This window comes from Mytilus trossulus, chromosome 2, assembly GCF_036588685.1.
Source record: "Mytilus trossulus isolate FHL-02 chromosome 2, PNRI_Mtr1.1.1.hap1, whole genome shotgun sequence".
Lineage (NCBI taxonomy): Eukaryota > Metazoa > Mollusca > Bivalvia > Mytilida > Mytilidae > Mytilus > Mytilus trossulus.
The window spans coordinates 58700477-58772565 of NC_086374.1; the positions used below are offsets into that span (position 1 = coordinate 58700477).

Here is a 72089-nt window from a genome sequence, read left to right on the forward strand (position 1 = left end):
AATGTCATGCCGTGTTCGAAGCACTTTTCTGGATTTACCTTCATCAGGAACGTCCACAGCCAAACATTTGAAATCCAAGGATGTATAAGTACCGAAACCCTTGAAGAGCTGCATGTCATGAATACGTAAAAATAAATAGCCAAATTCATCTAAAATCAACTTTGTCTGAGGTAGTTGAGACCTTAGTTACTTGATAATTTCAAAATCTATAAACGGACAATTTTAGGACGGTTTGTTAAATCATGTCGGTACCGAAATACTGACTACTGAACTGGTGATACCCTCTGGGACTGATAGTCCACCACCAGAGGTATCGACCCAGTTATGTGAAAAATTAAAAACAACACGTTTAACAATTTCATGCGTCCGAAGCGCTATTCTGGATTTACCTTCATCATCGGGAACGTTCAAAGCCAAACATTTGAAATCCGAGGATGTTTAAGTACTGAAACCGTTGAAGAGCTGCATACGTAAAATAAATTATAGCCAAATTCATCTAAAGTCAACTTTGCCTGAGGGAGTTGAAACCTTAGTTTCTTAATAATTCAAAAAATTCTGATTTGACGAGTTGCATTGTACATTACTGTAATTAGACAGATATGCTAAAAATATGATGCACTTTTTCTTTGTAGGTATATTATGTATATTATAATATTTATTAATGTATATATGTCACCATTAGTGGAGTTTCAAACTTTAAGTTAAATATATTCAGTGTTAGTTTTAATATTTTTGTAGCATTCACGACAACCTCTGATTCTCTTAACATAGTCGCCATTGTTTTGGGAGTTATCTTCGGACTGATATTTCTAATTTTGCTGGTTATTATAATATACAAACTATATTTCTACTGCAAAAAACAAAGGCAAAAGCAGAAACTCAAATCAACAATAAAGAATAATATCAGCGTGTTTAAAAAGAGAATGAAAGTGAAAGGTAATTCTGTTATTATATTAGTAAATAAGATATATTGAAATTTCAACACAAACTGACGTTTATAAACAAAACACTCCTAAAATATGGCACATTAATTGGAAAGTATGACAGGGTTTACATTGAGCAAATAGTTTTGAAAACATTTGTTAGGTCTATAAATCGGAATTTATTAAATAAAACGGCTGGCTATTCCATTACCCTTTACGTAAAAATGAAATAGCAACTCGGAAAAGTTTGTAATCAGCTTTTATATCTTCATAGAATTGACGTTATTCTAACGTCATGTACAAAAATAAGACAATATTTATAGCAGCTGGGTTGTTTTCTTACTACGTTACGTAATGTACACCACAAAGCGAACACACAGACCGAATTGGAGTGCGATACAAATACAACAAAAGCTTTATTACTTTGATATACATTTAAAGCAACAGTAATTTACCGATATTCAAATCTTATTAATAAATACAAATCAAGGTAAAATGAAAACCGAGTGAATGGCATTAACTGCAAAAAGAGAGATGTCTTGTGCGTCAGCACGACTTTACCTAAGTCCTGCGTTGAACAATTGATTACCGAGTGTATGCGCTTCGGTATGGAACTTGGCTATGTATGTATCAACCGAATTTCAACTCTGTCAAATGTAAGAAAATAGTCGGACAATGTTGGCATATATATTTTTGTCTCTATTGCTGAAAATGTCACTTTAACAATATTATCAATCAATAACATGCTAGTTGATAAAATATATTACATTGCTTTCAAATTGAAACGAGTTGAAAGAATTTGTCTTAATTCGTATGTCTTATCTATATTTTCTACACTTGAAAATGCCTGTACCAAATTAGGAATATGACAGTTCTTGTCCATTCGTTTTTGATGTGTTTTGTTATTTGATTTTGCCATGTGATTATGGGCTTTCCGAATTGGTTTTCCTCTAAGTTCAGTATTTTTGTGATTTTACTTTTTTCAAATGTGTCTCATGTATAAGGTAAATCGCTGCGGAAACAGATATTTTGATATGCATGTCATTTAAACAATACTATTTTACCAAATATGATATTCTAACTTTCCAGAGAATGATGAATATCCATTGCAAGAGATATCTCTTGGACCAGAATTGTTAAAACCAAGGAATCAGTTATACAGCAAAAAACGTTTAGTTCCTAAAGGTATAAATTTTACATGAATTATCATTTAAACAAATAAAACGAATGAAAGCATTTTATGAAATACAGCAAGAATTTACTTTTAATATGATACAAATAGATTTATAGATGATTTTTGTTTTAAAATGAACACCAGTAAACAAAAACTTGGTTTGTTCAAATATCATATATATATGCAAATAATTTACTTCTATTTCTACAATGACGTCAGTCATCTGATGATAGTGATCTGGACTTTTTAGTTTAGGTTCCTCTGATTCAAATATGTAAAATAACTGTCAAATGCTTAAATTTTGAATCTATGCAGAGCAAAAACAAATGGTGTTCAGCGGCAATAACAAAAACTTGCAACGTCTAATACATTGACTGAACAAAATCTACTAAAAATAGAACGACATATAAAATATGTTGATAAATAGAAAGAAAACCACGAGAAACCGTGCGTTTTAAGCTCCTGACTACAGACACATTAAATATTTGCTGGGGTTGAAATATTTGTCAGCGTTCACCCTTCCCTGAAACTATGACAGTGATGAAACTGCTCAGCGTAAAAACACACTTTTCAAATCAGGTCAGAGCGAAGCACAAATAAAAGACGAAATTATAATACAAAATACAAAGTGTCGATAGAAGTAACTGAAAGCTAGCTCAAATCCAATTTCAAATAACTTAAGAATTGAATATTTGTGTTTCTGTTCAACAATTCAAATGTTCTTTTCTCTATATCAATCATTTATCTACAAATTAAAAGTCTTGTCAACAAAATTTCATCACTCATTTGCTGCTAATAAAACATTTAGCAGAAAAACGGAAACAGGAAGATTGAGACAATTACATTGCATAAAATATTGTGTTTACCAAAAAAATATATGCATCACTGTTTCTATAGTATAATTGCTAAAAATTAAAGAAAGTTTATGATGGAAAAATAAAAGTCATAGTGCACAAAATATAAGGTTGTCATTTGTTGTTGTAAGTTTTATATCTTCATTATCAATGTACCTGTCTGAATTTATATTTTTGTATGGTCTTTGGATATCCACAGACAATACATAAAATAAGATTTTCAACATGAACGTGTAGTGTGGATGCTTGTGTTGCCATGTTAGTACATATAGAGGGAATACACATAATGAATACTATTTGTCTTTCAGATCAAGCTACACTAGAAAGAAGTAGTTCGGAAAATGTTATATCATTGAGCACATACAACCGACCATCGGAAAATAGACATAGTAATAAGGTTGCTCGAATATCATCTGCAAGATCGTACGATAAAGTGTATACCAAATCACGATCAAGAGAGAATAATGGCAATTTATTCAAATCTAAACCCAGGAAAAATCTGTCTCTTTCGTATAAATTAGCCGATATTGCTGACTTAAATGAGTTCAGTGAAGAAAATAATGAATCACCTGTAAATTATTCTCGCTCTTCATCTTTTCATCGTCTTTCAAGTTCGATGAATGATTTATCAAGACCTTCAACTCGAATGTTAAATATGAGAAAAAGTGTGTCACTTGAGCAAATGAATAAAACTAATAATTCAGTGAACAATTATTCTTATTACCCAAAAGTCAACAAATTTCAAGACAGTGAGGTATATAAAAATGACAATCGTCAATATAAACGGAAGAAAACAATCTCTAACAAGGAAAAAGCGCTTTTTGACTTTAGAAATTCTAAGCTTAAGGTTTCTGAATCCTCTAACCAGTCAATACGTCACAGAGGTAATGAACGTAAGATGAAGACAATAAGAGAATCGAACGAAAACATTCCACACACACATAGAACATCTAAACAAAAAGATCTGCAGATGCTTCAAAGGCCTGTATCAGTATCTTCGTATAATTCTCTTAGGAATATTGACAATTCATTTGAACCACGTCCAGCTAGTAGGAGCTCAGAAAACAGGTTTATGTTATTAAAAAAGCAAATGAAACACGGTATAGAGAGACCAGAAGAAAGAAAGAAGCCGATGAGTAAAAGGACAAATTGGAAATCACCTTATTTTCTTCATCCTGTTAAACCGGCTCGGTCATCTATAAAGACTTACAACAAATTAAAAAATCCAAAAATAGAACCTTTCAAATCTAAAACCTTTGTGACACCATCAAACAAAAAGTTCGCCTCAAGAGAATTTGCAACGACAGACTATGAAATGAAATCTGGTATGTATCTGGGTGAATTATTTATAGTAAGTAATAATTATAATTGATAGTTTTATAGATATAAAAAGGTGTTCATGTGGTATGAGTGTCAATGAGACAACTCTCCATCGAACAACAATTATAGGTCAAAGTACGCTCTTCAACACGGAGCCCAAACGAGAAACCCAACATCAATATAAAACCTAAAAACAAGAAACGAGAAACACTTAAGTATTTTTAAGGGTATACATATAAAAAAGAAGATGTGGTATGATTGCCAATGAGACAACTCCCCACAAGAGACCAAATGACACAAAGTCAATCACCATGCAACAATACGTAATTGCAAGCTATTTTGATTTTTATGATTTTTTATACATTGAGATGTACCGTGGGCCAGTCTCGATCCTTTCCGATCTCACGGATACCCTCACTAAAATTAATGTCTATTACTTTGATTTTGTATCTTCTTGGTCTTTATTAGAGTAGAACATCGGTAGACAAAAGGGCTTTTCTGTATTTAGCCAAGGATTGATATAAACGATACATTTGAATATCTTTATGACCAAAAGAACATCAAAATAATGGCAAATTTAATCAAAGGTCAAAATTTAAAGGAGTTAGTCGAAACCTTGGTTTCTTAATAATTCAAAAATTTATAGTTATCAATGGTACTAGGATTATTACGCCAGACGCGCGTTTCGTATACATAAGACTCATCAGATCAAAATAGTTATAAAGCTGAACAAGTTCAAAGTTGAAAAGCATTGAGGACCCAAAATTCCAAAAAGTTGTGCCATATACGGCTAAGGTAATCTATTCCTGGGGTAAGAAAATCCTCAGTTTTTCGAAAAATTCAGTTTTATAACAGAAAATTATAAAAATGACCATATAATTGATATTCATGTCAAAACCGAAGCGCTGACTAGTGGGTTGGTGATACCATCGGGGACGAAATAAACCAGGTCGGTACCAAAAAACTGACTATTGAGCTAAGCATTACCATCGAGGAATAATAGTCCGTTTTGCAACCAAAGTTTTCAAAATACAGGTACAATAAAGTACTTTATAAACTGTCACTCAAAATTGAAATGTATAATGTTGATGATAACAACTGCTCACCAATTCACTGTCTTACAACAGAAAACAACTGGAATTTACCATTAGAATGAAGGTTTAACAAAGCACCATCTTAATGACAAATATTCTACATTAGTCCTACGCGTGGTGTCTTTTCGGAGATAACGTCTAATCCAATCAGGACGTCCGAAACAAAGACTAATTGCAAACAAAATAGTACGAGTGAATTACTCTTAAGTCATAAACATTTCAGTATAACTAACGATCAGTTTTTTTATAAGATGTTTTGTAAAAAGAGCCCCAAAGATATAACTTTTTGAATCCAAAACTTGGATGGCAAATTTGATTTTATGTTAATTATATTTCAGATTCGGGTGTTTCAGCAGACGATTCAACTTCATCTTTATATGGAGAAGGATATCCACTGCCAGACACCATTCAAAATTTCAAGTCTAACGCCAGACGTCAAGTTTGGCATTAAACATCGTCTTACGATTTGTAGTGAATTTGTAACGGAACCACATGATGAAATGTATACAGTTTATCCTTTTTCATTGCTGTAATGTTAAGGACGTTAAAATAAATTACAACAGATATATTTCTATTATTTTCTCATTCGAGCCCTCGAACTCAAATGAAGTTAAAAAAAAAATAACTGTCACCATAACACTTTGCATGCACACTCTGAAGCCGTTGCAGCATTCTTGTCTTACAATATATACAAGAAGATGTGGCATTAGTCCCAATAAAACAACTTTCCGTCTAAGTCGAAAATAAACTGATACTACCATGACAAAAAAAGTAAAGACAAACGTAAAGACAAACAATAGTACGCTATGGGTAATATCGTCTTTCTCGCACGAAAAGTATATCACGTAACCGATGCTTAACATTAGTCACATGCAGTGTAAGAATCATGTTAGCTCCAACTCGGTCAAACACATTATCATGATGAAATTATATCCTTAAAGCTAGCTGTAACATAATACTGGCATTTCATTTGCGCCACAAATCACTTTTTGTGTGTGCCGAAATGTAACACTTCATTTGGGCCAATAATACACCTGTTCAGGGTAAATAGTATGAAAATAGTGTCATTCAAAAGGCACTTAAAATGATAACTTTAAAACACTATTTTGATTGCATAACTAACAAAAATGTGTCCTCAGTACACGAATGCCCCACTCGCACTTTCATTTTCTATGTTCAGGGGTAAAATCTCTAATTTGGCATAAAAATTAGAAAGATCATATCATAGGGAACATGTGTACCAAGTTTGAAGTCGATTGGACTTCAACTTCATCAAAAACTACCTTGACCAAAAACTTTAACCTGAAGCGGGACAGACGGACGAACGGACGGACAAACGGACGCACAGACCAGAAAACATAATGCCCCTCTACTATCGTAGGTGGGGCATAAAAATATTCCTCCAAAATCAATATAAGAAAACAGTTCTGTTATGAATCAACGAGATTTTAAATCACAAAATAATGCAATAAACACTAGAGTAAAACCAAAAGTTGGTGCTGACACAAGACTTTAAGCAACAACTCATATGTACTCCTGTACACAACCGATATGTGTCATCAGAAAATATTGATTTCTTCTTAATTAAGATAAGGAGATGTGGTTTGATGGCCAGTGAGACAACTATTGACGAAAGCAACTATTGGCAACCGTACGAACTTCACAAATGAAAAAAAATGGAACAATCCAAATGAGAAAAATAACGGCCTGCTTGTCTCAAAAGTGACCATGTCCATCTTTACATCTTCATCAAACATGTGGACACTACTAATATACATTTTTTAAGATGCTCTCAGTTTTGTATTAGAAATGAGTATGAACCTACTGAGTTATCCAGAGGGAATTCTTTAAAAAAAAATAACGATGCAGCAATGCATATTTATATATTTTCGTTAAATTTTCATGTAAAATGGCTCAAATGTAATTTGTAAAATTTTTGTCCCAAATGAAATATAACCTTATGGCGCAAATGAAATATTGTATTTTGTAAAAAAAAACATGGCGCTGACGCAAAATCATGCGTACACAAGCGAAAAAGGGGAGAAGGTTTTCTTTATACAACGACAAATCTAAAGTACAGAAATTTAAAATAAACATAAAATGACCAAAACTTAATTGCTCCAATGTAAATCTATATCCTAATTAATACAAGTATTAAAAGTCACGTTAAAATAACAGATTTATTGTCAAGATTGTGTACTCATTTGTGAAATATTTTAATTCAATATTTGAAACAGTAATTATATACTGCACAAAAGAAGGATTCAACCGAAAGCGAAAAGACAAAAGGAAATGATATATCACTTAATGAATAGGGTTTAAATCTTTTTTTGCTCTCTGTCATGATTTAAAACAAAAAGAAAATTGTAATTATATTAAAGAGACGTCACACTAATACGTGTGTAACTAGGTGAAAATAAACGCAAATTATGTATAAATATATATAAAATGGCGAAAATAATTTATAAGATACCATAAATGTGTTGTAAATATGCAATTGAGTGATGAATGTGGAATTTTACATATTAATATTCGGCTACTTATTCTCATACGGTAGGAATTTCAATTACTTTCTCCTTTATCCTTAGCAGAAACATATATATTGACTATTAGATATTCTGTTCCCATTTCTGTAAAGAGGTAGATTACGTTACATTTAAAAAAAAAAAGAGGCAGAAGAAATGGAGGAGACATTCGAAAGTCGAAAAGAAACTGACGGGTAAACAAACGAAAAACGACGCAAAAACAAACTAGTCCCCAAAAAACAGAGCATAGAAAAACTTAAACATGAGAAACATCATGAATCCCATCACAAAGGAGGTCTAAGATGCAAAAAGAATGGTTTAGAAGAGTTTCGTAGTTGTGTTTTGCATCAAATTCGTTGTATAATATCTTTTTACAGATACATTGTTCATATTCACCCTTGTTTTAATGTAATTAACTGATTTCTGACTTGAATGGTTTTACCAGAAGAGATTTGATTGTCCCAAAAAAGGCAAAAAAAAACATAATAAATGTGACGTTACCGATAACGTTTGATCGCTCTTTCTATGTACATAATTCGTTCGTGTACTATTACATCACGCAAAATTACCCTTATACACTTTATATCCCAATATGCTTACTTTAGCGCGATACAGTATAGCATTACCATTGATTTTCATGTATTCTTATTGGATGCTGTCAATGCAAATTTCGACAATTTAATGTCTTCACGGTTTGGAAGAGCATGATAATTATTGATTGCAAAGTTGAAATTACTAGTAATGCATCATAGAAGAAAATGGATAATACCGACTTCAATCAGACGTTAAACATAAATATATATATATATATATAAGATGTGGTATGAGTGCCAATGAGACAACCCTCCATCCAAGTTACAATTTCTAAAAGTAAACGATTATAGGTCAAAGTACGGTCTTAAACACGGAGCTCTGGCTACATCGAACAACAAGCTATATATGGCGTCAAAAATGACTAGTTTTACAACCATTTAAACAGACACACAAAGCGGTCTTATCTTTATAAAAACCGAGGAAAGAAAAACGCGCATGAACTACATAAATAGCCGACAAGCACTAAACATCAGGTTCCTGACTTAGGACAAATGCAAACAATCTATCTGTCTATTAAAAATCAGGAATCTCCCAAATGACAGTACTTTGTACTTAATTTGTAGCTTTATATTTTCCGTATTCAAACATGTGGGGGTAGATCTTTGATACGTGTAGTTATTTGTATTGAATAATTAAATTTTTTTTACAAACTTTTTAAATCTGGTCAATGTAGATCTTAGTATTTTGCATTGACACCCGTCGATTGCTACATGCTATTAGTATGTACATATAGTATGTCGACATTTGTCAATAGCTTCGAGTACTCTCAGGTCTGTACTTAGTGTCTTTTTGTTGTGGGGGATATACAAGTACCTTGCCACGTCCACGTCATCTGCAATATACCCCATCGAAATGATTACCTTTCCTCGAATAAAAATCAATAAATAAGACTACTAGTAATTAGCGACATTTCACTTGCCATGATTAGCTCGACAATTATCTTATTCATTTAATTTCTTCAAAACGAAAAGAGGATAAATTGAAATTTGATTTAATGTAAGCCATTACTATCACAGAGGTACAAAGCCTTGTAATACCATTGCACTTTTAGGTAATGCTGCATGTACATTCTCGTCTTCACTGGAAGGAACTTGGATGAGCAGTAACTATGGAAACATCATTATCAATTCAACTTTCTTGACATTAGACACACTGTCCGCTTCAGTGGGAGGCTCGACATCCAACGTTGCCTTCACTTGTGACAGAAACCCGTCAAGTTTGAAGTTTGTTGTCAAGTAAGTGCATTAATTGATTTTTTTGTTCAGGACACAGTTATATAAGTGTGTCTGTAACAGGTATTTTTTTGTATGAGCTAATTTAAATATAAGATAATATTTAGTGAAAACAACAGCAATAATTATGTTTGAAACAAACCTGGCATACATACATTTTTCAAGTATAGACAATTTTAAAATGAATTCAACATATTACTTTTGAAAAAGAAAAACCATTTAATATGTTTTTAAAATAAAAAAAAAAAATGTGTGTTTGTATAAGAGACAATCTTACGTCAGGCTCTTAATTAACGTATTCCGGCTTTAAGTCAGTTATAAGACAGTATCATGTTTTTGTAATGCATTTCAGCAGTGTAACATGTTTCACAATTGCATAATCTCCGTTCAACTGAAAGGTATTTACTCGTTGACATCCAATGGCAGATTCAAGGGAGTCGGTGTCTGGGTCCGCTTCTAGACATCGACAAATAGAAATACATTCGCATATATTTTATAAGCCCTGTGCTCAATTAATTAAAGTAAAGTTTTGTCACTTCTCCGGCCGCCTCGAGTTAACATTAAGGGAATAAGTTCGATTAGGCCCTAATACTGCCCTCATTTTTAGCAAAAATTATAAATGCAGAAATATTGACCAATATCTATGGCAAGCCGTTTTGCTATTTATTCTTACTTCATGATATCTCATAAACTTTATAAGATATCTTATATAGTTTATAAGATATCTTATAAAGTTTATAATATATCTAATATAGTTTATAAGATATCTTATATAGTTTATAAGATATCTCATATAGTTTATAAGATATCTCATATAGTTTATAAGATATCTCATTTAATTTATCAGATATCTTACATAATTGTCTTTTTAAGATATCTCATAAACTATATAAGATATCTTATAAACTATATGAGATATCTTATGAACAATATAAGATATCTTATATAAAATTGTTTATAAGATATCTCATATACTTTATAAGATATCTCATATACTTTATAAGATATTTTATAAACTTTAGAAGATATCGTATAAACTTTAGAAGATATCTTATAAAGTATATAAGATATCTTATATAATATATTATATATCTCATTAATGAAATTATATAAGATATCTTATTTAGTTTATAAGATATCTTATATAGTTTATAAGATATCTAATATAGTTTATTAGATATCTTATATAATTGTCTTTACAAGATATCTCATAAACTATATGAGATATCTTATAAATTATTTTAGATATCTTCTATAAAAGTTGTTTATAAGATATCTCATATACTTTATAAGATATCTTATAAACTTTAGGATATATCTTATAAACTTTAGGAGATATCTTATATAATATATGAGATATCTTATTAAAATGAAATTATATAAGATATCTTATATATGAAAGGAGATATCTTATATATTATATAAGATATCTTATATATTATATAAGATTATATAAGATATCTTATATATTATATAAGATTATATAAGATATCTTATATATTATATAAGATATCTGATATGTTATAGGCGATATCTTGAAATCGAATAAATAGTAAAATAGTAAAGATATCTTATATATGAAAGGAGATATCTTATATATTATATAAGATATCTTATATATTATATAAGATATCTTATATATTATATAAGATTATATAAGATATCTTATATAATAGATATCTTATATGTTATAGGAGATATCTTGAAATTCGAATAAATAGTAAAACGGCTTGCCATACATATCACTATAAATAAAGACTTATCTGGATAGAACATTGGTCTTTTTATTCTAACATGAACGTGTTAGCTTTCTTTTCATGCCATTGCAACAAACACATTTATTTCCATGAGAAATCAATAAAAACCGTCGAAATAACATTGATTTTAGGACCGAAATCACAGTGTGCATGCGCCAACAAACAGATTTAAACAATTATGTTTCTTAAATTTGTAAAAAAAAAAAAAAAATGCGTTATCTGACTTGAAATTTTTCTAAACTTGTACATTTTGTTTCCAATGTCTTTATTTGGTTAAAATGCAGACGTCACAATTTAGTCAAGTTTCACTAACATCTTAATGTGTGTCCTATATGGGATACAAATATCTATCTATTCCCCATTTCCATTCTAAATTTTATTTATGAGAAACAACTGTACACAAATAGTCATATGTCACTTTCTAGCGAGTGTTCATCAATTTCATACATGTTTGTATCTTGCAATAATTACACTTTGAATATTCGGTGCCAGACGTGGCCCCTTACGAACTTACTCCTGTCTGTGCTACTTTTTTTCCTCCCTTTTTTTCTACTAGTATTAATATCATCTCTACTTCACAGGTCAGTGAGCACTTTCACAGTCTTTGGTGGTAATCCAGGGAATGCCTACATTTGTTATCAGTTTACTTACGTGAATTCTAACAACTACTACTTCTATATGCAATCAGGTAAGTGTTGTACATAAATACATGTTGTATATGTAGACAACACGATATCATACACCGATGTGAGATCCAGAACGCCGGGGTTCACATATTACATGTAAATAAATATTGCGTTTAAGTTTACATTTGTTCTTATTTTTGCCTGACGAAAAAAATGGATTTTATTTATCCGAAATTCCTATCCTATTTCATAATACCAACAGTATGTTTACCGTAGGTACATGTAATAATACACATTATACGCATGCCTGTATTTTTTTGTACTTCAAATACTTTATTTTGTCATCAACAATGTTAGGAATAGACCTTTGCAATGGAGTAAAACATGATGATAATGCCCCCAAGAAGCAGAAGTATTCCTGTTATAAGTTTCGCGGATTTTTCATTTGTGTCATGTTACTCCAAAATACTTGTTAAATGTTTTGTTTTAATATGCTATATATATATATATATTAGAATGGAGATAACTGTATTGTGTTTAAAAAGTGGCCTTCGTAGGACGATATTAATGTCGCAAATATTCGTCGCTAGATAAACTCAGTATGCGACAGTAAAATCTACGTTAAATTTACGAAGGCAAAGCTTACAAAACAATACAGTTATCTCCCAATTTATAATTCTGAAGTTAACATTTCAAGATTCACAATCAAAAGCCGAGTTGTTACATTGCAACTTTGCAAAGCAGTATCTTGTTCTTATTTGAAATAAACTATGATCATTCGTTTTAGATGACAATCATGTTTTCGGAAATGAACGTATTAGTTTTTGGGAGACCACTTCATCTCCAACAGACAGTCAGTTATGCAGTGGGTCTTCACTTCCATCTTCAGCAGAATTTAACAGCATGGTTAAAAGTGGTATGTGTTATATTTGGATATTACACGGGTTGTAATAAAAAAAAATAGTTATATGTAGTGTTATCATAATTGTTGTCGTTAGTTGCAGTCTGTAATACTAGTATGTGTGTTTCAATTCGTGTTTAGAATCAGTAAGCTTTTCTATTTGAATTGTTTAACATTTAGTCATGACAGTGCCATACTTACTACATGGTACGTTTCTTAACAATACAATTTGTATATTATGAATAATAGAAATGTAGAAATACACATTATCAAAACACCGAAAATATTTTTGTTATTTCTTCTGAACCGTGAAGTCGTTATTAGGTATATCCTCCTTTAAGAGTAGACTAGTCCGACAGATAACAATCTATCTGTCTGTAGGACCAGACTTCTTCGAAAGGAGGGAAGTATACCTTATCTAATATCGACTTCTCGGTTCAACTAGCAAGCTAGCTAACCAAATATATATTACTTTTGCCTACACACTCAATGCAATCGACTGTAACTGATACTATTTTAGGGGAAGCATCCTCAGCAACGACAAACTGCATGACACATATACTGGGGGATTTCACATACTACTACGGGACATCAGGTAGTATGACAGACTGTCAGAATGATAATCTAACCGTATGTGGCGGTGATAATAGACAGTCTATTCAGTTCAACAAGGCGACATGTGCAGGTTCTGGAATGTACACCAGTAAGAACTTTATTGTTATGTTAGGGAACTTCAAGGGCCAAAAAAGGGGGGTATTGTTTTCTTTCTAAAAAAAATTTTGATCCCAATATTGATTAAAAAAAAAGTATTCTGTTCAAGCAAATGAAAATCAATAAAATTGAGAAAGGAAATGGTGAATGTGTCAAAGCGACAACCACCCGACCATAGAGCAGACAACATATTATGAAAGTATTCTGAAATCTGATTTTCCCCATACCTTAATGTGTTTAAAAACAATTGAGCATCTGATTCAGAAAAAAAAACCTCATAATTATGAACTATACTTTGAGTTAAAATTGTTACTTAACGATGTCCAAGATTTATCTTTATCCATAATAAGCAGAAATATCTTTAATTTTTATCATTTTGAATTTTTAGCATGCGTTTTTAACCTAACTTATCTCAGAATCAACCAAGATTATCAAACATGCAGAATCAATAGTAAAAGTAGCAGACCTGCCTAAACGAGTTTACTAAAAATCCGAATCTGTATTTCAATAATGGTTTGTTTTCTTACAGGCGATGGAAAGCTTGGATGTTTGTCTGTAATTTACGATTCAAGTACTGGAGGTGGGACATACTATTCAGGCCTATACAATATGGACAGTACAACACCAAATGATCTAACAACATTTCAGTTCCTTTGTATAGTAAGTTGAACCCCGTTTATGCGTCTGGCGTAGTTACAAAATTTTAATTATGACAGTTTTAATTGTACATATGCATGCAACTATACATATTGTATTGCAGTTAAATATAGAAGAGTGGAGGCATCAGATGACCTTGCAATGTCACTGGATCGAAAACATTGTATTCATTGTATTTTTATTTATAAAAGCAACATATCCGGGTACGGTGTTAAGCATTAAGTGCTTTTGTTTACTGTGGATTCATTATTATTCGTTGGACACCAATGTTCGTGGATTTCGTGGGTACAGTTAAACCACGAAATTAAATGTTCATCAAATGATTAATTTTCTATTTTTTTATTTGCAGATTTCAGCAAAACCACAAAATTAAGTATCAACGAATATACATTGTTTTCCATAATCCACGAAAATTGGTACTCACGAAAATAAATGAATCCACAGTATATGTAAATATAATTATGAAAAACGTTAATATATAGTTCTCGAAAATCACCCTTAGTTTCCTTTTGAAAAAGGGGCGCTAATTTTAATTCACCGTATTTGTACATTTTTTAACTCTGTTTTCTGTTACATGATAACATTTCCAGGTGTTTTGTGAGATTTTGACCTAATTTTGTTATAAAAAAAAAATGAAACTTTCACCACATAAATATGGGTATAAAGAAAGATTTATTATTTGCAGGCTGCGACTTCAAACGGAACTCATATTTTTGTAAGCACCAGTAAGAAGCGATGCACTGCAAATCAACTGTCAACAACTACTACTTCCGGACAACTTTATATTCTGAAAGCTAGTGGTAAATATGATTATTACGTATGAACTGCATTAAGCTGCGAAGAAAAGCAAACAACTCTTTTCCAGATTGTTTCTCATTTCAAATATATTTTCCAAATTTTTCCTCCTTGCGAATTTAAAATTCATGTTGAATCTGTGCATGCATTTGAATAAAAAAATTTAACTGCAAATGTTATTTTTTTTTAACTTAACTAATGATGAGATTTGAAACTGTATTTTCAGTTTTGTCAGTATAAAAAAAGAGTATTTGTATGATTGCCAAAGAAACAACTCGCCAACAGAGACCATACTAAATAACACATAACTTAACAACTGTAGGTCTAAGAAGTGCCTTCGACAACAATGAGTTAAACTACCGCATGGTCAGCTATAAAAGGCTTGGAAATATCAATTATATTCAATATCTCTTTAAGAAACACGAATATTCTGTTTGCAATCTGATCAAGTTTTAGACCCAAAGTTATTTTACTAGTACATGGAGTATACCACAAATTGGTTACTTTGTTTTATCCTATCCAATGAACACACAACAGATTGTATATCTTGTTTGATTACAGATTTTGTATATACCTTTTACAACTCGAATGATCATAATTTATAAATAAAAAAGAAAGGTCTCGAATAATGTGCAAATTTTTAAAACACTTAAACAGATTTAACGTCAAGGTTTCATCTATCCTCGTTTTACGTTTTATAAAATTAGCTGTTAATTTTTGCTTTCTGAATCAATTCAACAAAATAATGTTGTTTTATTTTCTTCTTTCTTTTAGTTACCTGTCGTAAGTATATACTTTTGTAGCCAGGGTTCTGTATACATACCAATTGCTGCTTCTAATTTGTTTTTCTTCTTGAATTTAACGAAGAGGGAGGGTGGGTACTGACTAATTCTTTTATTCTTTTAAAATACATTTTATGGTGTGAATAAAAGAGATATATATGTTATGAATTTCACGTGAAATTTACAACAACAAAAATTTGATACTTTTCATGATTTTATTTAAATTTGAAAATTTAGATGTTATTTGAAATACTCTATTTTAAAAATTCATGTGAATTTTACATGAAAATTTTTTACATGATTTTCATGTGAAATTTACATGAGTTTCACATGAGATTCACATGAAACACAAAAAAATGATTTCACGTGAGTTTCAAGTATAAGCTCGTTTGATGTGAATTTCACGTGAGATTCACATGAATTTCACGTGAGATTCACATGAATTTGAATTCACGTGAAATTGATGTGAGTGAAATTTGCCTGTGTATGCAGTGAACGGACATTTTTTCTACTAAATTGACTCTCAAAAGACTAAAGATATAAAAAGCCTAATACATAAGATATTTGAGAGCTTCTATGGGAATACGACAAAGGCAGTCAAATATTCATTCTTTTAATAATTTGTGTAACTCATCAGGTAAAATTATCATGTATAATGTTCAAAATGGACATATTTTGATAAATATGGAATTAAGAATCGTACATAAATCTTTACTTGTAGCATTTACGGAAGATTCCGTGAACGTTCTAGCCATTGTACTGGGAGTAATATTTGGATTGCTATTTCTTCTTCTTCTGGCGCTTCTAATATATTACTGCTGTAAAAAGAAGAAGAAACGAGACAAAATCAAAGCTCTAGAACAAAGAAATCTTAAAGTTTTTGAAAAGAAAATGGCCATGGAAGGTACATATTACATTTTAGGCACGATGTGTGTGGGAGGGTAACTATGTTTTTCCCCCCAGAGTTTATTTTTTTTACAACTTTAATGAAAAAAAAAATATTATAAAAAATTTTACTGAAACAGCTTTTTTAAATTAATGTTGTTTATATATAAACCACCTTAAACATGTTTTTAAAATGACTTGTTTAGTGAATTCTTTTAACTTTTTGATTTTAGAAATGTATGTATATAAGTGTCTCATAAGTCTACATAAGGCTGGATATTTGGTCATTTTATTTTGTGTTGTTTATGCAATTGTGTATATATATATGTCTGATCAAATATGTGACACTATAATAAAATAAATCATTATTCATCATTTTTAACGGCATAAATATAGCTACATCGAGTCGATTAATAGGTGGAATCCTTTTTGCTTATAGCATAATTATACCTTGGGAAACCAATAATAACAGTTTAACATTCAAAGGCAAATTCTAGCTAAAATATAATTATTCTAATTGCTGAGTGCAGAAAAAAGAATACATACTTTTTTTTAAATTCCAGTTTATAATTGATAAACAAGATTTAAATATCTAGTTAAAAAGGGGCGCATTTCATTTGCGCCAATTTTTTAAAAATCAAACCTTTCATTTGCGCCACAAGGTTATATATCATTTGCGCCAAAAAAAAAACCTTCATTTGTGCCATTTTACAGGTATGACAGGTAATATAACGGAAAAGTTAAATATTATATACGCTTTATTTTGTTTTTTTGTTTGTACATAACTCCCCCTGGATATATGTGTGAGTTCATACTCATTTCTAATACAAAACTGAGAGTCACTAAGGTTATAATTATATACATAGTGTCCACATGACCAGTCCAGTGTGAGGTGTTAAGATGGACATAGTCAATAATTCTGTGATATTTGATGACAACATATATAATAGGTTATCAAATGTTTTAAAAAATGGAGACAAATCCTTCAGGTGTACCAAAAAAACCTGTAAAGCCAGGATTACGACTGATGCGGACAGCAAAACAATTATAAAAACTTTAAACGAGCACAACCATGGAGTAAACCAGCAGAAAGTAGAATCTCAACAACTAAGAGTCAGAGTTCGGAAAGTAATAAATTGTATGGTTTTATCGAGGTTTTAGCATAACTTGTATGATTTTATGATAACTGATTTCTGAGGAATATGTTTAAAACTTTCTTTATTATTAAAAGACTTTTTGAAAACATTATGTTTTACTAGTATACTATTATTACCTGTATCTTCATGTATTTACCTGTATTTACCTGTACTTACCTGTAATATTGGCACAAAGGAAAGATTTAGTTTTTGGCGCAAATGAAATATTGTTTGTGGCGCAAATGAATGATTTTTTTGGCGCAAATGAAATGCCAATTGGCGCAAAAGCAAAGTCAATGATGAACATTTTTTAAATTTAAGCAGAGAACATTCAAAGAATATAATTGATTAAATATTAATTTTCTCCGATTATTGTTATTGAGATTAAATATGAAAAGAATAACATTTCTTTTTTCGAATTTATTTATTTATCTGTATTTCAGAATTTGATGATGAACACCCATTGAATGAAGCCTCACTTGTACCAGATTTCCCACAGAATGGATATCCAATGCCGTTAAAGTTAAAACTTACTCCAAAATCTAAACGATATAGTATGCCAACAGGTACCGTAACTTCAGAAATGTATGCGATTTTTCATAATTGCGACAATTGTGACTGTTGAGAATTCGCAAAAAAAAAAAATACATTTAAAAATTTACCTAGCTTTACTGATATGCAGCATTTACTGATATCACATTACTTAATCTAGCACTTGTGTCATGTTAACGCATTTTTAGTGAGTTTATAGTAAAAATATCATAATAAATACCTAATAGAGGTGTCCGGACAAGCGGCTATACCTGTAATACATACCTTGCATATATTCTATTGTTAAAAATGTCAAATGGATCAGACACATGTTTTTTTTACCTAGTAAGTAAATGTAGTAAAGAAATTGGAAAACCTCAACAACATACAACTCAAATATCCATCTTTATTAGAGAACATGTAAAAACGTTGTATCACACAACGATGCAATATATAAGGTATATTTGTTTTTATAAATTTACTAGTTTTTAACCATTAGCAACAAAACAATTTTCATTGCATTTCCAACATGGATTTTTTTTTTATTAAATATGACTCTCATACAAGTTTAGAATAGAAACTTTGTGTCATGTTTTATTCGAGTTACATGCCAGAACTGGGACAACAGTCAACATTTTCTAGAATGAAGGCAGTATTATATATGTATATCACACGGATAATTATTGTTTGAATGTTTAATGCGTTGTGTATTCTTTTCCTTATGGTATTTATATTTAAGTACCCGAATGCTATTTTGAACATACATTTTAGGAAAGACTTGTATGTGTGGTATTCTTTTATCTATATTGTTTACCACTCATATTTTTATACTGTAAAGATGCCATTGCACTTCAGACTTTTAAAATTATTTGATTATTTTGATTGTTGTGTTTTATTTTAAATTTAGTTGCAAACGTTGAAATCCAAACTGAGCGTTCTTACACATCACATGAACAAATGTCAGATATAAATCCTGGAAGCTTTGGTGGACCTCTGAAACAATTCCATGGTTCCAACAGAAGTTTAGCTACACAGAAAGGTTATTATAAAACACAATTATCGTTTTATATATGAAGACCAATAATATATAATTTAAAGAAAATCTTGCTTTTAAATTCCTTACTTATTTTTACCAAATTATTCGGTGGACAAATTTATATTCCTAGATACACGTGCCTGGGTATATTACATTTAATATGTGAAGTGTCCTGGAAATCTTATCTTAATTCGGTAAATATTTGGTTATGAAAAATTATCGTTTGGTTCGAAATATATCAATCACGGCAAGCCGTTTTTAAAATGGATAGTAAGAACAAATGTTAATAAACTCCCATTGTTTTAATATTGTCCTTATAGTTTCATGGATTCACGTTAAGTTGATTACATATAATTCTGAGTAAATATAATTATTTGAAAATCGCCTATAGTCGGGCTTATGTTGTGGCTTTTTGTTTTGCTTACAAAGTTTCCAACGCATTCAAAGCTCAAACTATTTTTTTGCGGTTAGATTTTCTTTCTAAGAAGTTATTGAAAATTTAAAACATCAGATCTGACTTATTTTCATTAACCATCTTAAAATTTTTCAATTTAGATTTTGAAAGTCCTGAATACAGCAGTGCAGACCACATATCATCAGTTACTACGAATAACAAGACTTTTCAACAAAGATTGTTAAACAACATGAATAACACTCCAACAAAAGAGTTTCCAACAGAACCTCAATATCTGCCGTGGCCATGGAGAACTGCTAACCGTGCAATGAGAAGTAAACCGGCTTCTGTGAAATCAGGTAGTACCAGTTTTAAATCTCGCAATGCAGAGTTACCAGACTTAGGAGAGTTCACTATTCATAATTACGGAATCAAGTATGATGATACCATGTCTACTGCGAATACACATCCTCCACCTCGTCGACCGTTGTCCAGAGCAAGTTCTGTATACAATTTGTCCAGACCACCGACAAGAATGCTTGAAATGAAGAAAAGTTACTCTCAGGAGCATCTGAATAGATCAAAAACCTCAATAGGACACTTTCAAAAACACCCAAGTAGTAAATCGCTATTTGATAGATCTGTGTCGCATAACGATGTCAGTAGATCAAAGCCTATCATAAAACCATTCCAAAAGAGCAAGTTTTTTGAAAAACCTCCCTCAAAGCCAAATAATCCTTCCCGACGGGCATCTGTTGCTACGATTAAATTAATGATGCAACGTAGCAATACACGGATGTTAAACACTATCAGCGAATCAAAGGAACGGATCCCATCGCCACTCAGATATAAACGAAAACCGCCATTACCGCCATATATGAGACCACTGACAAGATCTAAAACTTTACCAACTCCAAGTGCACTTAAAAAGGCGGCAAATGTGTATGGAACACGTCCTGCGACGGGGAAATTAAAAGAAAATGCAAGGTCAATGCTACAGACAAAATTAAGACATAAAAACATGGAACAACCTGTCAGGAGGAAAAAGAAGTATAGTAAGAAGAAATCATCTTGGAAATCTCCCTTTTCACTTCCATCATCTTTACAAACACGCACGCTTTCTTTGAAAACATTGAGTAAGATGAAACATTCGAAGGTTGAACCTGCAAAGTCATCCACTACAATTGGAAGATTTAATGATAGCTTTACTTCAAGAGATTTCGCCACTACAGATCATGACGTTACCTCAGGTTTGTTCCTTATAAGTAAAGGCTTGATATAATTCCTATAATGTCAAAAAGGTATAAGACAAATGTTAAAAATTTAGCAACATCAATAGGTCTACCTAAAAGAAAAAAAGAAACTCTTAAATTACAAAACAATAATAGTCTTTGTATATAAAAAAAAATGTCAAGTCAGATACCTTTATTTTCAAAAAATTTATTTTCCAAAATTCCCCAGCTCAAGCCAGCTTACAAAACATGAACAAACTTATAAGTTAGAGTTAAAGTGTGGAAACAAACAAAAAATGCAGTTTTTAAAGTTATATAGGGTTATAACTCTAGAACGGTAAGTGCCCAATTTCAAACTGTCTACGAGTTGTTGTTCTCAAAATTGTGTTAAGAGTTTATGAAAATTTGGACGAGGAAAACTTAAATTAGTGAGTAAACGAAAATGAGACGGACAGAAAGACGACAGCATATACTGCCAAGAGTAACACTTAATGTCCTCTTTGTCCAGCTTCAAAGTAATAAAAGCACAAACACTCCATATGTGTTGGTTTGGTTTTCTATTTAATCTCGGAAACTGAAAAGAAATCACAAGAAAATGGTAGATTTTGGCTTTTTTTCAGTCCATTCTCTGAAAATACATTGAAAAAAGTGTATGCTTGTCATTATTTTACACTTAATAATTGTGAAAGAAAAAAGTGTTTTGAAAATATGATTTGGATTATTATTTTCCTGATATCTGCTTGATGTAAATTGGCTTGTTGTTCTTTTCCCTAGTGATTGTGTGCTCCTTTTTAAATTCATACAGACTCCATAAAATATCGTCTGGGCTTATTCATCAAAATAATTTATTTAGTGTAATTTTACATAAGTTTTTAATTTTAATTTGTTATTTTTGTCGAAATATATATCGAGTCTTGTTTATTTTTATTCACTGGATTATCAATTATTTTAGATTCAAATGGTGAGAATTTTATGGATGCTGAAATATCACATTTACCAGCTATTGACCATAAGCCTAGACTTGTTTCAGCTGCACCAAGGCGTGAAAATACATATAGAATGGATAAAAAGGTGTCGGAAGGTAATGCAACAAGTATCTTCGTAGGGTTTCGAATAATTACAGGCTGTTGAATCAGTACATTTTATTTTTTACTTTTCGAAAAAGAATATCCTAGATATGATTTGACCATTTTTCTTTTATAGCCCACTCAACGGTATTGATTTTACTAAATATAAAAGTTTGTACGGCTGCATATAATTGCTTACATTCACTTTATTTGACCTATTGGTAATTATACAACATCGCATTATTTGTATATTGCCTCATTAGGTCGACTTAAAGCAAATATAAACTATAATGTAATTCGAGATGGGGTTATGATTTTTTCTGAGTCGGAACATTTTTCTCGCGATTTAAACAATGTAAGGTATAAGGAAAATGTGGATTCAGAATAATTTTTGTCATCTGCTTGAGCACAATATTTTTCTCAATAAATATAGGATTATCAGGAAAAAAGCTTCGCCCTCGTCTCAAAGTTAAAAAATGATAGACCCCTTAATGTTTCTTAACTTAATATATGAAGGATGATTGGAAAAATATCCTTACAGTTTAAACTTTGTATGAATAATATCTAATTTCACTATTAAATGTTACACTTTAACATCTGCGAATCGTGATATATTGCTTTATTCAATAAAGGAAATAATTATTTTTAGACCTATGATATTGATTTTTTGTTTTAAAGTAATACCCTTATACATTACATATGTATTTCATTAAAATCGGGTAATAAAACCTTGATAACCTTGCAATGAGTAGAGTATCCGTTTATTGTGTCAGTGTTAAATAAAGAAGCAGCAGGTTTGTTTTACCGATGTTTCAGGCTCATAAAACACTTGCTAAAATAGAAACCAAAGTAAACCACACATCCAACAACAAGGAATTGCATGAAAACCAAAAACAAACAAAAAGCGGGTTCGTCGAAAGGTTAACAGTCTCCTGCGTAAATTTTTGACATGACTTCCGAATCAACACTCAATTTTGAACCAATAGCAATCGAAAATTTTACAGACGCCGTCAGGAGTTCGTATACGTGATCAAATATCTGTTTCACAGATGACGACGATCACCTTAAAACCCATTTTAGTTTGAAACAGTCATTTTTATGTAAACCGCTCTCAAACGACATGACAATAGTATACTAAGTCATTTTCAGTTTATGATACAATTTTTCCATTTATCTACTGCGGAAAATTTAGTATATATCACTCAATTTGCTTGCAGTCAATTAAGATTTGTTCAGTTTATGTCCAGACTGATCAGTAGTTGCTACTACCTGTAGAGACCAACAACATATTTATTACCAATGTTTTTTTCCAACTGATCGGGCGGAGCTTACATTTCTATTTGCATAAAGACAATCTATTTCAAGATGTGCGTGATAAGGATGATTTTTGTTATAACCATTGCTGATTTCTAATCACCTATCAGTGTCATCAAAGGAATTTACAAAACAAATGACTGGACACTTCATTGATGAGTTTATTCTAAAACACCTATCAATAGATGGATTGGTTTATTATGAGCGAACCGGTTAAACTCAACCTTTAGCATATCAACACACGACACATACCACTACACCTGGACGACTGGAGACCAACTATCAGTTATTTAACATACTTAAAGGAAGAAAAATACTTTTATAAGTGGGGCGAGTTGGCCGACCTTTATTCAGTGGGGTTTTATCCCTTTTCGTAATTAAGTGAGTTGTCAGACTGATTATTCATTTCTATTTTACACTTTTTCAAAAGTGGGGCGAGTCGGTAAACAAGAGTGGGGCGATTTTTTATAAAGTGGCGATCTAGTCAGAGCCGATTTGCCAACAGGGCGAGTTGACATTATTTCATATTCAATCATCGTGTTCGGGGATCATTAAAGGTATACATTATATAGTAATATATGAAGTATATTATAATGGTTGTGTGGCGTTCTAAACTAAATTTTATCAATTGTAAATGGTTTTTCATCTAATCTAAAACAGCTGGGATGTAAAATAGTTATCCAATTCGGACTTGTTGTTTCAAGAGTTGGATCACCCTCTGGTCTCCGGCCATCGGGGTGATCTTACACTGACTCACCGCTTCCTTGTGGGATAACTATTACTGATAACCACAATTAAAAAATATGTTAATTGACCGAAGGAAGGACTGATAATGGCTTAATCATGTTAATGATTTATTGTTCAGACTTTTTATATGATGTTCAGATCTAAATAATCGTTTATTACTAAAACTCGTTTACTAGTGGTATGTTCCAATCTCCGAATGTCAACTGCCGAGTAAGATTTATCACCGGTTTATAAGTAACAAGACCAGTGTGACATGTGAAATTGGATCAACCTAATCGTCCTGATCACTAGAGCAAAATCCCAGTTCTGGTTTGGATTCATGTTGAATACTCTTTAAGTTTTCTATATTGTTTTTTTATACTGTTATTTTTTGTTTTGATCGTTTCCTTTTTTACCATGACGTTATTATTGTCAGTTTGTTTTTATTTTGGTATCTTTTGACGAGACTATTGTACAAAGTGAGAGGTTTAGAGCTATAAAACCAGGTTTTAATCCATAACTTTCTAAATTTGAAAATCCCTGTTCCAAGTCAGGAATCTGACAGGTCTTGTCCATTCGTTTTTTTATGTGTTTTGTCATTTGAAATTTTCGTGTGATAAGGGACTTTCCGATTTGATATTCCTCTGAATTTTTGTGATTTTACTTTTTGCCTCTCTTTTTGTAGCCAAAATCTTATTAAAGAAATACATGTCTTGTGTATTTAGTCATAATCTCGTGTTTTCTGTTACTTTTTTTTTTCACAAAAATCTATAACGGAAGTCGTCACCAGCTATTTTACAATATTTCAGATTCCGGAATATCTGCTGACGAATCTCCCACGGGAAAAGTAGCGGGAAACGATGACGCTATGATGTTTCGTGTACAGGAAGTCATAGACAAAGGCAAATTTAAAGTTGTCACGCCCAGAAGTTTTCCTGGTCCTAAGAAAAAAGAAATTCCATTCCACCTACCCGATTATTTAAAATGATTATCGTGAATGTATGTGTAAACGAGGATTTTCATGATATTTCAGATTCTGGAATATCGGCTGATGAATCGGCGTTGTCTAGCGATGATACGAGATATCCACTTCCGGATATAGTAGAAAACTCAGATCAGACTAAACCTGGACAGTTGAAGCCACCGCCCAGAAGAACACCATGGCACTAAAACTATCAAAATCATAACTGATGAGAAATGATGGATTTTTTGTGTCGATCGTTGTGGATTATAATGTGGTTTATTTTCAAATGTTTGTACTTGTTGAATTGTAAAATGTTATAATGAGGAAGAATCATATTATCCATCAAATGTGACACTAGCGTACCAATATTTACCTGATTGTTTTTCTACATGTATATTGATCGAAAAAGTTATTTTTTTAACATTGTTGTTTTCCCACTGTACAATGTTAACTGACTATATTTTCGGGAACAATTGGATTGTTTGGAATATCATTTTTATATTGTACTTATGTGAAAAGTTCAATACGTTATGAGATTTTATTATCTGGTATATCTAAAATTGACAGTTTAACACGATTCGTTTTTAACGATGCATTTGTTAATATATTGAATAACTCAATTTAAGCCCTTTTTCTTTATAATGAAATCGTTTCACCTACAAAAGACCTTTTTCAAAATTTGGTTGACTTTTGTACACTAACACGCAAAAACTTGGGGTTGTTTGATTTTAAGGTAGATGTTTTTCGAAAGCGTTAATTGCAAAATTGTAAGAAACAAACATAGGTAAATATTTTTGTGAAATATTTTAATTTTGAAACATGAATGCATCATTTAGATAAAGAATAGCATGTGATTATTTTTATTCTTTCGACTGGTTTTACTAATTAAGGTTCTTTTTATGTTTGATTGAAACTTTTGATTTATTTTTTCCATTTAAACTCAATCAATTCAGATAATGTATTTCATAATATAATGTTCCTGAAATTTACTTGATATTTCATTTTCAAGAATTATTCGAAAAACTTCATTTTTTTTTTATTAATTTCAGCGAAATGACATGGCATAAACAAACTCCCTTGGATGATTGTCCGATATTCCACCGTTTGAATTCAATTTTTTGATTTATTAAAAGTCGAAAATTTAGAATATGCTGAAATTGTCGCTTATGCAGAAACAATACTAGTTTGCCCTTTAGGTCATTTTTTTCGTAGTCATTTTAAATATACATGTTTAGGTTTTCTTATGTTTGTACAAAGTTATTGTTGTTAAGTACTGACTTTGCAAAGCTGTAAATTTACAGGCTGTTTGTCTGTATTAAACTAGAGTCAGAAATAAAATACAAACTATATTTTATTACAATTAAGTAATCATGTAAAATGTATAATTACTTTTTGAGATGTAGGGTATACGTCAGTGAAAAATAATCTAAACAAAGCAAAACAGCTATAGTGCACAGCAATTTTTTTCGACATATCAGTGACAATTGTCTATACATGTGTCAAGCTCTAAGTCGTATTGGTTCAAGAAAATAAATAAGAGACTATCAAATATCAACCATCAATACAAAACATTACAATAGGACTTATTAAAAGACACTCATTATTTAGGTATTGCAGTGACTGATCCAGAATTTTTGATAAGGGAGGCCCGCTCCAGTCATACTTCAGGGATTCCCAATATAATCAACCAAATTTTTCCCACAAAAGGGGGGATCCGCCCCCTGGATCTGCCTATGTATTGTGCATGTAACATGACATTAGAACGACATTTAACTACTGAATTGTGTAAGTGGATAATATAAAGCGAATTCTCTTTCAGTTTACGCTGAATGTAAGGTACATTGTAATTTTACTTTCCATTTCTAATAAAACATACAAAAGAGTAAGCATTTTGTTTGATATTGTATTCGTTGTCCGTGTGTATCACCCAATAGCAAGTATGGTGGTCAGAATCAAAATTGTTACATTTTAAAATGTGGAATCGATTTTACATTATCAAACGTTTTCAATCTTAACACACAAGGATCAGTGTTTGTGTATTTAGTTTTCAAAAGTTTCACAAGTTTTTCAAAAGGAGACATATTTTAATTAGTTAAGTTTGGTGTATACATTAAGGATTTCATACTTTGCGTTGCAGATTTCCAAATATGAATAATAACTTGAAAGCAAACCCGTAAAGTCTTTGCAAATAATTGGAGGACACTGGTTTATTTAGGTAATAAAGGTATTATTCTAAACCGTATCCAGCAATTCTATTCAAGTTGTCAAACCAAACAAGTTCCAAGGCTGCATATTGCTATTACTCAAATGTTTTTATTCTTCTTCAGTCAAATACCAAACACTGTGATAATCGATAATGAGAAAGTTTGAAATAATCATCCCATATGAAAGGACTTTTTTAAATTAAAAAACATGATTTAAATACTTAGTTTTTTATCCAAAAATAAATGTTCATTAACACCTTAGAGAATGTATTTCCTGATACATCATGTGCCCAAAAGACTTCAGTGACCTCCACATAATTTGTTTTCTTGGAGACTTGTCTTCCATTAACACCTTTGCAAAAGAGTGGAACTGTAAATGGTATCCATAGAAACAGTCCGAACGTATTTTGTTCATACGAAAGTCTTGACAGAGAAACAGCCATTAGGTAAATATTAATTTTTTGTAGATATTGATCGAATTTGTAAGTAAAATGGATTTTTTTTATATCATTACTACATGTTTTATTATATTTCAGTCATCAAAGAAGGATATATATTGAAACATGTATTTTAATTAAAATTTAACTATGGACTTATTCATAATTTGAACTGTATTATGCATATTTAAATGTCCGCTTTCATTGATAGGACGGTATTTTTTCTCATGTATTCCATATTTTGTGTTGTGGTCTAACCTTTTGTTTGTCTCTATGGTCAATCCCTGTCTCCACTCTGAATATAGTCAGCCTATTTTTTACATTTTTTCCCATTTGGTCTCTTTGATTTGTTCTCACAGCGGTGTCAATATAATGAAATTTTATGCGACTGTCATACATGTGAGATGCTTCGCTAGCTATAAGACTAGGTTTAATCCAATACATGTACCAAGTTAGAAATATGACAGATTGTTATTCATTCGTTTGACGTGTTTGCGCTATTGATTTTGTTATTTAATTACGGACTTTCCGTTTTGACTTTCCTCGGAGTTCGTTTTTTTCTTCTCTATAATGCCAAATTTGCAATCCATATATCTTTCAAGTAGATTTTGAGCTTCACTTTTCTTCTTCTTCCATATAAGAGTTTGGTTCCTTGAATGAAACGTTTAAACTCTATCTGCAGGACTACGTATGGTGACATTACATATCTAGTCCCTAAGGCTATATACAGTATTTACAATAAAATCAGGTTGTTACGGTTAAAATTATGTACAATCGTCCAGTCTTGAATTAATGTGTTGTCTGTAGCCCTGAGCGGAAATCTTCAACTGATCCCGCTTCAGCAACCTTGGCAGGTAATGTATTCCATTCCATGATTGTTCTTGGAAAGAATGAGTTCCTGTAGACATCACTGGTGACCCTCTGTTGGTAAAACTTGTGTCGTCCACGAGTTCTACTGTCGCCAACTTTGAGGTAAGTACTCTTGTGGATGTCTATCAGCTCATTCTGGATACGATAGAACATGCATAGCCTGTTGTCACGACGTCTTGTCTGTAATATGTCCCATTTAAGATCTTCTAACATTGTAGTGACGCACCCTGGTGTGCGTGATGTGTAGTCATTATATACAAATCTAGCAGCTCTCCTCTGTATGAGTTCTAGTCTGTTGATGCTTGCTTGCTTGGTTAGGTCCCATATAGTAGAAGCATACGCTATGACAGGTCGCACGAGTATTGTACAGCCAGCAGCCTTTACTTTCCTTTACATTCTTTTAGGTTTCGTTTGACAAGTGTTCGGTTACCCTTTGCTGTAACACTCTTGATATGTTTGTTCCATGAAAGATTGTTTGACATTAAACTCCCAAGTACTTGGCACTATCTACTGGTTCGAGTATGTGTCCATGTAGAGTGTATGGGTATTGTATAGGTTCTTTGTTCTTTGGTGGTATGCAGATAATATTGCATTTTGTTGGATTGAATCTCATCATCCATGTTTGTCCCAATTTTCTAATGCTACAAGGTCTTTCTGCAGTTGTTCTCTATCTTTGACGTTACTAAATTCTCTGTACAGTAGACTGTCATCAGCAAAGAGGCGGACATCTGATTGAGCATATCCGGGCATGTCATTGATTTATGTTAGGAACAATAAAGGACCTAGTACTGTGCCCTGTGGCACTCCTGACATTAAATCGTCTTGTTGAGATATAGCCCCTTCCAATACTACCTGATGTTTCCTATTTGATAGGAATGAACTGATCCAGGAGTTTTTCAAGCCCCTTACTAAATAAAATTGGAGTTTGTACAGCAGTCTTGAATGAGGAACCTTGTCAAATGCCTTTTTCAAAATCCAGGAGTATGATGTCAATCTGGGTTCCATTTGAAAGGTATTTGGCCATACACTCGATGGTGATGATAAGCTGACTTTCACATGATCTGCGTTTCCGGAAACCATGTCGGTTGTCACAGAGTATATTTTGTTGATCAAAATTTTTCATTATACTGCTGTGAACTATATGCTCTAACAACTTACAAGTGATGGAGGTAAGGGAGACTGGACGATAATTGGCCGCTAGGTGAGCATCCCCTTTCTTGTATAGTGGCATTTTGTTGGCATCTCTCCAATCTTGTGGAACTTCTCCTGTGTCAAGTGAAAACTGAAAGATTCTTGTCAGAATTGGTGCTAATTCTGCAGCAGTTATTTGCATTATTTTGGTTGGTATTTCATCTGGTTCTGCTGCTTTGTTGGTGTTAAGACTTTTTAACAGTTTGAATACCCCATTTTCAGTTACTGTGATGTCATTCATTGTATTGATGTTACTAGAACCTTCATCGGGAATAGTGCTACCATCTTCTTTTGTGAAAACCGAGCAAAACTGTTCATTTAAGATATTGGATATACTCTGGCTGCCGCTTGTAGAGGAAGCCTTCCTTGTTTTTGAGAGGTGAGTCCTGTCCTTTGCCCTTCAAGAATGACCAAAATCTTTTCAGTTTCTCAGTGTAACTAAGACTAATGATGTCCGTTTGTATTACAATCAATCTCTTACTAGAGTTTAAATTTAGTATTGTCACTTGCTTATGGCAAAATATCGTATGATGCATGTACATTTATACTTTTTATTTGCTGTTATCTGTTATTTGTTGATAAATTGACGTTTTCTCAAAATTCATTATTAAATATGTAATACCATTCTGACACCAAAGTAGAAAACGCTCGCGCCCAAAGTGCATTTCTAGGTTTACATTCATAAGGATCTAAAGCCAAATTTTTAAAAGCCAAGATGGTATAATACCGAAACACACGGAGAGCCATATAACTAAATGTGACCTTAAACTACATCCAAATCCATCGAACGACCTTTGCCTGCTTGAGTAGGTTCCTTGATTTAATAATAAAATTGAGAAAGGAAATGTGGAATGTGTCAAAGCGCAAACACCCGACCATAGAACAGCCGAAGTCCATAATGTCTACTATTATTATAACTACAATAAATAAAGTATTATAAAGACTTAAAAAAAAGAAGCTTAACAATTAAATATATTTACATTTTTATATACATTGGACCGTTGATTTTCCTGTTTGAATGGTTTTACACTAGTAATTTTTGGGGCCCCTTATAGCTTGTTGTTCGGTGTGAGCCTTGACCTATAATGGTTTACTTTATAAATTGTGACTTGGAAGGAGAGTTTTCTCATTGAAACTCATACTGCATCTTCCTATATCTATCAAAATACATACAAAAGATGTGCATCAAATTAAATAACTTATATTTCATTACAGAAACGCATTCAATTTTATAAATTACATAACAAGCATAAAGGTAAGGTCAATTTGTTTTTGTCAATTTATTTGTATGTTTGTATAAATATTTAGTCTGTTGTGTTGTATGTCTGTAATGTATTTGTAAATGTCATTGGTTTCGCCATAACCTTGGAGTTGGATATTTTTGTTATACTTTATAGTCTGGTACTTTTGATAACTATTTAAACCACTGGGTTGATGCCACTGCTGGTGGACGTTTCGTCCCCGAGGGTATCACAAGCCCAGTGGTCAACATTTTGGTGTTGACATGAATATCAATCATGTGGTCATTTTAATAAATTTCCTGTTTACCAAACTTTGAATTTTTATGAAAAATTTAGGATTTTCTTATCCCAGGTATAGATTACCTTAGCCGTATTTGGCACAACTTTTTGGAATTTGGATCTCAATGCTCTTCAACTTTGTACTTTGGCTTTATAAATATTTCAATTTGAGCGTCACTGATGAGTCTTATGTAAACGAAACGTGCATCTGGCGTACTAAATTATAATCCTGGTACTTTTGATAACTAATTTCACAAAAAATTTAATAAACAACATAAAATATTTGCAGTTTAAAAAAAAAGATATTCACCAAAGATACATGTAAGGTTTATAACTTGTTACATCAGACGAGCATTCCATCTACAAAATATTCATTTGTAGCGCCAGAGTTAAAACATTCAGATTGTTTTCAATAATAATGTTTTGCAATAAAAAAGAACATTATGGATACGTGTTTAATCATTGAAATCTGTGTTAAGGGTTGGACTCAGGAGAACTCAAATAATGTTATTTTTTAACAACATTCATATGCTGAACTGTGATCAAATTAGATTCAGCAGAAATTAACCCACCACTTTCACACATCGTCGTAAGTAAACACACCCACACTAACTTGTTCTAACAAACAAACCAGGGAAATGGGTTATCCATCCATGACAAACAAACAGTCTATAGGGACTTGGTAGGGAAGTATTATTTAACCTGAAAAAATATTATTGCAAACCTTATTTTGTGCACGTAGTCCTAATTATATGTTAATTTTATAACCCGTTAAACTTATTGATCTGTTGAATACATACATTCTTAAATGTTATCATTAACACTGTACAAGCCCGTTAAATATTGTCTGTTTACGATACTTCGAATACAAATCTGATTTCAATGATCTCTCGAAATTTGAAGAAAAAAAAATTGATGTCTTGATTTGTTATATTATGACTTTGTATTAACTTTCTTAGCTGTGAGTTTTCAATTTTAGATACCTTGCGTGCCTTGTCTATTTGCGAAACTACAATTATTCTTTAGTTTGGGGTTTTGGCACACACGCGTTTCACATTTGCGTCTGGGAACACAAACACTTACTTTTGGTTGCGGTTTTCATAATGAGTTCATAAAATAAATTTTCCAAGATTATAAAAAGGACATTGTGATTCGTCTTCAATAACACCATCACATAAATGTTTCAAACTATATTTGCATATCTAAGTTATAATCCTCAGTGGGGGTACCCCATATCTGAGTTTGGCGAATTCGTTCTGGAACTACCAGGCAAAGCAATGATACCGAACTATTCAGGTTCAATTTTTTCCCTCTCTCTACCCGATTTACTAGAGTTTAAACAAGCATGCCAATTATCGACATGTTTGTATAATCTAATGGAGACCAAATTTGACACTGAAACATTTTCAATTGTGCAATTCCAATACCATTTTCTCAAAGGAGTTTTTTTTTTTTGGGGGGGGGGGGGTAAATTTCGATGTGGAGTGGCACCTTTCATAATCTGTGGTAACTGCACAGATATTTTAGAAGATGAAGCCAATGTTAATTTATCGTGTACATTATATGACGATTTCAGAAAGAAAAAGAGGCAACGCATTTTGATAGTGATTTTATGTCTTTTGGTGATGAACAGAAAATGGTATTTTTGTTAACAGATATTAATATGATTCGTAGCTGTGCCAAAGCCTTTTTTTTGTTATATTTGTTATTCTCATAGGAGTATGTCTAATGCTTAGTCCGTTTCTGTGTGTTACATTTTAATGTTGTGTCGTTGTTCTCCTGTTATATTTAATGCGTTTCCCTCAGTTTATGATTGTTACCCCGATTTTTTTTTTTTTCCATGGAGTTATGAGTTTTGAACAGCGGTATACTACTGTTGTCTTTATTTTATCTAATTCAAATAGACGTAGAAATATTGTAAACTGTAAATACGGAACTTGTTTTATTTTATGATATACGAATTTTTTATCATTTTTTTAGGTTATAGTCTCTGGTATTCTGTACAGAATTGCTTTATGTTTTTTTAATTTATATAACTTATGTTTATACTAAATGTAATGTTGTATTTTATATTAACATTTAGAGATGACACTTAAACAAAATATTGAATTGAATTCACGAACTGCAACCTTTACAAATTGCAGTCTTATTATATAGTCATGTGTCCATGTTTTTCAAGACACAGTAAAGGACATAAATTTAGTTCTCCTGACTAAAAAGTTCTATCACACTTGTTCCTTACACTCATAATATCTCCGACTTATATGTTTGTATTTAATCGATATTATAACTTACAACAATCTAGATGTTTGAAATGTAACCATGACAACTAATCACAGTATGCGGAAGTCCTTTTTATTATTATCATTATAAAAATCAATGTTTTATCAACAGGTGATAAGTGGCATTTCACTTCTCATCGTAGGAACTTAAATGTGACGTAAAAACGTGAAAATAACTTTCTATTTTCGGAATGTACTTTAATTTAAGGAGTTAACAAAATTTTGCTTTTTTTTTTAAATCTTAATAATAACATAACTTTTCAGAGTGACATTTATGATAAACGGTACGCCTTTTGCGCCTGTCCAAAGTCAGGAGCCTCTGGCCTTCGTTAGTCTTGTATTATTTTAATTTTTGTTTCTTGTGTACAATTTGGAAATTAGTATGGCGTTCATTATCACTGAACTAGTATATATTTGTTTAGGGGCCAGCTGAAGGACGCCTCCGGGTGCGGGAATTTCTCGCTGCATTGAAGACCTGTTGGTGACCTTCTGCTGTTGTTTTTTTCATTTGGTCGGGTTGTTGTCTCTTTGACACATTCCCCGTTTCCATTCTCAATTTTATTTTGCCTTAATTTCTTATTGTTAATGTTTTATCCATTTTCTGGTGATATCTGGTGTTTCGTTGACCCCTGCATGTTAAGTATAATTTCCTCAGTGGAATGTTTGATTGTTTGGAAGCTGCCAAATTTGACTACATGATTTAAAAGGAATACAAGGTACGGTACCGTTACTCACTTTCCACTATCGTCAACCATGGATATCTCTTTAAAAGACAATCTAAAACTAGGTTACATTCAATTTCTATTAATCTCCCAAAGAAACACAGACGACAAGAAATACTGAAATTATGTCAATTTTTAATGTGTTTTATGTGTTGTCTTGGTTTATATGAGTTTTCAACTTGAAAGAAACGTTCTGCTTTGTATGAAATACATTTCAATATTATTCAGATGAAGATGGGTGATTCAAAAATCCATCCAATAAAGAATCAACAGCCCACTCATGAGGGAAGATCAGTGTCAACTGATTCCATTATTTCTCTGACTCCGTCACAGATTAATGACGCAATAACGAGTATGCTGAGCATGAGACAAGTAGCAACAAAGTGTGACGCTGTTTGTAGAGGTACGTTTACAATTATAACAGATAAATTGCAACACAATGTGCCTCTGTGTGTAGAGCTATTTTTACAATAGATACTGACAACAGGGTAAGGCACTGTATCTATAGGTACGTTTTCAAAAATATACGGACAAGAAGATGTGCCTCTGTATGAAGAAGTTTGTTTACAATAGAATAGCAATACAATAGGTCACTGTATATTAATGTACATTTTAAATAGACAAGAACAACAAGATGTGTCACTAATGTAGAGGTACATTTTTCAATAAAATGGACATCGAGATGTTCCATTGCATGAATAAATACGTTTACATTTTGCATGCTTCTAATAGTAACAACACGTACTGAACAATGTATTCATTTCTATCTTCAGGTAACCCAATTACAGATGCTGGAAAACGCAAGCAAATGATAAAGATGTTGTCCGTAGTTATGATACCAGTACTTGTTATTACAGGGATGACAGCAAATACCTTCATCATTGCGATAGACAGCTATATTAGTTCCTCAAGCGTTCGAGAACTACTGTCTTTCAGTATAGAGCTTGGTGCTTTACTACGTACCATACAGTTTGAAAGGGATATGAGTGCACTCTATGTCAGTAATATAAAGCCTGAGACTAAAGATTTCTTGCTTCAACGGTATCCTGACACCGATCTAGCTATTCAGAATTTATCAAAATGGCCGAGAGGTGACGACATTATAAACGAAATGGAGACACGTGAGCGCTTCTTGTCTTACCTGAACAAACATCGGTACCAACTAGACGTCTACAATCAGTCAGTAGAAACGGAACTCAATTTTTACTCGAACAGCATCATGGTCTTATTAACATGGTTGTATGATTCCGTCAGCGAGTCCAGTACAGGATCAGTCTGGAAAGATGTTGTAGCTTATCAAGAAATCATCGTGTCCAGCGAACTCTTTGGAAGAGAAAGAGCTTTAGGTGTATCATTTTATGCGACAGGAGGATTTGAGACAAGAGAAGAATATTTGCTATTTATGGAAAATCAGGATAGAGCAAATGTGACCTTTGAGTCTGCAAGATTTTACTCGCAAATAGCATTCGATATTTATAATTTCGAATTGGCTAAGAATGCAAATGTAAGTGGGCGTATAGAAGAATTCAGGAATCGAATCAAGTCAAATAACTATTCCCGTGAATCAGCATCAATTACAGAAGCACAGATGTGGTTTGATAACATGACTATATACCAAGGCGTTTTGACAAGGACACAGAATGCACTTGCACTTACAATAGACGAGAATCTCGCCAAAGCCTCAGACGAAGAACTGAAGAGTGTTATCACTATTTGTATTGTTTTTGGAGTTATTCTAATTGTTTGTCCACTGATTGTCTTTGCTGTCTACTCTCTTACATCGGAAATTCAAAAGTACTCCATCTCAATTGCAAATAGGTAAGAAGTAATAAAATCCCAATCAACATTGAATAAACATAGTTTTCATAGTGATTAATATTATAATACAATGTTGACTATTGTACCCCTATATTTGACATTTTTACCTATTATGTCTGTTTGATTTGTTCACACGTCGTTTCAATCTATGGAATTTTTGCAACTGTTATACAAGTGAACGGTTTATGTAGCTATAAAACCAAGTTTAATCCACCTTTTCTGCATCACAAGAAAATGTCGGTTCCGAGTAAGGAATATGACATTTGTTATATTACATTCATTTGGTGTATTTGATATTTTGCCTTTGCATAAGGACTTTCCGTTTAGAATTTTCGTCGGAATCCGGTTTTTTTATAACTTTACTTTGTGATAAGAAAACGTTTATAAAGGTCTTTCGCGATTTAACCAATATAAATGTTAATGTTATTTTAAAATGATATTTTTTGTTGACATGATTTTAACCATGATAATTCAATATCAATCACTTAAGATTAATAACTCATTCAGCCCAATCAAAGATAACATACACCCAGTAGGAATACAATACTTTTCTAAGTTGTCCGACCATATTCTGAAAGAAAAAATAAGATGTTTGATAATAACAAGATTTCCTGTAATCTAACAGTATGATTTTTTTTTTATAAAAATATTTGAGTTAGCACACATGCAATTAACTAGGATATAAGTATGATTACAATAGTATATACAATCTAAGAACTTGTATGCATTTTAACATATTCAGTAATGCACCATTTCAATCATTCAAAAACTATTTATGAATTGTAAAAGAGTGTGCACTGTTCTGTTAGGTCTGTGAAAATCTACTACAAAAAAAACAATTTAGGCTGATATAATACAAACTCATCGATCGAACATTTAGAATATGTGCTAAATTCAGTAATTTTATTATAGAACTAAGGCACTTAATAAAGAAAAGAAATTGACAGACATGCTGTTATACCAGATGTTACCCAGAGAGGTAGCAGAAATGTTGAAAAGAAGTGAACAGGTTAATGCCGAGCAGTACAGCGAGTCGACCATATTCTTCAGTGATATTGTAGGGTTTACATCCATTTCTGCGCAGAGCTCTCCGTTACAGGTTGTCGACATGTTAAATAATTTGTATTCTTGTTTTGACACAAGGATTGACATGTATGATGTGTACAAAGTTGAGACAATCGGGGATGCCTACATGGTCGTTTCAGGTATGATATATATACAAAGTATAAACAATTTGGGATGCTTTAATGGTCATTTCAGAATTTAGTAAAATTCTATATAATTTATTTCAAAATTATTGTGCTTAACGGGTTGATATGAAAAATTATCAGCCGCTTCCGACTATTATAGTATACTCTTTCGTAACGTAAGATCGCCATTTTCTCCATTGTTAAAGCATATGATAAAAAGATAGAAGCATTTGATTGTTTTATATCAGTTGTATTATAAGCCCTCGGTCAATATCACCCTCAAGTCTTTGGCTCTTGATCTGATAATACGTCTGATGAGACGTCATAATTGATTCCTTAAGCTACACAGCTACTTTTGCATAGGTACTATTATCTGTACCGAAAATCTGTAGTACTAGAAATCTACTTTTATTATTTAGTACTATTTTGTTACTTTAAAAGTATTGTGATAGTTAGGTACCTGTATTTTACAGTACTTGATTCGTACTTTAAATTTAAGTACTACAGATTTTTTGTTGCACGGTTACATTTACAGCATTTTTATAGTTTGAATTTTTTAAATCTCATATAGTTATGACTTTCAAACATGGAATACTGTGATCATTGTTGGTATTATTTTTGTCCAATATTTCAAGTATAAATCAAGTACTGGAATTTTCCAATTAAATTTCCAGTACTACAGAACTAAGTACAGAAAAAGTACAGTAATGGTACCTATGCAAAAGTAGGTGTGAAGCCTATTTTAGATTTGTTTACGCATCATTAGCAATATTATTAAATTTGATGCGACTGTCGTACAAGTGAGAGGTCTAGCGCTATAAAACCAGGTTCAAACAACCATCTTCTACATTTGCGAATGCCTGTACCAAGTCAGGAATATGACAGTTGTTGTCCATTCGTTTAATGTGTTTTGTCATTTGATTTTATCATGTTATTAGGGACTTTCTGATTGGATTTCCCTCGGAGTTCAGTTTTTTTGTGATTTTACTTTCTGTTTTTTTGTGCTTTCCTTAAATATGAAGCAGCTAAATTTTGTCGTTAAATTTAAGAAAAAAGCATTGTTGTTGCACTATTATTACATTTTGTTCAAATGATTGAATACCCCTGTTCAACTCTAATTTGTAATCAATTAGGCATGTCTAGATATATGCAGTGTTATAGTTATGTACAATTTCGTTCATTGCTTAATATGGTACATTACAGTAAAGGGAGATAACTCTGAAAACATCAGGTGAACGTTTTGATCACGTTCTACATGCTTATGGAAATATTAAGCTTTTTTTTTTAAATTCAATCCAATTAGTGTTTGTGAAACTGCTACAGTAACATACAAATATATATATATATATTCGATGATTTTTTTTCAAAAAGTGTGTGATTTTTTAAAATTTCATATTTACAAACGTATGTCAAAGGGTCGAAGTAAATATTTTGTACACACTTAATAAAAATTAAACGAGTCAAATTAATTTTAGTCAAGGAGGTAAGTACAACTCTAATTATACATGTGAATGTTTGCAGGTGTACCGAAGCGTAATGGTATACGTCATGCGTCTGAGATAGCTACAGTGGCCCTGGATCTTCTTGATCACGTGAAGAAACTGGAGATTCAGCATCTCCCGGAAACAAAGTTTAAACTTAGAATTGGTGCGCACTCAGGTAACACAATATATCTAGTATATGTTTTTGATTTTCTGCTGCTGTTTCGGACTTAAACTTGATTATCTTTTCTCGGTAAAAAAAATGTATCTTTATCAAATAATTTATAAAATAATCAGACAGTATTTTAGACAATCAATTGATAGTTGTTGAAATAGTTTTTATTTCTATTCTAATCTAACAGCCTTAGTTTGGTTGATATCTTATATATACATACAGACCGGTGCAATCAAGTCTGTTATATTATGGAATGTTCATCCATCTGTTTGTCCTTAAAATTCACCGATAGTAAAAAATAAAATAAAAATAGCATGCTTATAAATTCATATAACAAACATGCGTTTCGTCTACACACGTCTAATCAGTGGCAATCGGATTAAAATTTAAAAGGCCAAATCCAAAATAAAGTTGAAGAGCATTGCAAACCAGAATTTTCAAAATGTTGCGCAAAATACGACTATAGCCATCTATGCACATGGAGTATTTAAACAATATTCGTGTTTAACTAATATAATATTGTATTAAAGATAGCCAAAAAAAATCAGAATGTCCAAAGATATTGACCGTCAGTACATGAGTGCAGACCACTGGTCTGGTGATATTAATACTCACAAAACCAATTGTTTTTTGTTGTTGTTAAAAACAGTTTTGATTCAAATGGAAATCTGAGTTTTATCATAAACTAGAACATGAATAAAATTCATAAATTGTTAGCAGCAATGCACCATATCAGACTGATATTGAAATAAATCAAACCAAACTTAAAAAATATGACCACATTTTAAGATATAATTTAATTGTGTTTAGGGTCAGTCCTAGCTGGAGTAGTTGGAACAAAAATGCCGCGATATTGTTTATTTGGAAGAACAGTCAGCATTGCATCCAAGATGGAGTCTCAAGGACGAGGTATATATAACATATTTCTCTGAACAGTATTCATCAGATATTTATAGGTTTCATAACGAGTGAGAATTAGATATCGCTTGATATCAACTCGAGTTATTTAATTTCAATATAATAATAAACGAGCCTGTGGCGAGTTTGTTATTACTATTTAAATTAAATAAAGAGAGTTGATATCAAACGATATCTAATTCTCCCGAGTTGTGAAACCTTTTTCTCTTATGGTAAACATGCTTTTTGTGCTTAATAAAAAAAATCCGCAGAACGTCGACCCATTCGCTTGAACATAACTGCATTGTGACGTCATATGTCCTGTTCGTCGTCAATCTTCAACATAAGACTTTTTTAAACATTTTGTACGCTTCAGAATGTAATAATATTTGAATAAGAATATATAATAAGGTGAAAAGTGTGCGTATTTTCTATATTATTGAAGAAATCGCTTTTATCCGTTGCAATGGAGGAAATGTACATCATTGTGACCTTTAACTGTCAACAATGACCTAAAGAATAGCCAATGAAAATGCCGCAATATCGTTTCAGGAGGTTTCGTTGGCCAATCAAATTAACGCATTTTTCGTATCACTTTTTCGTATCACACTCCGGACAGTGTGATACGAGAATTATCTATTCATGCGAGAAATAGATAACAGGCCCCAAACATAAGAGAAACAATGGTTGAAGATCATGGCACTTTGCCATAGGGAATTGAAAACATTTTATTTGTCGTTTTAGTAAAACATCAGTCTCTGCCAGCATTATTCAGTTTTCACTAAATTGTACTATAAAAGTAATCTAAAGGTTTAAAGTTTCAATGTTTAAAAAAATTGAAAACACTTTTCTCTGCTATTTGGTCGGTTTGCTGTTTCTTTGACACATTCCTAATTTCTATTCTCACTGTTACTTGGTTAATTAAATATTAAATTAAACATCATAGGAATGAAAGCAAATGTGGTGTCCAAATGTATACGTTAACGAAACAACAAAATAAGAAAGAAAAGCTACTAAGTCAGATATTACCATACCCATTTCAACATATATACGTATATACATCGGGTAAACCAATAAAGCTAAGTCTAGACAATTTGTGAGCAAATTTGATAGCTACTGGCAAAACCTTAATCCTCATAGAAAATTTCAACGAGAGACAACATTATTATCACATGACCAGAGACAACAAATGACGAGGCTCCTGAACTTGTTTAACACAAAATAATCGGGGACCGGTCATCATGTCAACATTCTTTTGTTTTCATACGACAGACACATTTATGGAACTATTTTTTTAATAACATACAGGAAGCTTAAGAAGAGTGTTTAAAATGTTGAAATGATTTTTACCTGATTTTCAAAACGAAAATGTATTTAAACAGCACCAAACTCTGTCACGAGATGAATGGGTCTGTGCCTTAGATAAGTATGTAACTCTTTAATACTGGTATGATAGACATTTTTGGTATATTTCAGCCAACAAGATACAAATAAGTCAAACAACTAGGGATCTACTAGTTACAATTGGTGGGTTTGTAATGGATGAGAGAAGAGACAGTGAAATGCGAGTAAGTCATGTCTTTTTATAACGTATAAATAGTTAAAAAAAAAAAAAAAAAAAGGTACCAGGTTTATAATTTAATACGACAGACGCGCGTTTCGTCCAAATAAGACTTATCAGTGCAATACATTGATTAATAAAATTAAGAATGAAAATGGGGAATATGTCAAAGAGACAACAACCAGACCAAAGGGCAGATAACAGACGAAAACCAGCAATGGGTCTTGAACGCAACGAGAAAAATAAGTTTTCTCTTAAACCACCTAAGTACATAAGGCTACGTCGCGGCGAAAGAAGTATGTACCTTTTTCTTAAAAGAGAACAAACAATGGTTTACCAAATAGAGCTTTTGTATCGACTGTAACAACAAAACACAAACCTGCGTACAAAAACCGTACAAAACAATTCCAGAATCATAGTAAAATATTATCTGAATACTGTCTTGTTTAACTATGTCAACCACGGGAAATTTTATATCGTTTTACTACATCAATCGCGGAAAATGCGTTTGTCGCATCAGAAAGCTAGTTTTGAATAGAAGTCACCAATGAAAAGGACTTGTCGAAACAACAGAAGCTTGTATTTTTGTTTTGTTTCTTATTTGACTGTTCTGCAACGATATTATATATAAATAGAGTCAGCATACATCTGTCTGTGATTCTGAATGTAACCACTCACATATATAGTAAAACTGCAAAACAATTCAGACAGGAAAAGCAAAAGGGTAATAAGAAAACGATATTAATAAGTTCGTTATTGGATGCATACCTTTTTTTTGCAATATGATATGCCATCGTTCTCTGTGTACAAAAAGGTTCAAAAATAAAACATAAAACAGTCTTTTACTTTTTTCATCTATTGTGGAATGGGTGTCAACCAAAATCAAATGAAATTATTTGCCATTTATTTCAGACGGATCGGGATGTCATGAGTGCTTTCAGTGACATGGTTCGCACTTACTGGTTACAGCGCCGTGAAGGGTTCAGAGGGAGTTTCTCAGATGCTTCTGGAAATTCCACGGATGAAGAAACACATTTTTCAACGAATAAATCAGGAGGTATGATCGTGTATATCATTTTAGAAAAGTCGTGATATCTGATGTACGAAATGGATACACATTATGTTTTCATCAAATTGATTAATATATTGATTGTTATTTATTTGATCATGGCTGTCTGTTTTATTGGCATACAATTTTGGATATTCCGCAGAGAATTATCGACCTTCGACAGGAAAACTGACAATCCTAGTAAATTAGGACGCAAAATAGGAATTGAACGCACCTGTCACGTGTGGGGTTTAGATCTATCACATAATACACGTCGAATGTACTTTGTTTATTAATATTGATGAAGTTTCTGTCTCAACATCAATGTACCTGTTTTCACTGCACTAACATGTATTGATAATATGCAAAATGCTGTGTACCAAGTTTTCTAATTTGCTCTGCCTTTTGGTTTACACGTAAGAAGTGTTGTTCTATATTACAAGAAAATATGGACACTATTAAACGTGGGGTAACGTCAATGACAAGTCAGATACACAAAATATTAAATGACATACAGTCTGTTTGAAGAATTGTATTATCAACATTGAACCCTTTAACTTTGTAAGACACTCATTTGTATTTTTTTTTCCTATGAATTTTCTTAAACTATGAGATAAAATATATTCCATTGGACAAATTTATTTCTACGGGAATGAATAAATCCCATGGGACCGAACCGATTCATTTGGGATTTTTTTTCTCATCCCAATGGCGATTGTTTTAACCCATCGTGCTCCGTGTTGATAATACAATTATGTATGATAAATTCAAATTGCAAGAAAAACTTGTTTAAACTTGGCGTTTGATCATTCCATTCTATGATGCCAATTTTTGCTTTTACATGACACAGAATCTTTTAGAACAAGCGGCGTCGTGATTTGCATTTAAAAGTGCTCGTCATATTTTACAAAAAAATGAGGCTTCGTTCTGTTGACTCGAACCAATTCGGGTTTCCATTCAATATATCATGAACTGTGTTACAACTCTAGATTATGCTGACGAGGAAAGGTAACAGTAGGCCACCACAAGCTTGATTTTTAGTTCAGTCTAGGTGGCCGAGTGGTCGAGAGCGCTGGGCATAGTTTTCACTGTTGTCAAGATATCCTAATAGCATAAGTTCGACTCCAGGCGAGAAAAGAACAAAATCTTGCTTTCGCAAATTTGAAGATTTAACATTTTTGTGCTGATATTTAGAGTAATTATGAATTTAACATTTATAATATGTGCTTTCAGTCGTGTGTCACCTTCACTAGTATACATGTATTAATACCCATATAACAGGACTGGTATTTTTTTTCTCGTTTCAGGTTTAAAATCTTACTACCCGCATTGAGGTAAAGTCGACACAGTCTGTACACATACATTTGAAACAATGACAATATTAGTTTTGGGCATGCGAAGTTTGATTACATTGCAGATAAGAAATGAGTGTATCACTCGTTAATTACTTGTTACTTCCTTGCGCAGTTTAGATTGCTGTGATGATTGTATATATTATCTATATCATTTTATGTCCGAAACTGGTGGTTATGTCGTCACATCGTATCATGATGCACCTGTTATTTGTCTTAAACTACTATTAAACATAAAATTCCAACTTCCTGCCTTATATAGCATGTACTGTGTAACGAATCTAGAAAAAAAAACTGACGAGGAAAGATAAAACACACAGCCACCAAAAGCATTATTATTGTAGAGCCTAGGTGGTGGAGAGGTATCGCGTGTCGGGCATAGTGCAAGACGATTTGGTGCCGCCACGATGTCTCTGTAGATCTCGCCATAGCATGAGTTCCAATCCCGGCAAGGGAATAACAAAAAATTTCTTCCGCAAATTAACAGATCTAACAATGTTGTTCTGATATTTAGACAAATTATATATATATTTATATATATTATATCAGTTTGTTTTGCTGATTTATTTTGATGCCCTTTACAATATATTTTGCAAATCATGAATTTGACATTCAAATATGATTATGTTACTGTTTTATTCCAATGGTACCATCATCATCAGTAGTCACGGTACTGATATGATTTTTAACATACCATTCTGTAATCGCCGTTGGTAAAGGAGTAGGTCCGGGAAGGGCAGTTTTTGCTCTCAAATTTAAAGTTCATCTGGCGAAAGATTTTGGACACTTTTTAAACACATAAATGTCTATTTCAATTGATTCAATTATTTTTTGTAAAATATTTTACCTGATTAAAACGCTCCGATTCAAACTTAAATATAAAAAATCTATCAAATATGCCAAAAACTTTCACTTTTCATATGTTTTTTTGTCAAAAATAAAAGTGGCCGCATCCGTGTTTATCCTCGACCTTTATATATGTTATGTATTATCATTAAACACAACTTACATTTCAGTATCAAGAATGAGCACGAATGCGGCAACTTTCATTTAAGACGGAAACCGTCTTAAATTTAACTAAAATGCCGAAATTGTGAAGATTTCAGATATTTAGCATGACTTAATGATGCAAGTACCCGATATATCTGCGTTGTAATGCAAAAAACAGCCCATATTTATATAGCAGAAGCATTATTCCTTCCAAAAAATAATTTAAAGTTTTCATTTATACAATTTTGTAAAATTCTATATTTTTGGGCCAAAAAGGGGTCTTACTGAACATACTCCTTTAGAAATCATTCAGAAACTAAGAGCTAAGTTCAAATCTTTTTCTTATTTGCATTTTAACAAATAGTGTTTCTCGTTTCTATATTAGATATATGAAGTGTGACAAACGGTTTTAAAAGTGTAAGATATCATGATTTCGAATCAGAGTTGTTTTTTAAGTTAACTATTTTTATCTTTATTTTAGAGATCAGTGTCCTTTCTGTTTTGGTATTCTGTATCCTTATTTTGATTTAAGCGTCACTGATGAGTCTTATGTAAACGAAACGCGTGTCAAGCGTCAATATTTTAATCCTGGTACCTTTGATAACTTTTTACACCACTGGGTCGATGCCACTGATGGATATCACCAGCCCAGTAGTCAGCACTTTGGTGTTGACATGAATATCAAATGTGTTGTCAGTTTTATTAATTTACTGTTTACAATACTTTGCGTTTTTGAAAAAAAAATAAGGATTTTCTTATCCCAGGCAAAGACTACCCCAGCCGTATATGGTACAACCTTTTAAATTTTTTTTTTTTTTTAATTTATCATATTTTAATGAAATCTGTACATTTGTTAGTTTAAAACATCAAGTACCGGTACCTTATCCCGGCCTCGTTAACATTAGTAAATATCATATTTATACAGTTGTTAGTATTTGTTAGTATTATACATTCAATTTTCAAATTTGAAAGAAAAGAAAAAAAAGAAAAATAAACAGAACGAAGTTTACTAATGAGATTTTCAAATACAATTATTTGTATAACAAATGCACAGGTTTTGAAAAATATATATACTGTTTTCTATATTAAATTTCTCTTTTCCTTATTTGCACATGAACATAATAGGTTACACACATTTGTATGCATAATAGTTATATACACTAAAAAATAGTTTGATACATTGCAGATAATGATTTTAAGACAGAGGCTGTTTGGATATGAAATATATACAATATATGTGAAGTCTATATGGTTTTTGTTTTTTTGGTTTTTATGTTAGTAAAGGAGTCCAGGGGTTCCAGCAGTTTTCTGCCCTACTGAGTAATTTATTTTTATAGAATATATTTTTTTCTATCAATAAGTTTTCCTTCAAATAATTTTTAAGTGCTTTTATATTGGTTTGTTCCATAGCTAATTTGCTTCTATAGATGTAGAGTTTTGTTAACAGAAGTATTATGTTTCTTATATCATTTTTATCTGTTTTTGTTAAAATACCAAATAAAACCAAATCAATATTTAAAGTTAGTTCTATTTCTGTCTTCTCAAATATCCAGAAGTTAAGGTCTTCCCATAATTTTGATATATATGGGCACGTCCAGAATATATGTTCTATTGTTTCGACCCCTCCGCACCCAAAACTGCAAATATTTGTATCTTTAATTTTTATTTTAAGGAGGAGTTCATGTGTGCCTAAGATTCGATGTATTATTCAGTATTGAAACCACTGCAATTTTGAATTTTTTGTTATATGAAAGGGCAGTACATGAATATTTTTCCAATTGAAGTTTGCATTGAGAATTAATGACCATTTTTGTTCACATTTTTGTTTAGGATTTGATTTGTTACCATTCAAAATGTTATACATATCTTTTGAACCTTTCTGGGATTTAAAAAAAACCTTTAACACTGAGGGCAAAACAGGACCGTTTTCTCTCTTTAAGTCATTTGGACATATTTGATATTCTTTTAAATACTTTTTGATTGACGAAAGGAGTATGTTCGATAAGGTCCCAAAATGGCCCCCTTTTTTAGCGAAAATTTAAATTCGTATTTATCTACCAATATCACGATAAATTATAGCTAATACATTGACTAGCTAGGATATAATCCATTTTGTTGAAAATTTTACGTTTCTGTGTTTAATTATGACGTCACAAGTTGTACTCATATTGATTTTACACGAAAAAATCAAGTAAAATGGTCGAATTTCCAAAGATTATTGGACAGGAAACATAGAGCGCATACGTCGACAACAAAGATCTTTTAAAACAATGTTTGTGAAGACATTTCACATGTCTCATTTGAATATTAAGCTTGTCGACGCCTGCGCTCTATGTTTCCTGGTCCTTTATTTGGTTAAAATCTAGCTGATTTTGTCACATTTCACCAAAATCCCTTATCTTGACCTTTTTTGGATGTGAAAATCAACGTGTTAGAATTAAACTTTGACAAAAACAGTTCTGTTTAACTTTCTAACATGTCTTTGGGGCAACTTTAAACATTTATTACCTTGTAACTATGAACTTTATAATTGGGGCCAAATATGGCCCTTATCGAACTTACTCCTTAGGCCTTGATATGTGAGAAAATTAGTTTTAATATTGTATACCTTATTAAAGTGATCAAAAGTCATAAAATTTCCATCTTCCTGTAACAAGTCATTGATCAGCCAAACCCCTTTTTTTGTCCAATCTTTATATAGTACTGGATTGTTACCAATCTTTATTCTATCATTCTTCCATAAATGGCATGTTTTAATTTGACAGTTATTTTGTACATTTTGTAGATCTTGCCAAGCGTCAAATACTTCTTTCCAAAATGGATTATTCAACTTTTTATAAGGACCAAGAAATTGCATTTCCAAAAAATTCAAATTTTCTGAAAAGAGGAATAGTTTTACTAGTTTTGAATTATTTCTATTAATTCTTCTTATCCAGGTTAATTTAAGACCTTTTATATAGTTTTCAATATTTATCATTTTTAGTCCTCCTAAACAGTGCGGTTTGGATAAGGTGTCTCTATTGACTTTATCTGGTTTGTTATCCCAAATAAAGGAAAATATTTTTTCAGTAAAATGTTTCAGCTTTGTGCTATTTGGTCTAGGTATGGATAGGAATAGATGGTTTAATTTTGATATTATAAGTGTTTTTATCACTGTAATTTTTCCAATTGGTGAGAGTATTTGATTAGTCCAAGTTTTTATAATGTTTTCAATTTCTTTTAACCTTGGGTTATAGTTTAAATTTTCAATTTCACTAATATCCACTGAGAAATTTATCCCAAGAAGTGTAAATCTGCTGGAACCCCATTCCAATCCCCACTTGACACACATAGTTTCTTGGCTAAACCTTTTCTTCCCAATCCAAACAACCTTGGTCTTGTCTAAGTTTATATTGAGACCTGATAAATATGCATATTTATCTAGAGTACGGAGAGATGCATCCAAAGATTCAGGTGATCCATCAAGTATAAGAGAGGTATCATCTGCATATTGTGATATGAGATATTCTGAGTCATCTATAGTGATTCCTTTAACCTTGTCATTATTTCGTATAAGAATACCCAGTATTTCTGCACATAGTAAAAATATATAAGGTGATAGGGGATCCCCTTGTCGGCAGCCCCTCTGAATCTCAAAAAAATCTGAGAGATGGCAATTTTGAGTTACTGCAGATTGAATCTTAGTATAAAAAGTAGTGATCCAATGTTTAATAGAAGGCCAAAAATTAAAAAAGTCTAATACACTTTCAATAAAACTCCAAGAAATTGAATCAAACGCCTTTTCAAAATCAATAAAGAGGAGAATACCAGGTATATCATGTTCTTCTGTATACAATAAAATATCATAAATTAGTCTAGTATTTTCACCAATATATCTACCAGGAATGAACCCTGTTTGATCATTATTTATGAGAAGTGATAAAATAGACTTCAAACGCTCTGCGATACAGCTAGACCCTAGTTTATATATTGTGTTTAAAAGACTTATTGGTCGCCAGTTTTTCATATATTGTCTTGGTTTATCTCCCTTTGGTATACAAGTAATTATCCCTCTTTTTTGGGATACTGACATTTCACCCATATTATACCCATAGTTGATTGATCTAAGAACAAATTTACCTAAATCTATCCAAAAGAATTTAAAAAACTCACTGGTGTATCCATCAGATCCTGGGCTTTTGTTACTTTTCATTCTTTTAATAGCAGATGTTAATTCTGAATAGGAGATTTTTCCCTCAAGGGTATCCATTATTTCATTTGTTAACTTGGGAACGTCTAAAAATGGAATTTCCTTATTGAGATCAACACTATTTATTGTATCTTTCTTTGAATATAAATTTTTATAGAAGTTTTTAGCTTCCAATAAAATATGTTCTTGTTTGTTTATTAAACAGCCTTCATTATTGACTAGTTTTGGAATTGTTTTATTAACAAAGTTCTTAGTTTCTAAGTTGAGAAAATATTTTGAGAATCTTTCTCCTTCTTCTACCCATTGCATTTTTGAGCGAACATAGTGACCAGGCATTTTTTCTTGTCTTAAAATTTGTAATTCAGACTTCTTTTGGTTGAGATCTTCAAGAGCTTCTGTGGTTTGTATATTTTCTTCTAATTTTTGAATTTCATGTATTAAAGCATTTTAAAATTTTGGATCATCACTGTTTCTAAACTTTGTCCTTGTTTGGCTTTCTATATACTATTTTATCTGAGCGTCACTTATGGGTCTTATGTAGACGAAACGCGCGTCTTTCGTACTAAATTATAATCCTGGTACCTTTGATAATCATGATCTGTTATGTAAAAGGGAGAATAAAAGAGGTATTAAAAATAAATTTCTCGACTTGTCCTCAATCAGAAATGTTAACAGTCACTGCGGTTGTCTTTCGTCATTTTATAATTTTCTGTGGATGTCTATATTTCTCTACAATTTAGAGGTTAACTTATGATTACAAACATTTCCTATTCACACTTTGTTAGACTAAGAAAAATGTATAGCTGGACTTGGTACACGTATTTCAATACAATTCAAATGTTCTAAATTAAGGTGGTACCCGACACTTTCATTAAAATCAATTTGGCTCGTTTAATTTTCATAAAATTTTGTCAAAGTATTTACTTTGACCCTTTAACAAAACTATAAAAATTTCAAATATTTTGAACCAATCGTTTTGTCAGAAAAATTACACTGGTTATATAGCAGTTTGACAAACACAAACTTTGATCATTGAGAAGCTTAATATTCCTTTTACAACACGACGTAATTAAAACGTTTAGCTGACTTTACAGAGTTATCTCCCTGTAGTGTTAGGTACCACCTTAAACGTTACCACTCAGATTCATTTTGAAGATGTGTGTCAGATGGTTGCTATTTTTTAACTTATAATCTGCATCTCCTTTGATTCTTTGTTGTACAATGGATATGTATTGTAGAAAAATTTCCAAGACTTCTAGACATATTTTCAGTACGATTTCTTCTGTTATACATCGAACAAATCATGATAAGATGATGACACATGCCATTTCTTATTCAGCTTATAGTTAATGTTAGCAGATCTGACCTTTAACTTAAACACCTGTTAAGTAAAATTTATCACAATACATTTTCAAACTGTGAATTGTCTTGAAAAAAAATCACTCAATATATTAAATCATGCTTGTCTTCATTTTTTAGTATATGAAGAAAACACAAATTTGTGAATGCCAATACTAACTTTCTGGCGATTTAAAATTGACAATATATAAATATATCATTTTTGTTATAAGTGTGTTTCATGGTTTTATCACTTCTTTTGAAAAGATGTGAAAATTATTTTTTCATCTTTTTTTTCATTATTCCTCTTTTTATTCTGGTATTCCCAGGAGTACTTATTATAAAATTCTACTTGTTGGTCCGTTTTATGTACTCTCGTGTATACATCATCTTCGCAAAGAATAAAAATGAAGCATATTGCAAAAGCTATTTAATATCCATTTTGATATATTGGTCATGTTCTGTAACTCAAAAACCCACATTTCAACACATTTCAATGAGTGCTTAAATCTCATATATCATAGTGAACTTGAGATTTATAATACTTTCAAAAGTGGAAGGTTTCTATCTCGATCTTTATCTCGATTTTGACTGCGGTAATTGCATTCCTGGTGGCGACCATGAAAGGCTCTTTCTGATTTTTATTAAATTTGTAAAGCTTTATGTACGTATATTATTTAACTATATTCCTGACTTGGTACAGGACAGTTTTTAAAAGAAAGAAATGGTGGGTTGAACCGGGTTTTGTAACATGTCAAACCTCCCGCTTTAATGACAATGTTAAATATAACATTAAAATGACAACACAACATTACAGTACTACAAAACAAATAAATAGGAGAACATATTTGACAAAGAAACACGCGAATACTAGTTAACAAAAGGCACCAGGTTTAAAATTTGATACGATAGAAATGCATTTTGACCACACAAGACTTACCCAGATACAAAAGTTTGAAAGCCAAAACAAATACAAAGTTGAACAGCATCGAGGACCAAAAGTTAAAAAAAGCTGTGCCAAAAGCAGCCAGGGTTTTCTGTTTGGGACCAGAACATCCTTTTTATTTAGAATAATTAAAACATAGCAAACAGTAAATTTTTATTTTTTATAAAATGACAATATAAAAGATATACATGATAAAACTGAAGTACTTACTAATTACAGCATACAAACGGATACATTACATTAACCGACAAAATCCAACGCAAAAAATAGAAACCCCCGAATTAGTTAAGGACTCAACGCAAAGTGACGTCACATTAGAAATTGTAAAAAAGGACAAAAAGATAACGTCAAATTTGACTTTGTAAAACAGCACACAAAAAAACCGTCAAATTTGAATGAATAAAACTATCTATCAAAAATAAGATAGAATGAGAATTGATTTAAGATTAAATGTGTACCAAATACTGATATTACATTACTAACAATTAAAATTGCAATACTTATTAATATTAAACTAGGTAGCAATTAGACAATTAACTATATTCTATGTCCGGTTAATTCTGAATCAAACTCCAAACGGAATACATCGTACAAATTATGTTGAACCAAGTCAAATCTAATAAATAAAGGCGGTGATTAATTTCCTTTACCATAACACATGCATATAAACGAAAAGACGTCAAGACATTTGACAAAATCCAAAGAGAATTAAAAACCAATTGAACACTTGAAGGTCTTTCCATCAAAACAATGTATTTTGATATGAAAATTTGTGAAACTAAGTTTAAAATGTCATTTCAATCGTCAAATGATAGCTCCTAGTAAGCTGATTCCAAAAATATCTTGTTTCCATACATTTTTTTTTAAATAAGGGAGATAATTTGTTACTTCCGGTTTGAAAAATGTTACTTACGATTATATTTGAATATTTACTTGACACTGATTCCAAAAATATCTGGTTCTATATACCTTTATATTAATAAAGTACAAAAAATAGGTACTTCCAGTTTACAAAAGGTCACTTCCGGTTGTTTTTTTCAAGGTTAAATGGTTTGATACCTTTTTCTAAAAGTTTTATAGCTTTATCATGTATACATATAGAATAAAAGCAAAGGTCAAAATCTAGAACGTCAAATTAAGCAATGACCTTGAGATCAATTTCAAGGTCATAAACCAAGGACCTCAAATCAAAAGACCATAGGTCTTAATTATATTTAGTTAATGAGTTATATCACCAAACGCGTATTTAAATACAAGAGGGGAGAAAACTCCCTTTTACATTCAACGTACGCTTGCAATCAAAATTTACATCTTACGACATGTCGCAACTAACAATTTAGTAAAAATAATTTGTTGATTTCTTATACAGTCTTTGGATATAAGTGAAAATAAGCCAAATTCAAATATTAGAATATGACCTTGACCTTTGACCTTGACCTAATTTTCATTTTTTGGGACCAAGGACCTCAAATCAAAAGATCCTAGGTCTCTATCACTTATGGTTTATAAGATAGAAATTCATATCACTTATATCAGATGCATAAGGGGAAAAAACTCTCATATGGAGCGGTCATATCGCTTCGGTCAAAATAGGACAAATCATGCGAAGGATATAACGAGCAATTTTGTAAAATAAATTTGTCATAACCTTTTACGGTTGCGAAGGAGTTGCGATAACAAGGAAAACAGTGTTTGGGGAGATAACTCCTACAAAGAAAAGTATTCGTTTACGCAGGGTAAATTTCAAAAGCGCATAAACTGTTCGATATCATATACAAAATATCTAAGCGACATATTGCGAAACAAATGTTTATCGCAATAACAAAATTAGGCGGAAGAAAGAAAAAAATAATCAGAAGAAAAACAATAGGTCTTTCCACAGACCTAATTACAAATATAACATTAAAACAAAATACATAAATTTGGGATAGAAAAGACCGTAACACGTCTTATAGCAATGCAAATTCACACTCAGCAACACATTTACAATCGGGAACAAGTCCCGTTCGGTAATTAAAAGATTAGACAACGTAATGACAAACCAATCTAACATGTGGTAAAAATGTCCTTAGCTAGTTTGGTCAAAGACACATCGTATGGATCAACCTGTTCGTGATGGTGTCCGTCAAATTTACGGAGTGTCAATTTTAATCTAACCTCCTCATAACTTTGTTGGAGCATTTTCCGCGTAAGGAGCACCGCCGCGATATGAAGTCCGTATAGTGTGAACAAACAAGCACGAGAATAACGTATCAATTGAGATATGTAAATACCATACGAAGGGCCAGAGGGTATGCTACTGCTGAGAAATGGGAAATTGAAATCGTCCCGTTTATCATAGATTTTAGTGTGAAGTCGTCCATCTGCGTCAATAGTGAGGAAAAGATCAAGGTGTGAAGCAGTCCTTCTCGTATCAGTAGTATCCTTAATTTAAAGTTCAATGGAATATATGAGATGTAAGTATTGGCTGAAATGTGGGGTTTTCACTGATAGAACATCATCAATATATCGGACAGTAAAGTAACAGAATTTCGCAAGGTACTTTGTCTTTTTGTCTGTTAGAACATTAGAAGGTTTTGAAAGAATTCTGCCTCTTACGATTACAAAACCAAACCGACCATTAGGAGTGCACAATTAGTACCCATTGGAATACCAACTGTCTGTTGAAATATAATCCTCCAAACGCAATGCAACAAATATATTGTCGATCAAAAAGTCCTGCATTTTGATAATTTCATCTTCAGTATATTTTCTGGTAGATTCGGTGTGATTCTTCACAAAATATGAATTATTGTAACCCAAAACAAAAAAATTGTTTCTACGATTCCCATTTTTATAGAAAAAAACTCTGTTTAATGAGATGGTGAAGTCAATCTTTCAACTGAGCAAGGGGAATAGTAGGGTAAAGCGCAGAAAAATCAAAAGTCTTTCTGTTGCTGTAAAATTGCAAAGATTGTGATCGAAGAATAAGCAGTAGGTCTTTCAAATTTTTGAGAATCCCTATCTGGTTAACACTATTTCAAACTATTTTAATTATAATAAGATGTACATGTTTAAGTATTCATATTAAACTAAACAAACAATAAAAACCATTTCATTCATGTATCATAATTTCTCTCGTAAGTTAAATTACGTTTAAAATAATAATTAAAAGTTACGCATATTTCTAATAAATAGTATACAACGTTTTCTCTCTTGAAATAAGTTTTGATATAATAAAAAGATAGCATACATAAAAAGTTTCTTACCAACTTTAATCTGTTAGATAAAACAATGTGCATCCTTATGTTATCAGAATAAAGTCTAGACGACGAAGCGCACGTCAAAGGCGTAACGTCATAAAACAGAAACGGGAAAATGTGTTGTTCAAAAGAGCGCAACGTTACATTAGCGCTTTCATAAATAAGTAGTAAAAACTGTGTTTCTTATTCTTACAAGAATTAATGAATATGTTGGTGAAACATTTAATAAATAATAAACTTATATTTAAAATTTGAATATTTCAAATCTTACAACTGATATACAGGGATACTTAGCCTAATGCTGTAAGATAAGTAAATTTTTAAACAGCATTTAGTGCAATAAAGATGATTTAATTGTTTCAATATAGATTATCAGTATAGATTCTGCGTACTGATGTTGTGTATCATCTTAACAACATGTTTTATTGTTCTTTTATTTGTTTTTGTTCTATTATTAAGATTACTTTTACTGTTGAATGGTTTTATGTTATATCCGTTTGACGTGGCTCGGGACTTATACATCTCGTCAATTTGTTTGTATTGGCTTTCATTTTTTGGTGATTTGTTTTGTATATATATATATGTGACTCTTTGTATTTCTTTTGTGCTTATAACGTGACTCTGTACTTTAAAAGATCCCGTCAGTATGATATTTGTCTATAATATGTCATTATGATATATTTCTATTATGAATTACTATATACGTTGAACCACAAACGTCAAAATCATTCAATAGCGTAGTGGAATTAACAATTTTTGGATTCTCATAAATTCTATGTATAACTTTTGGACTAGTTTGAATCTCGGTCTATTTCTGTAATTTATTCTTGCATACTTTTTATTTTTTTAACCCTGCATGCGTACATTGCCTATGCAAATTTTAAAATTGTTTGAATGCACATTGAACGACAAATTTATGTGACGTATATAATTTTTCTGACGTCAGACACTCAAATCAATCCATGTGTTCGTAGATAGTAGATGTTTTTGTGTCCTGTTAAATTGTTCCCTTTTTAAAAGTTTTGGATTCTCATAAATTCTATGTATAACTTTTGGACTAGTTTGAATCTCGGTCTATTTCTGTAATTTATTCTTACAAACTTTTGATTTTTTAACCCTGTATGCGTACATTGCCTATGTAAATTTTAAAATTGTTTGTATGCACATTGAACGACAAATTTATGTGATGTATATATTTTTTCTGACGTCAGACACTCAAATCAATCCATGTCTTCGTAGATAGTAGATGTTTTTGTGTCCTGTTAAATTGTTCCTTTTAAAATTGTTATACGATGATGACTGATGTACCCATATTTTGACTATTTTATTAATTGTGTCTGGTGTTTTTTAACGCATCATGTAAATGTAGCGGAATTTGATGAGACTGTTATTAAAGTGAGAGGGTTAGCGCTATAGAACCAGGTTTAATCCACCATTTTCTACATTTGAAAATGCCTGTACCAAGTCAGGAAGATGACAGTTCTTGTCCATTCGTTTTTGATGCGTTTTGTTTTTTGATTTTGCCATGTGATTATGGACTTTCCAAATTGATTTTCCTCTGAGTTCAGTATTTTTGTGATTTTACTTTTTTCCAAAAATAAAAACTCTTTATAAGCGTATTGAGTTCGCAAAAAAAGTGCGGTGATAACTTGGTCTAATCGTTGAGGGATCGTTAAAGAAGCGTAATGAGGACGTAATAGCATCGCGAAAGCAACAGAAATTTACATTGTCATACCGCGAACTCACCACGATCTGAATTTTTTTTTAGATCGCGGTGAGCGTGGTACGATAGTGGTCTAGTGGGACTGGGACTTTAAGCCTGATTTTAAAAGGGCCTTGAGGTAAATTCCGATTGATCCAGGTGATTTGCATTTGGTTGGTTTTCAGTGGGATAATAACTTTTTTGTGAATCGTGTTCTTCCTAGTGGTTAACGGTCTAGTGCTTTGATTTATCTCAAGTGGATATAATCGGTCAACCAAATGAATCATCCTTTTCTACTTTCAATGTTGATATTCTTTTCCTTTATATAGCTGAACACTACTGCTAGATTCATAATCCGTCTTTTTTTTTAATCCTAAGTTAAATGTAACATAAACGAGGTTTTTTTATTGACTGGCTAGTCAATAATGCAACAAATATGTGTTCGAACTTAATATGACAAATTAAGATCAATTTCACTGCTTTGAACGAAGCATAACTCCAAAATTCCGCTTTTAATAATACTTCAAACAAAAGGCATTGTATTTCCAATTTTTGTCTAAATCATAGCTGTGCCCTTTTTATTACGTTTTCAATTATTCTAGAGAAAAGGTACACATTTTGTGGAATTTTTATTAACTATTCTTATTAAACTTTAAACGTATGTAACAGACTTAATTACTACTCTATGTATGGACCTGACATAACTGAAAACGTTATCTAAGAGTCACACTTTATTACAAATTACAAATATAATATACTTTCATTTAACATACATTAAATGTTGCTGAACATATCTACTACTATTATTGTTAATGTTTGTGTATAACAGTAGAAGCTTAAAGTTTCTATAGTATAAGAAAAAGAAAAAATGAAGGTTGTGAGTACTTTTTAATGATACAAAATTGTTTTCCATGTGGGTTTAAATCTCAAAACACTATTTTTAGTTTTTAGATATAAAGAAACCATTCAAGTTATTTCACGTATAGTATTACAACAGTATACAAAAGAACTTCCTGATATCATCTACAAATATATACATTGGACTTTAAGTTCCATTTTAGAGTTTTATTTAGCTTGTTCGATTATGAACATGCTTACAGTGTTCTCCCTATTTGGTCTTTCTATGATTCTACAGTCTGATGTCAGTGCATTCTCAAGGTAAGCAATACATAATTAAATGCGACAGAAGTTTACCGATAAAAAAAAATATTCGTTTGATATTTGCAGCCGATAAAGATTAATAACACCAAACAACACACACTATGCATACAAAATTAAACGAAAAGAGAATAAATAAACAAAAACACTATTGATACATTTAAAGAGGCTGTCAAAGTAATATTCACCGATTTGACTCAATTTCTCGTATTTGATTTATAACCATGTAAAACGTTTATTCAAATTATTTAAAGTCTAAAATAAACAATTTACAGAGCAAGGGCTTAATAAAATGTAGCTAAGTTTTGTGTGTATTTAAGCCTAACTTGATGCCATCTTATTTACTATCGAGTTGACCTGCGAGTTTAATTTCATATTATAGATTAAAATATATAATATATATTAATCATCGTTTTTAGTTGTATAAGAATGCTTTTTGTAGATCGAAACAGTTATCAAATGATTTACCTTTGTTTCACTTTCAATATTGACATTCTTTGTATTTAAAAAAACCAACACACAATGCACGCGTTATTCATCTATAGCTAAGAGATTAAATTGAAGTTCACATGAATACGGATTCATTGAGGTCGAATTATTCATATGCAAGTGAATAATTCCTTATCAATGTTTATTAACTTAATTGGACAATTTTGATCTGTTCGTCACATTATGCGTTGATTTTCAATGCCCTATATATACAAAGAGACATTCAGAAAATCGTCAAAACAACCCAGAGTAAACTTTTTATGATAAAAAAGATGATTTGTCATTTTCTATCTTTAATTGTCCACTTTTAGATGGTGACGTTCCATTGTCACCATCTTGTGGTGTTTATATATCTCAACTTGTAAGATTCGCTTGTGTATATAACAACTTATTAGATTTCAGAGAGAGAAATTTGTGTATTATAACTGTAAAATTATTAAACCAGGGTTTTCGATATCACAAACTAGTAAAAACCTTTTACTAGGACATCTTTCGTAAATTTAGAAAAAAAAAACATGCAGACATCTCATAGGTACAGGTATTTCAAGTCCAATTTTTGCTGGTAACATTATTCACAAAGCTCGAAAAATGTCGGCATTCACCGTAAAACCTAACAAAACCTTTAAACCGAATTATTAAGAAGGGGTATCGTTACTTATCTGCTGTCAGAACATAAAAGTTGCATATTTTGGCTTTAGCTATTGATTCACTTATAGGGTCTTTGCATCGGGAATAAACACATTTATTAAAAAAACAGGTGTTTACATGATACGGGTCTTTTTATATATTTATGTTGCTATGTTACTAAAAGGTCCTAGACCCCTACGGAGCTGGCATGTCAGTTAACTGCTTAAATGATAGTCCTTTGTTGATTTATGTATCATTGTCATTTTGTTTAGTTTCTTTTGTTACCTTATCTGATATCGGACTCGGACTTCTTTGGGACTGAGTTTTACTGTGCGTAATGTTGTGGTTTTGGTTTTTGTTTTACATTGGCTAGGTATAGGATAGGGTTGAGATTTAAAAAGAAACATGTTTAACCTGCTGCATTTTTGCGCCTGTTCTTTGTTAGCCTTGTATAGATTTTAATTATAGTTCCTAGTGTATACTTCGGAGTTTAGTATGACGTCCATTATAACTGAACTAGTATACATTTTGTTTTTGGGACAGCTGAAGCACGCCCCCGGGTGCGGGAGTTTTCAGCTGCATTGAAGACCTATTGGTGGCCTTCGGTTGTTGTCGGCATTTTGGTCGGGTTGTTGTCTCTTTGAGACATTCCCCATTTCCTTTCTCAATTTTATTTGAAAGGGTGTTTTTTGTTTACAATCTAAACAAACACTTTCTTGTGGCATCTGAAACCAGACGTTCCACTTTTATTATACGAAAATAATGGCGAAGAGTTTACGTTCAGTGTGATTAATTTGAAATGCAATAAACACAGAAGTATTAACAGACGTGGCTTTACAGCTCTCTGAACTCAAATTAGTTTAAATTATACAGAGTTATAAATACTATAAATGGTGGCCTATATTTTCTTACATCTGCTTCATTTGAAATACGGTGGATATGATATTTATTTTATTGGTTCTCATACCATGATATCTCATATTTGTTATCATGCAGTTATGTAGTTTTTATCATACAATAGTTGTAATGGGTTCTTTCAGAAGTTACTTACAAGAATAGATAAAGTGAGGAGAATATGTTGCGTTTTTTTTTTACGTTTACTGCTTCCCTTCAACGATTGTTTATTCAGCAGAATATTTCTATTAGCAATTTTATGAAACTTGTTTTATTTAAATACAAATAGATTAACATTTAATGTGCTCTGACGAGTATTAATACAGCAACCGTCGCTCTACTCTTAACATAATTTGTTATTCCCAACTGACATGACTGATGTACATACCAGTTAGACGGTTGGATTAAATTTCAACAGACCATGCAAGGACTTCCGAGTAGTATACATACATAAATTAGTGTATGCTTCACCGATATACTGCACAGGTAACTTACAGTAAAACTTCCTGGTGAAAGTTACAGATTATTTGCAGACAATTAATACGAATATAAACTATTGTCTCACCTCTTCGTATTGTCTTTCTCGTGTTTCTTGACCTCTAACCACATCGGTTTGTATCTATAATCGTTTTGCTACTTCTTGTCGTAAATGTTCCAATGTCCCTGAAGCTGGATGTGTACCTTTTGTTAATGCCAAATGATGTTTTTACGAGAATATCAATCAGCAATTATTCGTGTTAAACCTAGAATAAACTATAAATATTGCCCAATAAAGAACAGTATTTTTACTACTAAATCTAAAGATCATTTTTATGTTCACCTGATAAACGTATAACCGAAGAATGCTACAAGCCAAACTTATATAAGGGTATATATACTTGCATTGATAGGGTATACTGAAAATTTTACCCTTTCACATCGATTACTGTTTCAAATAATAAGCAATTAAACTAATAAAAAAGTTCCGGAACTATCCGATGCAATTTCCTTGTAGTCATGTCACATGTTACCTAACCTTATCTGTACGTTCTGCACATGTCAGGCGCACCACCAAACGGTGTATTTGGGATTTGCTATATACACCGGTCATAATCAAAGAGTTGACACTACTTAATTCAATCATTGTCACAATGTTTCATATTGTAGTATATTAATCAGCATAAAATGACAATACAAATACTAAAAATCTAGACTTAAAGTAAGGCGTAGGTACAGTTTCCAATTTGTTAGCCGACATGACGTAAGAATGGCGAATAGAAGAATTCAACTTTATTAAGAACTAAAATGGAACAATGCTGTTTAAAATTAAAAATTACTCCATTCTAGGCCTTTTTGTTTTCCAAATGCTTCCAAATACTTTTATATTACCAAAAGTTGATAAGTTCCAGATCTACAGGTTCAAACAGAAATGTTTGAAAAGTTGAGAAAACTGTGCATCATATAATAAGCATTACTTTATCAGATGAGAAGACCAATACTAAAAATCCTGGTTGAAATAAAACTTAAACCTATTAAATACGTTAATTCAGTCACGGACCAGCAATACCGCGGGTGTTTTCGAGTATAATATATTTCTAACAGGATTCATCATTCGGACGGATTTTGACGGCTTTTATTTCAAATTTCAAACAAAGCTGTTATTCTCCGAAATTACCCACTAAGTAATCGGGCGGTGGAATGTTTATGATTTCTAAACAGAACCGGACCATTCAACATGTAATTTGATAAAAAAAACCTTTTTTCCTTGGAAATAACAACCACACCTTTCTGTTGAACAACAAACACTGTTATTGAATCATTAAAATACTACATTTTTATAAGTTCTATCCAAATATGATGTGCTTCATTTTTTGAAAGACTGCTTATAATTTGGCACAATGCTCTTCCTGCAAGTTGAACAAAAAAAGCTGTTGAACCTCACAGTGTGCAGGCCCCTTTAAGTTATCTTTTTCCTCCCAAACCAGTTTTTTAAATATGTATGTAAAACATTCTGACTGAACATGTAAAGTCAAAGTGGATTTATTAAACTCAACATTTTGATTATGCATTTTTACATGTGCTGGTATCGTAACTCTAGCAAACGACCCTTTAACGTTCTGTATTGCTGCTGTATACAGGTCCTTGCTTATGGGGTTGATCTAAACATTACGGACATGTGCCTTGGCTTTTAGCTGTCAAATCTTCAAACTGTATGATTTCAGGACCCTGAGCCTCATCTGTGTGCGCTCTCCATTCCTATCGACATTTTAAGGCATTTTTGTAGACCAAACAGGATAACAAAACTAACTTCTGATTACTTCACTATTAGTCTATCTCCTGATTTGAATTATCAGAAATCAATTATTCAATATGACAAATTGTCCGTATAAGGATAAACTAAAGCTACTTTATGCACTGAAAATCGATAAAATTTACTTGTATTCGAACTCCTCAAAATTGTACCTTAAGTTTATACATGTATCAACTTTTTCTAAATTTTATAACGTCGTCTCATTCTGGTTTCAAAGAAATAAAAATCTCTTACTTTTAAAATGCCTGGAGATTTACGACAAACATTTCAGATGCTCTTTTTAGAAAACACAATAAAAACAAAGAAAAACTAGAACTGTCTAGTTAAATTAAAGAGATTTGATATTATGCGTACACAAATATAACAGAGTCGACACGTGAATTTAAGTCATACCATCAATATAAAGTGCACAGTATAACATTTGATAATGAACGAAAACCGTATTGTATAGTCAGATAAAAAAAAAAAAGGCCCCAACATGACTCTATGCGTGAAAAATTTCAAACTAAATAAATATTGGCCTCATTTTAAACAAACAAACAAAAAACGATATGGCAAAGAGTTACCAAAAACATATATACCGACAGGATGTAGAATCACACAATTTCAGAAAAAAAATAATGTTTAGCTTCACATATTTTGTTAGGTTTTAACTAAAGTCTGTCAGTACACATAAATATTTCCTTTTTTTAAATTAGATAAACGAATTTTATAATAATTCTTTTAAAATTCTACAGAATTGTTTAATCGTCTTACATTCAATTCAAGTTTCATTCGGACAAAGAATGCCTGAGAATGATATAAATTTGGTGTTCACAGTACATACCATACATTTTTCAATACAGAAACATAATTTAACAATAGGTGATGATATTTAAGTATAAAATCCGATATGCTGTCTGCATTATTTTTATAACACCCGTTTGTTCAATTGCATTTTGTTTTTGTTTTTACATAAAAGTATCAACGCGTTTTGTAAATAATATTCTGTGTACGGCCCTTAGTCCACGAACAACTATTGCATCAAACACGATATCTATAAATATATAAAATCATTTTCCCAGTTCAGTAGTACAAAATATTTTGATTGCATTTACCCTGAATCTTAAGCAGATTACGTTAACCCCAAATACCAGACACAATTGTAGGTTACACAGTGCATTTCCTTATTGAAACGTGCCTTGTTGTTGTTTTTTTTTCAGTTAAGGTAGATCATAAGTAAATATTTTTTGAGACAGAATTTTCTTATACTTAGCCAAAATGAAGATTTTACGATGTTCGTTTCAAAAATATAATAAAAAGTATGGGTCACCGTGTTATTTTTCAAACTATGAGTCGTTGAATATTGCCTAAATTCGGTTAGATTGAATTGTTCATGGAAAAACACATTTGTGTGCATAAAAAATAATCTATGAGATACAATTTTTAAAAAAATTGTGAAAAGATTGGTTTTGTAATATATTTTAAGAAAAAATGGTGTCACCGAACTTTTACGCGTTTTGTAAATAATATTCTGTGTACGGCCCTTAGTCCACGAACAACTATTCACTAACCAATTGCATCAAACACGATATCTATAAATATATAAAATCATTTTCCCAGTTCAGTAGTACAAAATATTTTGATTGCATTTACCCTGAATCTTAAGCAGATTACGTTAACCCCAAATACCAGACACAATTGTAAGTTACACAGTGCATTTCCTTATTGAAACGTGCCTTGTTGTTGTTTTTTTTCAGTTAAGGTAGATCATAAGTAAATATTTTTTGAGACAGAATTTTCTTATACTTAGCCAAAATGAAGATTTTACGATGTTCGTTTCAAAAATATAATAAAAAGTATGGGTCACCGTGTTATTTTTCAAACTATGAGTCGTTGAATATTGCCTAAATTCGGTTAGATTGAATTGTTCATGGAAAAACACATTTGTGTGCATAAAAAATAATCTATGAGATACAATTTTTAAAAAAATTGTGAAAAGATTGGTTTTGTAATATTTTTTAAGAAAAAATGGTGTCACCGAACTTTTACGCGTTTTGTAAATAATATTCTGTGTACGGCCCTTAGTCCACGAACAACTATTCACTAACCAATTGCATCAAACACGATATCTATAAATATATAAAATCATTTTCCCAGTTCAGTAGTACAAAATATTTTGATTGCATTTACCCTGAATCTTAAGCAGATTACGTTAACCCCAAATACCAGACACAATTGTAAGTTACACAGTGCATTTCCTTATTGAAACGTGCCTTGTTGTTGTTTTTTTTCAGTTAAGGTAGATCATAAGTAAATATTTTTTGAGACAGAATTTTCTTATACTTAGCCAAAATGAAGATTTTACGATGTTCCTTTCAAAAATATAATAAAAAGTATGGGTCACCGTGTTATTTTTCAAACTATGAGTCGTTGAATATTGCCTAAATTCGGTTAGATTGAATTGTTCATGGAAAAACACATTTGTGTGCATAAAAAATAATCTATGAGATACAATTTTTAAAAAATTTGTGAAAAGATTGGTTTTGTAATATATTTTAGGAAAAAATGGTGTCACCGAACTTGTTTTCTTGCTACAAGTAAAAAGAAAAACATTCCCTATCAGTCTAGTATTTTTTTTTTACTAAAACAGTTATCTTCCCTTAAATGGCTCATTTGAAAAAAATAATTCTAAAAACAAACACAAAATGATATTTGTTTAAGTATTTTGTTTATACAATAAATTACCAATTTTTCTTTATTTTATTAAACAGTCTTACCTTAAATTTTTCTTAAATGTTTAATTAAGTCTCTTCATTTTTCTTTCTTTTTTTATAGTTCTGGCTCTAATGTTTGCAGTGTACAAGTGTGTACATGGCAATTGGAATATCGATGTGCTTACCGCACATGGAACGGAGTGTAAGTATTACTTTTACAAAGACTATCAAAATGCGAGATTTAGTGTGATGTTATTATTTTCATTAATTATTCAATCACACAATGCATAGTACTAATACAAAGGTTTTTTTTTACATGTACATGTATTATACTTCGTCTTAAATTTGAAACCATTAATTTGAGATATTTAAATCTACGATATTAAATTCTTTTACTTACCTGGGTGTGACTTGAATTGATTTCAAATTGGCCAAAGGGCCAAGTGAGCTTTTCTCATCACTTGGTGTCTGTCGTCAGTCGTCGTCCATCTTCAAAAATCCTTGCCTCTGAAACCACTGGGCTAAATTCAACCAAACTTGGCCACAATCATCATTGGGGGTCTTGTTTAAAGAATGTGTTCGATGACCTGGTCCACCTACAAAGATGGCCGTCATGGCTAAACATAGCACCTAATGGTAAAATGTAGATTTTGACTTATATCTTAAAAACCAAAGCATTAATAGCAAATCTGACACAGGGGTAACATTGTTCATCAGGTCAAAAGCGGTATCCACTGAAATTTTCAGACGTATCAGACAACTCGTTGTTTTGTTACTGCCCCTGAATTGGCAATTTTAATGACATTTCTTGAAGTTTTTAATATTTATCTTGAAAACTATTATAGCTAGAAATAAACTGTATTATTGATCAGCAAAGTAATATCTAAAAATAAGACATATGACCGTTTTGTACGGTACTCGTCCGTTTCGTTTCCGTTTTGTGTCCGTTATTCATCCGTTGGAGGTCTGGAAGATAAATTTATCAACGGACTTCTATTCTTGATATTCTTTGGAAATTATTTTTTCTTTTCTTTTCTAACTACGCATAATGTATTTCCTTTCAACGTCATTTAAACAATCATACACTATAATTTATGAATAAATAATATGAAGCTATCAATTTAATTGTGGCAATTTTAAATATATATTCCAGTGTTAGTGTTCTACTGTTTCTGCGGTAAGCTTTGCCCTTTGTGAATTTCTTTATTGTTACATCTTAAAAGAATGAAAATAAAAAAATAAAAACTCATTTACTTAATCATTTATTATAAATGTTTATTTTTTTCCCTAGTTGCTGCTACTATATACGAGTTAAAGTGCCGTATTACAGAACAGACTACTTTTGTTGTAGGGGTTGGAAGTCGAATGATAATACAAATTGTAATGTTGGTAAGTATTTTCTTTTCTTTTAAATATTTTTTTTTTATCTGAATAGCATCTCCGCTAAAATGTCAAGAATTAAAACACTTGATCAAAGAATTTTGTGAAGCTTGACGATGAGGTTTTTTATTATAAAAAGACACCATCTAGGGCAATTGTATGTGCCTGTCCCAAGTCAGGAGCCTGTAATTCAGTGGTTGTTGTTTGTTTATGTGTTGCATATATGTTTTTCGTTCATTTTGTGTACATGAATTAGGCCGTTTGTTTTCTCTACAGTAACAAAAATTATGTTTTTGTGCAAGTTGGATACATTTATCTGTAGCTGAATAGCCTTCAACTGTTAATGATCAGTGTTTTAAGGTAGCACAATACAAAGATACTTTTACTTCCAATCTGCAACCTTTAACATGCTGTTACTTATGTAACATTGCTGTTAATAAGACTGCATATAAATTAATGAAAGAGGTATATATAGAAAGATAAAAGATTAATCTTTTAGATAAATACAATATTTTTGTTATGCAATAATTATGTAATAAATTATTATGCAATAAGTGGAAAAATCTTGGTCACTTCACTTGAATGAATTTAACTCCATCTCCATAACTATACAGGAAATTTTAACGAAATCTTAATCAACACATCAGGAGTAGCTCGCTACAAAAGAGTGTCTCAAACTATCGCTATCGTAACTATGTTATTAGTTTAAAAAGCCTTACCACATACACGTAGACAATGTTTGATTAGTTGTGAAATTTTATCTGTTCATTCTATCTGAAAACTGAGACATGTTTCCGTAGATACTGGCTCTAGGAACAACATATGATAAAATCAACCCTCTCGGGGTATCCATGCACAATCTAATATTAATTGTAAGTGGAAATGTCTTGTTAAATTTTGTAGACACAGTTAACATGATAATTGATTACATAATTGTTATATAATACTAACATTGCATTAATTTGAAAGAGTATTCTGTTAGCTTTCCATAAATACCACTTTTGTAAATTTTCAAGCATTATAAATAAAGTTACAGCATTTAAAATCTGGGGAATCGGAGGTGTACAATCTTTGCATTGTGCTACCTTAAAGCAAAATGACATTGTAGTATTCATGTTTATCTGATCATCAGACATAAACGAAAAACACCAAATAATAATTATTCAAATGTAAAATATATATCTCGTTTAGTGCGATCCATTTTTTTTAACTTAACTATACCAGCTAAAGAAGATTTTAATAGAAAAAAAATCACCAAGTCGTATCTCGGAAAATCCTACTATCTGCTTTGTGTATTTTAAATGCATACTTCACACAAATATAAGATATATGTCATAAAACTTAGATTATAGAATGAAATATTTATAAACAATGGATAGTACTTAGATGCAGTTAAGTGTATATGTTGTCTTTAATTTCAAACATTGCATATCCAAGAATGTGTCCCTCCTCTGTCGCGCATGCGTTAGATTGAATTAGTTTCGGTCAATAAAGAACATGAAAAATTCGTATAGATTATTAAGGATATATTTCTTTTAATGGTTATAGCATGAATACAGTAAACTTTTCATTAATTTCCCTGTGATAGTGAACAAAACAGTTCAATTGTCTTTCATACAATGATTTCAAAATTAAAATAAAGTTAATGAATGACCCGTATTTTTTTAATTTATAAATAAGTAATGCAGTCATGAAAAATTGACTGTCTATATAGAGACATTATTGAATTATTTGTATATGGCACTTTTTAAAAAAAATTATTAATGAAACTTGCATTATGAATGTAAATTTTTCCCTTAGATCATGAAAAACGGGAACAAATAAGGAATACTATGGTACTTTTTATTTCAAAATATCATGATGATAACCCCCATAATTATGTTATTAAAAAATGTAATTTTGCACAATATCGCATCAGAGGTACAATTTATTTGTTGATATAATTTCAGAAAGACAGTAGTCTGTGTGTATAATATGTTATAGATCATGTTTCACAGAATAATAGTATAATATAGTGTTTTTTGTCTTTTAATTACTGACAACATATAACTTACAGAAAATGAAAATTATGGATGTGCTTTAATTATAAGACATACTATTAATATCATTATATTTGTTTATAAATTCCTTCATTAAATTGCGTTTATACTTTTAACAGATGAAAACTTATTTAAGAAATTGTTTGTAGTTACTTGACATCTAGGTAAAGCATGTACACGTGAATTATGACATGATAGTGTGTTACCTGAAGTTTTCCTAGCAGGCGCTGGTCATCTGGAATATTTTTAATATTACCCAACCAATTAAACGATAAAAAGAATGAAACATGTATGTGATAATTAGTGAATGTGTAAAATTACAGTGGTCGTGCTAGTTTTATTTAATGGACTTGTTTATCTCTCGTCACACACCTGAATTTATGACGCTTTTTTTTTATTTGAAAATATGGTAGAGTTTACCGAAAGAAATGCATAATTATATGAAAGCAAGGAGACAAGGACCTCATCGAAAAAAGTGACTAAACTTGCACATTGAACCACATTGTTTTATTTAGACATAGGTATTATTTTTTTTAAATTTAAATGCAATGAGCTCATATTTGTTAAATATATATAGAAAGGCCATGAGTTTGTACATTGTACATGCACAAGCGTAAATTGTTTGCAAATGAAGTTATTTCCCTTGATTCTTGATAACAAATTCGAGTTGCCTCCCTTAAATGCAACAAATTTTTGGATATGGAATTATTTTATGCGAGATGACTAATATTACGTAGCGTCACTTACATAGTATACGAGGATTATTATATATATGACTCGTTTACCATGATAAAATGATAAGACATGTTAAAAGAACTTAAAAGGTGATGATTGGTGCCTATCAAAACGTTTATGTCCTCCGTTAGATTGGAAGTCGTTTGTTGATGTGGTTCATAAGTGTTTCTCGTTTTTTATATAAAAAATTAGACATTTGTTTTCCTGTTTGAATGGTTTTCCCATAGTTTTATTGCCCTCTAAAGATTGCAGTTCAGTGTGAGCCAAGGCTCCGTGTTGAAGGCCGCACTTTGATCTATTATAATGGTTTTTCTTTTTCAAATTGAGACTTGGTTGGATAGTTTCCTCATTTGCACTCATACCACATCTTCTTATACTTATTTAAGAATAGAACTTTTATAATAATATACGTTACGGAGTTTAAAACAAGACATTTTGCTTTCAGCAATCTGCAATCCAGACTGTTTAAACGGTGGGACGTGCACAGCTCCTAATGTATGTTCATGTCGAGATGGATACCTCGGTCAAATATGCGGTGGCGGTGAGTGGTTAAATTCCTTATAAAACACAAAATTTCAAGTTACTCTGTATCAAATAGTGTTTGAGTGGTAAACCGATTTAATAAACACAGCATGTGAATATATCAACAACATTCAACTACATTCCAATTCAGAAATATTGAATGGTATTAACCATAATAATTTCCATTGAGGTGTTATACCACCATTGGTTTTTTTCCCTATTAGTCTTTGTTAAATTTGCGCTTTAAAAAAAATGTACAGTATTTACCTTTATTTCAACCAAAGAAATACTTTGCATGTATAAAGTTAAATCCTTTTCAGTGCTACAGTGTACAGTGAAAATTTCACACTACATTTCATTGCATATAAGAAAGTAACCATCACCGGAAGTAAACAACCCAATTTTTACACTGTTAATTACTGGTTACCTGCTTTGGTAACTATGTAACATTAACGTTCCAAAATATAAAATATATAATATATTTAATACCATTAAATAAAAAGGAATGATGCTTTCAGACACCTAACATACATGTTTATGACTCAGAAAAATTTAAGTGCATTGCATTGCAGGGCTAATTTTCTACAACTGTCAAATTCAAGGGATTATTTGTTTATGCCTACTTTCATATACAACCGGATGTGACGTACCATGATTTGGTGGTATAACACCTTGATACTTACAGATAATCGTTGGACAAATTATCAATGAGATTGATTTTTTTTGCTTGAGCCGGTACGGTGAAAGTGAGAAAAGCAATCGAGTTGAGACGACCAATGATAATCTGTTTATCACTATTGCGTTGTTAATTTTCTTGACAACGACACGTGGTCCTTTAGTGTCTAGCGATAATTTGCATAACACTTGACTTTACCGCTGAGAAAGGAAATGCAAGATCAAACGAAAAATACGTAAAATAGCGATATAAGAATATACTCGTATCTTGAAAGTACTCATGTACCTTATTATATATTCAAACTTCTATCTTAAGGAGGTTTTGTTGCAGGTAATACAGAAAATGTGTTTGTTATATTAAAACAAACTTATATGAGACGCAGAAGAGCAACATAGCGCTGTTCCTATGCTTTTAGGGTGTTTTTTTTGCTGTGCAATGAATTGATATTCAAAATCCTCTCTTTTATATTATGTCAAATACTTTCCTGTTTTAACGTATACGATATCATGTAGATGGCAAACTGTACTAAAGAGTTCGGATGATAACCGCATGCTCAATTATTGTTTCCAGAATACCTAGATGGTAAACTCATTGTAAAATTTACATTTTTCCAGAAGGTATTGAGTGCTTGTTCAAGGTATTCTTGCAACTCTAATTAATTAAACAATATTATAATATGACAGTTCTTGTCAATTCGTTTTTGATGCGTTTTGTTTTTTGATTTGCCATGTGATTATGGACTTTCCAAATTGATTTTCCTCTGAGTTCAGTATTTTTGTGATTTTACTTTTTATTAGATATCATTTATATTTCTTATTGTCTTTTTTTTCAGTTGGACAATGTTCATATCTAAAACCATGTTACCCTGGAAGTTGTTATGGAATATCAAGTTGTATATGTGCCGATGGGTTTTCTGGGACTGGATGCCGTATATGTAAGCAATTGGTCCTGTTCAACATACACACTCATGAGGTTTATTGAAGTGATATAAAACTTCAAGTTAAAAAAAACATGCATATGATTTTTATAACTTAATGGCTAGTTTTATTATTAAACTTATGTACATATTCTTTCTTTTCAAGAACATTCTATATATAATTTGTCCAAATTTAGAAGAATTTTCCTTTTTTTTAGTTGCTTGCTTCCAGCAAACCATTCACCGGCATATTTTCCGAATGCAGCATGACCTTTCTCGTAAAAAATCTGGTAATCGCAAAACACAAGTACGATTGGAAACTAAACGTAAACATTGTTCTGTCATCAAGATAAACAATATTGTATTGCACCTGTTATATACGTGCTTACCTGAATATCAATGCTTCTTTGGTGATGGTTTACAGACGGGTGAAAATTGTTAACTTTGGCTTCAAAACACCGGTCACTCGTTGCATATGACTTTAAAAGTTCGTATAGTTACAATCAAGATTCAACTTTTCTAGATGCAAATCAGTTTAAAAATAAGCCGACGATGTTATATGACTAAAATTTGTATTTTCGAGAACGATTTTGGGTTTTTTTTTCTTCACGCTTGGTTTATGGTTCCATATATATTGCATGACTTTTTTGTCGTCAATTTTACTACTTCTTTTTGTTATTTTCGTTATGACGATCTCACCAAAATTATTATTTATATATATATATATATATATATATAAAATTCAAGACTTTATCTAAAAATGAGGGTACTTTTTCTAAAAATGAGGGTACTTTTTATATGGCCTTGCTTATACCGTTTCGATCCCTAACAATACTGAAGAGACATTTATTGTGGAAATCCGGACCTGGTGTACAAAAAAAATATTGACACCATATGATTGTGGCAAAACATCGTGGCCACAAGTTAATTGTTTTCTGTTTAGTATTAAATTTATATTAAGATCCATGTTGTTACCTCTTGTGATCAATTTTATTTGGCAATCGCCAATGGTAGTCAGCAGGGTTAAAGAACATCAGTTGTTCGACCTGTTAGTTAAATGCGTTTTGTTTAAATATACTTTTTCACTTTTTTGGTCTTTTGAAAATTGTTGTTTGTGCTGTTTTTATACCCTTCTAAAACGAAATTTGTTTTACATGCACACGTATAAAAATTGCGGTTTTTATCCAACGCAATCATAGGTTTGAACGTAGTTTTCAATTTAGACTCGTTTATATATATACATGTATATGTGTGTGTGTATATCTGACTAGACTAATGAATG

The 72089-nt window shown here is 31.6% G+C and overlaps 5 protein-coding genes across 6 annotated transcripts; all 5 read left to right on the top strand.

Annotated features, from left to right (window-relative positions):
• The first annotated feature begins 744 nt into the window (after nucleotides 1-744).
• LOC134705269 (uncharacterized) lies at nucleotides 745-5861 on the top strand. Its single transcript, XM_063564019.1, has 4 exons — nucleotides 745-936; nucleotides 2013-2108; nucleotides 3260-4276; nucleotides 5704-5861. Exons 1-4 carry the CDS (start codon nucleotides 924-926, stop codon nucleotides 5814-5816), a joined length of 1239 nt encoding a protein of 412 aa, XP_063420089.1. The 5' UTR covers nucleotides 745-923; the 3' UTR covers nucleotides 5817-5861.
• Nucleotides 5862-7767: 1906 nt separating this feature from the next.
• Nucleotides 7768-15191, top strand: LOC134705899 (uncharacterized). The gene is made up of 7 exons (XM_063564613.1): nucleotides 7768-7918; nucleotides 9536-9719; nucleotides 12055-12161; nucleotides 12887-13015; nucleotides 13521-13703; nucleotides 14241-14371; nucleotides 15054-15191. The coding sequence occupies exons 1-7, from the start codon at nucleotides 7870-7872 to the stop codon at nucleotides 15189-15191; spliced, it is 921 nt and encodes a 306-aa protein (XP_063420683.1). The 5' UTR covers nucleotides 7768-7869.
• A 1481-nt stretch (nucleotides 15192-16672) lies between these two features.
• Nucleotides 16673-27116, top strand: LOC134707643 (uncharacterized). Of its 2 annotated transcripts, none has more exons than XM_063567594.1 (6): nucleotides 16673-16849; nucleotides 18410-18532; nucleotides 19405-19536; nucleotides 20089-21177; nucleotides 22112-22240; nucleotides 25300-27116. In XM_063567594.1, the coding sequence occupies exons 1-6, from the start codon at nucleotides 16837-16839 to the stop codon at nucleotides 25434-25436; spliced, it is 1623 nt and encodes a 540-aa protein (XP_063423664.1). In that variant the 5' UTR covers nucleotides 16673-16836; the 3' UTR covers nucleotides 25437-27116. The 2 variants fall into 2 exon arrangements, with proteins under 2 accessions (XP_063423664.1, XP_063423663.1); XM_063567593.1 differs by having other exon boundaries at nucleotides 25076-25422.
• Nucleotides 27117-27761: 645 nt separating this feature from the next.
• On the top strand, nucleotides 27762-44290 carry LOC134705270 (uncharacterized). Its single transcript, XM_063564020.1, has 10 exons — nucleotides 27762-27880; nucleotides 31148-31187; nucleotides 34685-34859; nucleotides 35230-36274; nucleotides 37187-37479; nucleotides 38986-39123; nucleotides 39931-40029; nucleotides 41494-41585; nucleotides 42491-42635; nucleotides 43934-44290. Exons 3-10 carry the CDS (start codon nucleotides 34685-34687, stop codon nucleotides 43957-43959), a joined length of 2013 nt encoding a protein of 670 aa, XP_063420090.1. The 5' UTR covers nucleotides 27762-27880; nucleotides 31148-31187; the 3' UTR covers nucleotides 43960-44290.
• Nucleotides 44291-57440: 13150 nt separating this feature from the next.
• Nucleotides 57441-69257, top strand: LOC134705900 (epidermal growth factor-like protein 7). Its single transcript, XM_063564614.1, has 4 exons — nucleotides 57441-57543; nucleotides 64661-64741; nucleotides 65831-65928; nucleotides 69139-69257. The coding sequence occupies exons 1-4, from the start codon at nucleotides 57470-57472 to the stop codon at nucleotides 69255-69257; spliced, it is 372 nt and encodes a 123-aa protein (XP_063420684.1). The 5' UTR covers nucleotides 57441-57469.
• The last annotated feature ends 2832 nt before the right edge of the window (nucleotides 69258-72089 follow it).

Excerpts from the sequence above, each read along its gene's own strand:
- LOC134705269 (XM_063564019.1), top strand. Across the intron at positions 2,109-3,259 it reads AAAACGTTTAGTTCCTAAAG|ATCAAGCTACACTAGAAAGA; the intron begins GTATAAATTTTA and ends TTTGTCTTTCAG. Across the intron at positions 4,277-5,703 it reads AGACTATGAAATGAAATCTG|ATTCGGGTGTTTCAGCAGAC; the intron begins GTATGTATCTGG and ends ATTATATTTCAG.
- LOC134705899 (XM_063564613.1), top strand. The coding sequence starts at position 7,870 with ATGAATGTGGAATTTTACATATTAATATTCGGCTACTTATTCTCATAC. Across the intron at positions 7,919-9,535 it reads CGGCTACTTATTCTCATACG|GTAATGCTGCATGTACATTC; the intron begins GTAGGAATTTCA and ends TTGCACTTTTAG. Across the intron at positions 13,016-13,520 it reads TAACAGCATGGTTAAAAGTG|GGGAAGCATCCTCAGCAACG; the intron begins GTATGTGTTATA and ends ATACTATTTTAG.
- LOC134707643 (XM_063567593.1), top strand. Across the intron at positions 19,537-20,088 it reads AAGTTTAGCTACACAGAAAG|ATTTTGAAAGTCCTGAATAC; the intron begins GTTATTATAAAA and ends TTTTCAATTTAG. Across the intron at positions 22,241-25,075 it reads GGATAAAAAGGTGTCGGAAG|ATTCCGGAATATCTGCTGAC; the intron begins GTAATGCAACAA and ends ACAATATTTCAG.
- LOC134705270 (XM_063564020.1), top strand. The coding sequence starts at position 34,685 with ATGAAGATGGGTGATTCAAAAATCCATCCAATAAAGAATCAACAGCCC. Across the intron at positions 37,480-38,985 it reads TGCCTACATGGTCGTTTCAG|GTGTACCGAAGCGTAATGGT; the intron begins GTATGATATATA and ends GAATGTTTGCAG. Across the intron at positions 42,636-43,933 it reads TTCAACGAATAAATCAGGAG|GTTTAAAATCTTACTACCCG; the intron begins GTATGATCGTGT and ends TTCTCGTTTCAG.
- LOC134705900 (XM_063564614.1), top strand. The coding sequence starts at position 57,470 with ATGAACATGCTTACAGTGTTCTCCCTATTTGGTCTTTCTATGATTCTA. Across the intron at positions 57,544-64,660 it reads GATGTCAGTGCATTCTCAAG|TTCTGGCTCTAATGTTTGCA; the intron begins GTAAGCAATACA and ends CTTTTTTTATAG. Across the intron at positions 64,742-65,830 it reads TACCGCACATGGAACGGAGT|TTGCTGCTACTATATACGAG; the intron begins GTAAGTATTACT and ends TTTTTTCCCTAG.